We start from the raw sequence: 72,089 nt of genomic DNA, 5'->3' as shown, positions 1-72,089 counted from the left end.
ACCCAGAATTGGACCCACAACTATATGGTCAACTAATCTTCTACAAAGCAGGAAAGAATATCCTACAGAAAAAACAGATCTCTTCAACAAGTGGTATTGGGAAAACTGTACAGTGACATGCAAAAGAATGAAACTGGACCACTCTCTTAAACCCTACACAAAAACAAATTTAAAATGGATGAAAGACCTAAACAAGAGACAGGAAACAAGAAACCCTCAAAATATTAGAGGAGAACAAAGGCAATAACCTCTATGATCCACGTTAGCAACTTCTTACTAGATATGTCTCCTGAGGCAAGGGAAGCAAAAGTGAAAATAAGCTATTGGGATTTCCTGAAGATATAAAACTTCTTCACAACAAGGTAAATAGTCAACAAAACAAAAAGGCAACCTTTGGAAGGGGAGAAGATATTTGCAAATGACATATCTGTAAAGGGTTAGTATCCAAAATATCTAAAGAACTCATAAAACTCAATACCTCCAAATCAATAATCCAATTAAAAAATGAGCAGAAGATGTGAGTAGACATTTTTCCAAGGAAGACATCCAAATGGCAAACAGACACACGAAAAGATGCTCACCACCACTTATCATCAGGGAAACATAAATCAAAACTACAATTATATACCACCTCACCCCTATTCAGAATGGCTAAAATCAATAACACAGGTATTGGTGAAGAAATGGAGAAAGGGGAACCCTCTTACACTGTTGGTGGGCATGAAAACTGGTGCAACCACTCTGGAGAAGAGTATGGAGGTTCCTCAAGAAAGTAAAATACAAAATACAAAATACAAAAGTACTGATTTGAAGGGGTACGTGCACCCCAATGTTTATAGTAACGTTATCAACAATTGCCAAATTATGGAAAGAGCCCAAATGTCTATGGACTGACAAGTGGATAGAGAAAATATAGATATACAATATATAGATATACAATGGAATATTAGCCCTAAAAAAGAATGAGATTTCGCCATTTGCAATGATGTGGATGGAGCTAGAATATATTATGCTAAGTGAAATAAGTCAGTCACAGGAAGGCAAATACCATATGATTTCACTCATAAGTGGAATGTAAGAAACAAAACAGAAGAACACAGAGGGCGAACGACAGGTGAACCATAAAACAGATCTTAAATATGGAGAAAAATCAGGGTTGCTGGAGAGGAGGTGAGAATGGAATGGGTTAAACTGGTGATGGGTACTAAGGAAGACACTTGTTGTGTTGAGCAGTGGATGTTGTATGTAAGTGATGAACCATTAAATTCTACACCTGAAACTAAACAAAACTTGGAGAAAAAATAAAGCTACTATGTCAGAGGAGGCTCTTAAATACAGAGAACAAGCTGAGGGTTGCTGGAGGGGAGGTGGATGAGGGAAAGGGCTAACTGGATGAAGTGCATTAAGGAGGGCACTTGTTGGGATGAGCACTGGGTGTTATATGTAAGTGATGAATCACTAAATTCTACTCCTGGAACCAATACTACACTATATGCTAACTAACATGAATTTTTTTTTTAAAAGTAGCTGCAGGGACTGTACAGACAGCTTAACAGATATTGCTCTGGAATAGCCGCTGGCTACAGCAGACTAATTAGTGTGACTAATGGATTATGCCCTTTTATACAGTTTGTTTTGGATCCATCTTATGGATTTTGGAGTATTAAAAAATTTGAAATAAAATTTTTCTCAAAAAATATACTGCAATATTATGACAACAAAAATAAATACTTATTATTAATCAAATATTGCAGATTAAAATTACTTAAATAATTTAAGGGGTATACAGATATACTCATATTACTGTGAGAATTATTGGTAAGATGTTAGAAGTGAAAGCACTGTAATTCTACCCTTTTAGAAGACAATGATAGAGTAACATGATTTTCTGGAGATATTCCAAGTCACTTGGCAAGTACAACAGAGGTAGCCCAATGAAGAATGCCATTTCTTGAAGTTTATGTAGGATTTGGTAAAGTAAGGAAGATTGAATACTTGACCTAATATGCAATAAAATTATCTTATGTGATTTTATTGTTCCAGTCTATTCTATGATGAAGGCTATATATGTATTTTTCTATTTTTCAGTACTTTAGTTCATTTTGGAATTAGATTATATGTAGCATAATAAAAAATTATAAGTTCAATATAGTCCTTGGCTCAACTATAAGGTAAATATTATACTTTTACCAACTAAGAATGTTATAGAAGGAGTTGATATTCCTGGATATGACCATATAATTTCAAAGTCAAAACTAAAAGAAAAAAATCAAAACAAAACATTGGTCTTTAAGATGGTAAGTGAGATTTTCATCATTAAGGCTCTTGCCTCACTTCTGTACATACTCTCCAACAGCATTAACACATAAGATGTGGTTTATTGACTCCCTGTCCTTGATGATAGTGCTCCTTTCCCTAGAATGCTATCTTTCTTTTCATGTTCATACCTTAGGCAGCAAGTCCTTCCTTAAAATCCACCACTTTCTTACTTTGTTTTCTTAAAAAAATTTTAATGGTTATTTATTTTTGAGAGAGGGAGGGAGGGAGGAGGGAGAGAGAAAGAGAGAGAGAGAGAGAGAGGGAGACAGAGAGAGAGAAAGAGAGAAAGAGTATGGGCAGGGGGGAGGTGCAGAGGCAGAAAGGGAGACACAGAATCCAAAGCAGGCTCCAGGCTCTGAGCTGTCAGCACAGAGCCCGACACGGGGTTCGAACTCATGGATCACCAGAACATGACCTGAGCCAAAACCGGACACTTAACCAACTGAGCCACCCAGGCGCCCCCAAATCCACCACTTCCTAAGCATCATATTCAAACAGGGTCCATTTCATATGTACCATTAAATCAGATACCTATCTCTTACAATGATTTTGTCAGTCCTATATAATAATAATGGTTTTCTGTCATTTTTCCGTGCTAGAAGATGAGCTTTTCCAGGAGAGGACTATGTTTTATTCACCTTTATATCCCCCACGCCTTATACAATGTTAGGCTGAATCTTAAATTAGTGGCTGATTAAATGGAAACTTGAGAAGCATGTAGTTTTGAGATAAGTTGAGGTGAAAGAAGTTAGGAAAGTGGGATGGGAGGGACCATTGCAAGATGGGATTCTCTTAGGAAGGACAAAGTTTAAGAGTTCAGGGAGCATTTGAGAGTGGTTCAGTGCCCATGAGTAAGGAATCTTGAGAAAGGCAAGAGAATGGATATACATGTGGGATCAGAGAAATTTTGAGGAGGGTCATCTGACTTTGGAGGTCAAGAACATCTAGGAAAATAACGTATTTCTTTCTGGGCTAAATGCCAAGGAGAAAAAAGTGTTCAAAAATAGGCATAGCTACCTCCCTATTAGGAAACAAAACTTGCTGTCAGCGGCAGTTGGTCAGCAGCAGCACCGTGGATGTATTACCTGTAAAACAAGGAAATTATGATCAGAGAGAAAAAATAAATCCTGAGTCAGCCTTGCAAGTACTCAGAAGAAAGGACACACTGCCATTAGGCCACTCAGCACCCATTTGAGTCGAGATTCATTTCTTATATAAAATACACATTAGGATTAAAATAACAGAGGAAAGGAAACACTATGATGGGGATTCTTGGTTTTCAGGTGATTTAATCCAATACTAATCTCAGGCTACATTTATTCTAGATAAAATCTTCCAATTCTGGAAACTCCAGAGTATTCTTCTGAAAACATTTTTAAACATAATACCACAATTCAGATTGTTTTCCCTGATTTATTTACTTTATTTTATTTTATTTTATTTTATTTTATTATTTTATTTTATTTTTCAATATATAAAGTTTATTGTCAAATTGGTTTCCATACAACACCCAGTGCTCATCCCAACAGGTGCCCTCCTCAATACCCATCACCCACCCTCCCCTCCCTCCCACCCCCATCAACCCTCAGTTTATTCTCAGTTTTTAAGAGTCTCTTATACTTTGGCTCTCTTCCACTCTAACCTCTTTTTTTTTTCCTTCCCCTCCCCCATGGGTTTCTGTTGAGTTTCTCAGGATCCACATAAGAGAGAGACCATATAGTATCTGTCTTTCTCTGTATGGCTTATTTCACTTAACATCACACTCTCCAGTTCCATCCATGTTGCTACAAAGGGCCATATATCATTCTTTCTCATTGCCACGTAGTACTCCATTGTGTATATAAACCACAATTTTTTTTATCCATTCATCAGTTGATGGACATTTAGGCTCTTTCCATAATTTGGCTATTGTTGAGAGTGTTGCTATAAACATTGGGGTACAAGTGCCCCTATGCATCAGTATTCCTGTATCCCTTGGGTAAATTCCTAGCAGTGCTACTGCTGGGTCATAGGGTAGGTCTATTTTTAATTTTCTGAGGAACCTCCACACTGCTTTCCAGAGCGGCTGCACCAATTTGCATTCCCACCAACAGTGTGAGAGGGTACCCATTTCTCCACATCTTCTCCAGCATCTATAGTCTCCTGATTTGTTCATTTTGGCCACTCTGACTGGCATGAGGTGATATCTGAGTGTGGTTTTGATTTGTATTTCCCTGATGAGGAGCGACATTGAGCATCTTTTCATGTGCCTGTTGGCCATCCAGATGTCTTCTTTAGAGAAGTGTCTATTCATGTTTTCTGCCCATTTCTTTTTTTTTTTTAATTTTTTTTTAACATTTATTTATTTTTGAGACAGAGAGAGACAGAGCATGAACAGGGGAGGGGCAGAGAGAGAGGGAGACACAGAATCCGAAACAGGCTCCAGGCTCCGAGGTGTCAGCACAGAGCCCGACGCGGGGCTTGAACTCACGGACCGTGAGATCATGACCTGAGCCGAAGTCGGACGCTCAACCGACCAAGCCACCCAGGCGCCCCTCTGCCCATTTCTTCACTGGGTTATTTGTTTTTTGGGTGTGGAGTTTGGTGAGCTCTTTATAGATTTTGGATACTAGCCCTTTGTCCGATATGTCATTTGCAAATATCTTTTCCCATTCCGTTGGTTGCCTTTTAGTTTTGTTGATTGTTTCCTTTGCTGTGCAGAAGCTTTTTATCTTCATGAGGTCCCAGTAATTCATTTTTGCTTTTAATTCCCTTGCCTTTGGGGATGTGTCAAGTAAGAAATTGCTACAGCTGAGGTCAGAGAGGTCTTTTCCTGCTTTCTCCTCTAGGGTTTTGATGGTTTCCTGTCTCACATTCAGGTCCTTAATCCATTTTGAGTTTATTTTTGTGAATAGTGTGAGAAAGTGGTCTAGTTTCAATCTTCTGCATGTTGCTGTCCAGTTCTCCCAGCACCATTTGTTAAAGAGACTGTCTTTTTTCCATTGGATATTCTTTCCTGCTTTGTCAAAGATGAGTTGGCCATACGTTTGTGGGTCTAGTTCTGGGGTTTCTATTCTATTCCATTGGTCTATGTGTCTGTTTTTGTGCCAATACCATGCTGTCTTGATGATGACAGCTTTGTAGTAGAGGCTAAAGTCTGGGATTGTGATGCCTCCTGCTTTGGTCTTCTTCAAAATTACTTTGGCTATTCGGGGCCTTTTGTGGTTCCATATGAATTTTAGGATTGCTTGTTCTAGTTTCGAGAAGAATGCTGGTGCAATTTTGATTGGGATTGCATTGAATGTGTAGATAGCTTTGGGTAGTATTGACATTTTGACAATATTTATTCTTCCAATCCATGAGCATGGAATGTTTTTCCATTTCTTTATATCTTCTTCAATTTCCTTCATAAGCTTTCTATAGTTTTCAGCATACAGTTCTTTTACATCTTTGGTTAGGTTCATTGCTAGGTATTTTATGCTTCTTGGTGCAATTGTGAATGGGATCAGTTTCTTTATTTGTTTTTCTGTTGCTTCATTCTTAGTGTATAAGAAGGCAACTTATTTCTGTACATTGATTTTGTATCCTGCAACTTTGCCGAATTCATGTATCAGTTCTAGCAGACTTCTGGTGGAGTCTATCGGATTTTCCATGTATAATATCATGTCATCTGCAAAAAGTGAAAGCTTAACTTCATCTTTGCCAATTTTGATGCCTTTGATTTCCTTTTGTTGTCTGATTGCTGATGCTAGAACTTCCAACACTATGTTAAACAATAGCGGTGAGAGTGGACATCCCTGTCGTGTTCTTGATCTCAGGGAAAAAGCTCTCTGTTTTTCCCCGTTGAGGATGATGTTAGCTGTGGGCTTTTCATAAATGGCTTTTATGATCTTTAAGTATGTTCCTTCTGTCCCGACTTTCTCGAGGGTTTTTATTAAGAAAGTTTGCTGAATTTTGTCAAAGGCCTTTTCTGTATCGATTGGCAGGATCATATGGTTCTTCTCTTTTCTTTTATTAATGTGATGTATCACATTGATTGATTTGTGAATGTTGAACCAGCCCTGTATCCCAGGAATGAATCCCACTTGATCATGGTGAATAATAATTTTTATATGCTGTTGAATTCGATTTGCTAGTATCTTATTGAGAATTTTTGCATCCATATTCATCAGGGATATTGGCCTGTAGTTCTCTTTTTTTACTGGGTCTCTGTCTGGTTTAGGAATCAAAGTAATACTGGCTTCATAGAATGAGTCTGGAAGTTTTCTTTCCCTTTCTATTTTTTGGAATAGCTTGAGAAGGATAGGTGTTATCTCTGCTGTAAACGTCTGGTAGAACTCCCCTGGGAAGACATCTGGTCCTGGACTCTTATTTGTTGGGAGATTTTTGATGACTGATTCAATTTCTTCGCTGGTTATGGGTCTGTTCCAGCTTTCTATTTCCTCCTGATTGAGTTTTGGAGGCGTGTTCATGTTTAGGAATTTGTCCATTTCTTCCAGGTTGTCCAGTTTGTTGGCATATAATTTTTATAGTATTCCCTGATAATTGCTTGTATCTCTGAGGGATTGGTTGTAATAATTCCATTTTCATTCATGATTTTATCTATTTGGGTCACCTCCCTTTTCTTTTTGAGAAGCCTGGCTAGAGGTTTGTCAATTTTGTTTATTTTTTCAAAAAACCAACTCTTGGTTTCGTTGATCTGCTCTACAGTTTTTTTAGATTCTATATTGTTTATTTCTGCTCTTATCTTTATTATTTCTCTTCTTCTGCTGGATTTAGGCTGTCTTTGCTGTTCTGCTTCTATTTCCTTTAGGTGTGCTGTTAGATTTTGTATTTGGGATTTTTCTTGTTTCTTGAGATAGGCCTGGATTGCAATGTATTTTCCTCTCAGGACTGTCTTCTCTGCATCCCAAAGCATTTGGATTGTTGTATTTTCATTTTCATTTGTTTCCATACATTTTTTAATTTCTTCTCTAATTGCCTGGTTGACCCATTCATTCTTTAGTCTGGTGTTCTTTAACCTCCATGCTTTTGGAGGTTTTCCAGACTTTTTCTTGTGGTTGATTTCAAGCTTCATAGCATTGTGGTCAAGCATCTGTCAAGTCCATCTGATCCACTGTATCATTCAGGGCCCTTGTTTCTTTATTGATTCTGTCTAGATGATCTATCCATTTCTGTAAGTGGAGTGTTAAAGTCCCCTGCAATTACCACATTCTTATCAATAAGGTTGCTTACGTTTGTGAGTAATTGTTTTATATATTTGGGGGCTCCTGTATTCGGCACATAGATATTTATAATTGTTAGCTCTTCCTGATGGATAGACCCTGTAATTATTATATAATGCCCTTCTTCATCTCTTGTTACAGCCTTTAATTGAAAGTCTAGTTTGTCTGATATAAGTATGGCTACTCCAGCTTTCTTTTGACTTCCAGTGGCATGATAAATAGTTCTCCATCCCCTCACTCTCAATCTGAAGGTGTCCTCAGGTCTAAAACGAATCTCTTGTAGACAGCAAATAGATGGGTCTTGTTTTTGTATCCATTCTGATACCCTGTGTCTTTTGGTTGGTGCATTTAGTCCATTTACATTCAGTGTTATTATAGAGAGATATGGGTTTAGAGTCATTGTGATGTCCGTAGGTTTCATGCTTGTAGCAATGTCTCTGGTACTTTGTCTCACAGGATCCCCCTTAGGATCTCTTGTAGAGCTGGTTTAGTGGTGACAAATTCCTTCAGTTTTTGTTTGTTTGGGAAGACCTTTATCTCTCCTTCTATTCTGAATGACAGACTTGCTGGATAAAGGATTCTTGGCTGCATATTTTTTTCTGTTCATCACATTGAAGATCTTCCTTTCTGGCCTGCTACGTTTCAGTCAGAGATCAGTCACGAGTCTTATAGGTCTCCCTTTATATGTTAGAGCACGTTTATCCCTTGCTGCTTTCAGAATTTTCTCTTTATCCTTGTATTTTGCCAGTTTCACTATGATATGCCGTGCAGAAGATCGATTCAAGTTACGTCTAAAGGGAGTTCTCTGTGCCTCTTGTATTTCAATGCCTTTTTCCTTCCCCAGATCCGGGAAGTTCTCAGCTATTATTTCTTCAAGTACACCTTCAGCACCTTTCCCTCTCTCTTCCTCCTCTGGAATACCAATTATGTGTATATTATTTCTCTTTAGTGCATCACTTCTCTAATTTTCCCCTCATACTCCTGGATTTTTTTTATCTCTCTTTTTCTCAGCTTCTTGTTTCCATAATTTTATCTTCTAGCTCACCTATTCTCTCCTCTGCCTCTTCAATCCGAGCCATGGTTGTCTACATTTTATTTTGCAGTTCATTGATAGCATTTTTTAGCTCCTCCTGGCAGTTCCTTAGTCCCTTGATCTCTGTAGCAAGAGATTCTCTGCTGTCCTTTATACTGTTTTCAAGCCCAGCGATTAATTTTATGACTATTATTCTAAATTCACTTTCTGTTATATTGTTTAAATCATTTTTGATCAGTTCGTTAGCTGTTGTTATTTCCTGGACGTTTTTCTAAGGGGAATTCTTCCGTTTCGTCATTTTGGATAGTCCCTGGAGTGGTGCAGGACTGCGGGGCACTTCCCCTGTGCTGTCTTGAATAACTTGCTTTGGTGGGAGGGGGCCGCAGTCAGACCTGATGTCTGCCCCCAGCCCACTGCTGGGGCCACAGTCAGACTGGTGTGTGCCTTCTCTTGCTCTCTCTTAGGGGCGGGATTCACTGTGGGGTGGCGTGGCCAGTCTGGGCTACTTGCACACTGCCAGGCTTGTGGTGCTGGGGATCTGGCCTTATTAGCTGGGGTGGGTAGGCAAGGTGCACAGGGGCGGGAGGGGCAGGCTCAGAGCTCCCTTTTCCTTCAGATATCCGCTTCGGGAGGGGCCCTGTGGCACCGGGAGGGAGTCAGACCCGCCGCCTGAGGGATGGATCCGCAGAAACACAACGTTGGGTGTTTGCATTGGGTTTTGAGGGTGCAAGCAAGTTCCCTGGCAGGAACCGGTTCCCTTTGGGATTTTGGCTGGGGGATGGGGAAGGGAGATGGCGCTGGCGAGCGCCTTTGTTCCCCGCCAAACTGAGCTCTGTAGTCTTGGGGCTCAGCAACTCTCCCGTTGTCCTCCAGCCTTCTCGTTCTCTGAGCAGAGCTGTTAGCTTATAACCTTCCAGATGTCAAGTCCCGCTTGCTGTCGGAACACACTCCGTCGGGCCCCTCCACTTTTGCAAGCCAGACTCGGGGTTCTGCTTGGCCGGTGGACCGCCCCTCCGCCCCGGCTCCCTCCCAACAGTCCGTGGAGCACGCACCGCCTCTCCGCCCTTCCTACCCTCTCGTGGGCCTCTCGTCTGCGCTTGGCTCCAGAGACTCCGTTCTGCTAGTCTTCTGGTGGTTTTCTGGGTTATTTAGGCAGGTGTAGGTGGAATCTAAGTGATCAGCAGGACACGCGGTGAGCCCAGAGTCCTCCTTCGCCGCCATCTTCCCAGGATCTTCCCTGATTTATTAAAGTGGCAGGTATTTTCTGTTGCTTAGTTATACTGATACTTAAAATAATGATCTACTTCATTTTGGATGTTTTATAATAAAACATAAGGTCCTCTCCTGGAAAAGCTCATCTTCTAGCATGGAAAAATGACAGAAAACCATTATTATTATACAGGACTGACAAAATCATTGTGATAGGCATCCGATTTAATGGTACATATGAAATGGACCCTGTTTGAATATGATGCTTAGGAAGTGGAGGCTTTGGGGGCGCCTGGGTGGCTCAGTTGGTTAAGTGTCCGGCTTTGACTCAGGTCATGTTCTGGTGGTCCATGAGTTCGAACCCCGCATCGGGCTCTGTGCTGACAGCTCAGAACCTGGAGCCTGCTTTGGATTCTGTGTCTCCCTTTCTGTCTCTGCACCTCCCACCTCCCTTATACTCTCTCTTTCTCTTTCTCAAAAATAAATAACCATTAAAAAGATTAAAAGAACAAAGTAAGAAAGTGGTGGATTTTAAGGAAGGACTTGCTGCCTAAGGTATGAACATGAAAAGAAAGATAGCATTCTAGAGAAAGGAACACTATCATCAAGGACAGGGGATCAATAAACTGCATCTTATATGTTAATGCTGTTGGAGATATGTACAGAAGTGAGGTAAGAGCCTTGATGAAAATCTCATTTACCATCTTAAAGATCTTAGCCCCTTTCCCATAGGAAAAGGGAATATGTCAAAGAGCTTTTTTAATCTTGGGAATGATATCATCAGATTTATAATGTGTACAAAGTACTCTGATAGAAGTGTGGAAGGACAAATGAAGGTAGATAATATTACAATGGATGAAGTTGGACCCTTCCATTATGCCATATACCAAAAACAAAAGCAAACAAAAATACCTCAAAATGTCTTACAGATTTAAAGGTAGGAGCTAAATCTATCAAACTCTTAGAAGAAAGCATAGAGAGAAATCTTCATGGAATTGGATATGTCAACAGTTTCTTGAATGTGATATCAAAAATACCAACAGCAAAAGAAAATATAGATAAACTGGACTACATCAAAATTACACATTTTAGGACATCATAAGGTACTATCAACAAGGTAAAAAGACAATCCATGAAATGGGAGAAAATATTTGCAAAACATATATCCAGTAAAAGATTATTATCTAGAATATATAATGAACTTCCGCATTTCGAGAATTCTAAAAACCTAATTAAAAAAGGGTAAAGCACTTGAATTGACATTTCTGTACAGAAAATTTAAATACGACCGATAAACATGTGAAAATATGTTCAACATCAGTAACATTAGGGAAACACAAATCAAAACCACGATGATATACCACTTTTTACCCATTAACATGGTTACCATCCAAACAACAACAACAACAAAAAATAAAAATAAAAAATAACAAATGTTGGTGAGAATGCAGATAAATTGGAAGGTTTGTGCCCTCCTTGGTTGGGATGGAAATTGGTGTAGATGATACAGAAAACAGAACAGCATTTCCTCAAGAAATTAAAAATAGAACTAACATACGACTCACCAATTTTACTTCTGGGTATATGCCTAAAATAATTGAAAACAGGGACTCAAACATGTATTTGTGCATCTAAGTTCATACCAGCATTATTCAACATAGCCAAGATGTGGAAGCAAACCACATATCTACCAGATAGCCTTAAAAAGGAAGGAAATTCTGACACATGCTGTAGGATGGATAAACTAGGAATAGCTTAGTCTAAGTGATATAAACTAGTCACAAAAGGACATACACTACATAATTCTACTTATACAAAGTACCTGGAGTAGTCAAATTCATAAAGACAGAAAGTACAATGGTGGTTATAGGGGGCTAAGGGAAATAAGGAATTACAACATAGGGTTGCTGTATAATGGGTATAGAGTTTAAGTTTGGGAAGAAGAAAAATGTTTGGGAGATGCACAGTGGGATGGTTGTACAACAATGTGACCATACGTCATGCCAGTGAATTATGTGCTTAAAAATGGTTAAATGGTAAGTTTTACCTTAAAAATGGTTAAATTTACCTTAAAAATGGTTAAATGGTAAGTTTTAATACAATGTATTCCATAAATATGAACAATATTATAAAAGATAAAAGAGAGTGATTTGAGAAATATCCAAAAATTAAAATGGCAGCATATGAAGAAAGAAGGGTAAATGAAAATATCTAGTATGGGTTGATTCTACTTTATCTGCCTCCTTATACATTTTCAACAGTATGGGTTGATTCTGCTTTACTGGCCTCCTTGTACATCTTCAGCAGAGGTGGTCTACACATACCAGAGAAAGTACATGGGGTTCTCTCTCATGTGAAAAGAGCTGCCGACCTGATAAACCAAAGTGATGACCATGGAAAGGACGGCTCTCCAAAGCATCTTAGGTTTTAATTAACTCCATAAATGACTCAAAATATTTAGAGCCATAAAACTGGAGAGAAAAGAAGGATTAGAAGAACAAATTTAGACATCTGAAGCACACGAACATTAAGGGGAAGAAGGACAAGTGATACTCAATGTGGAGATAGAAAATGTGACCAAACAGATGCACGATGAATCATAAGAGGTAGCTGGCAATGCACCAGACATGTTCATGAAACACAGGAGCAATTAGCTGTGTCAAATGCAGCAGGGAATTTCACTAGGTAAAAACCAAGTATAGTCGGTTTTAAAGAAACAGCCTATTACTAGTGACATTAACAGGGGTATCATCAAAACAACTATAGAATCACAAATCCAATTGACCCAGGTTGTGGGAAAAAATCAAATCAGTTGACAAGAATTAAGAAGTAAAAGGCAGATCATGGTTTAAAAATAAGGTTTAATTAGGACAGAGAGAAGAGAGACAATAGCTAGAGGAATAAGTAAATAAAGCTTTTACAATTCGTATAAATAGGATGTGAGCATGTTTATGGACTGAAAGTAGAAATTCGGTAGAAAAAGTAAAAAGATACATAGAAGAGAAAAGAGAAGAGAGATGAAACATTAGTGTTACAACCAAGGAGCAAAGCACACTTGACCTTGAACTGCAAGTGTCTGTTACACAAATGTCTCTCTTAGATATTCAGATCCTGGACAGTGTATGCACCAAGTCACAAATTTCTTCAGGCAAAAATGAAAACATTTCAGCTCATTATCATTTTCTTTCCCAAGAGACTATGACAACAAGTACATTGTGCTTCAAATTTTAGGTAGATGTTCTGGAAATTCAGATTCTAAACATTTCTAATCATTCCAGAATTTGCTGCCCTTTCTGCCTCAGTTTGAGGCTCAAATACAAGCCTGGGAAAATTTATATTCCATTTTTAATTTTGCTTCCTCTCTCAGGATGAGTGCCTAGGGGCACATCTATACAGGCACTAAGAAAGGAAATGTTGCATATGTGGCTCTGCTCCAAGTGAAGAGTGAAAATGGGGCCAGCTAGCCTGAGCACGACTATTATATCCATATCTCCTACAAGAAACCATAAGGTCTTTGCAGGGATAGCTTCATTTCCAGGTGCTGAATCCTGGTTCGACTGTCATTTTGTTTGTAACACACAGGTTGCACAGAGATTGAGCAATGCTTTGGGGGTAACAGAAATCTGAATAAGCAAGCAGCCTGCAAAAGAGAACCTCACCTCTAGAGCTATGAACAAATTATGTCACCGTGTGTCCATCCTCTTCAGGAATGGGAGCAGCTGAAGTAAGGACCTAACCAACTCAGACTATCAAATACTAACTAGGAAATTAGTTTTTGGAAATTTGATATAGGAAGTCTTCTAATACTAGAAAAACATAGATTATGTTACATGAACTCTTCTGTGGAATTAAATCATTAAATCGGTTAAGTCCCAAAAGAACAGTGAAGGAATTGCACTAACCCAAGGGTGTATGTTAACATTTTGACAGCCTTAGAGAAATTTAGAAATAATGTCTCCCATAGGAAACATGGGAATCCTGCTCAGGGTAATACAACTGGAGGATTGGTAGATTCAAGTAATTAAGCTAATTACTGTGAGTAGGAAAATGAAATGTGCATTTTCTATAAGGACACACATACACACACACACCAAAGCGACAGTGTGGTTTATCAAAGTGGCCCCTATATTGAACATGTGTGGTGTATTTTCCACTCACTAGAAAATACCTATCTTTTAATCTGCTTTCTCCATTATAGGGAAAGTACATGCAAATTTCAAATGTGTGTCTTTACCAGCAGCTAAGACTACAAACATATCCGATGTGTATTTTACAATCTAGTATTCTGATCTGTAATTCACAGTAATGGAACTTCTCAGGTAATAGTTAACTATGTAAAAACTACGAAAATAACACATAAAATATTTACCATTCTTTGTTTCCTGTCTTTGGTAAAATCATACAAACCCATCAAAATACAGAGACAATTTGAAAAACTGATCAGCAAACAGGAGTTTTCAGAAGAACATTCCCAACATCAAAATTTGGGATCATAAAAATATATTTCTAAAACAACTCACCCCTTGTGTCAAAAGTGTCATCCACGTTCATTTATATTTTACTAGTCTCTCTCCTTCACCCACTACATCTATTAATTATAAAATATCTTCCTGATTACCTGGTCCTTTTTGCCAGATTCTTATCTGAGGGCTGGGGATATAGGAGAGACCAAGAATTGCTTTCTGTTCATAGAGTTTAAATACTGGTAAATGCTCTCTATTGCCCAAACCTTTCTATGTACTGTCTTTGTGAAATGCCTTCTCATTTACTTTTACTCTCTCTTACACACACACACACACACACACACACACACACACACATGCACGCAGACACACACACACACACAAACACATACACACATGGGTTACTGAAATATGTACCCAAGGAGTGTTCTTTTCTTCAGTGTTTCTCCTTTCTTAGCCAGTTTATCCTCTTCTACAAGACATATTTTTCTAAATGAAAAACCGAATTATGTCAAAACTCTGCTCAAAATCTTTTAATTGCTCCTCATTCTCTGGAAATTCCCCAACATTGCTTCTAGGCTCCTCATTTTTGAAAAATAATTTGATTTTCCAGGATGTTCTGCAGATCACACCCTTACACTAATAGTAACTAATACTAATAGTAATGTTGAGTAGCCTACTCTCACGTCTCCCCCCGGGGTTTATAGCTTCCATTCTATGGCTATTACTGCACATCAGAATTTCCCACTCTCTTTTGTCAAAATGGTGACCTATTTTTGAAGTATTTGAAAATATCACTAGCTCTATGATATTTTTGCCAACCCCCAATGTAGTGTATCTTCCCCATTTGTGTTCTCATAAATTCCTTTTCCACTTCTGTAAGGGATTTCACAGTTATCTTTTCCTATATGTACTTTTCTACATGTTTTTTTAGGTTTTAGCATTCATAGAATTAAAAAAGAAAAAGGGGCGCCTGGGTGGCTCAGTTGGTTGGGCGTCAGACTTCACCTCAGGTCATGATCTCGCGGCTTGTGAGTTGGAGCCCCATGTCGGGCTCTGTGCTGACAGCTCAGAGCCTGGAGCCTGCTTCGGATTCTGTTCTCCCTCTCTCTGACCCTTTGCCAGCTCACACTCTGTCTTTGTCTCTCTCCTCTCAAAAATAAATAAACATTAAAAAAATTAAAAAAAAAAAGAAAAAGAATTTGGAGGCAGAGATCACCTCTTAATCGTCACTTCATCACTTGCTGGGTGACCTTGAAAAATTTATCTTCTCTATCACTCATTTTACCACCACAAAGTAAGAATAGATTACTTATTAAATGAGAAGAGATCATGCATGTAGAAATCTATAAAGCTTTAGGGTCCACATGGAGAGCACACTTTGAGAAATAAGGGCTGAAACACTGGAGGAGAGACAACTCTATGACTTTTCATGGTTGTATTCACAGTGCCTGCTTCGTATTAGGAATGGAATACATCTTTATAAAATATGTTGATATATATCAAAGCTTATTTCCAACATATATCATGACTATTAAATGCTGGATATTAAAATAAAACCTGAATATTTCAAGCAAAAAACAAAACTGTATAAAATTTGGAATCTAGATGCTTGTAAACAGACTTTTGTTTTAATTATTTTTTTCTTCATTTCTTCCTCTGGTTTCCCCTTCCTAGGAAGGGAGGTATTATATGAATCCATAAAAAAAAAGTAAGATATATCATATTGCATTATATATTGACTAAACCTATACAGTATATTTTATTGCTGCTGTACTATAATCATTTTCCTTATTGCTGACTTTCTAAAAAATTAGTTGCAATGAAAGCTTTAAGGCTTTATTACTATAGGTAAATTTCCTATTAAAAGAATCTTATTTTTCAGGGACCAACAATCCTGCAATTTAGATGTGGAAATTAACTTTATGACACATTTTCTTTTATCTCATAAAAAGAAATTGTCCAAATCCAAGGGAAATAAGACTTTGAGTATAGATGAATGTTAATAAATATAAAAATGCAACTTACTGCGATACCACATTATGTTACTCTACTGATTTCCACTGCCAACAAGTGCATTAATGTGTAGTATTTTCAGGGGGAATTAAGAGAGTGAACCTTTTTTGGCAAAAGATAGTAAAGCATTCTAATTATATCCGCAAGAATATCATAGTCTGCATTTGTTATAAACATACACAACTTTGGATACAAACTATCAAAAAAATCATTTAGTATCATTCCTGGTAACTCATGATTCTTAATAAAAAGTGTTTATTTTAATTTAAGTATTTAGTCAAAATTGTAATAATGAATACTTTGTATATGAAGCTCATCTCTCTAGAATATCAAACACATATGAAGGAAAATTCTAAGATTCTGTTAAATGTTTGATATATTTTCAATTGTTCACCTTCTATTATTGAATAAAATTCTCATTATTATTTGATATTAACCATTATGAATTTTGATATAGATTCAGGCTGAGTCTGTATGAATTAACAGAACTGAAATTTGAATTTTTTCCCTCAGGTTTGGAGGAATTTAACAATTTCTTAATACCTTAATGTTCATTGAATTGAGTAGTATAATCAAATATATTTGACCACCCAAACACTTTCTGGAAAATTCATTAAAAAATAATACGTATCTGCTATACTCATGCAGCTCAAGGCAGAGACCTGAAATCACAAATGAAACATTCCAAAGAACCTAGACTATCTTCAGTCTGAATAGTTTAGCTGCAAAAAGCACCTAGTAAATCATCTTTATTAATCCTGATGCATCAATTAATGAGGTCTTATCTGGTTGTAAACTGTTCTTATAATTGGAATCAACTATTTGCAGTAACTCAGTAGAGGAAGGAGGAGAAGAAGGAGAAGGAGGAGGGGAAGAAAAAGAGAGAATAAACACTTTCACTTTTACCTCTGTCAGAAACTAATGTCTTTTGTCTAGATGATTATTTGCTTTCCAGATATTAATTACTTAGCGTGAGGTCCAGGCCACAATTTCTGTGATAATTTTCAAGTCTGGTAATCACTTTTGGTGTACCAAAAGTCACCACATTCCAAATAAGCTGAATTATTTATGGGTAAAAGAGAAAAAAATAAAATGTGCAAAAGAACTGTGTTATTTTTGAGAGGGAGGGAGGGAGAGAGAGAGAGAGAGCACGCAAAAGGATAAACAGGAGGAGGCACTGAGGAAGAAGAAAGAGAGAGAGAACCTCAAGCAGGTTCCATGCCCAGTGTGGAGCCCAACATGGGGTGTGATCTCAAAGCTGGGAGATCATTACCTCAGTTGAAATCAAGAATTAGAGGCTTAACTGACTGAGCCACTCAGGTACCCCAAGAACTGTGATTCTTAAGATAAATAATGGGTTCAAATAAACATATAAAAGTGGTTTTTCTATAAATTTAAGTAGAGAGGAATTTTTACTAAATTTTTGGCAAAGATGAATTCAAACAGAGCATGAGTAGAAAACTTAGAAATATACATAGTATGGTTCAGTGATATGTACTGATTAATTAAACCTTTAAAATAAAAATTATCCAAAATGATCAATATTTAAATCAATATTTGATTTCTATTTTAGATGTAAATCTTTTGGCTAGATTCCTAACTTAAAGTGATTATAAGAAATTATAAATTTATATCCTGGTATATTGAAATTATCTGTTTGATATGTTTCTCTGTCCAGTTAGATAATGTATCGAAAAAAATGATTAGTTCTATTCTATCAATATTTTAATTTGCGTGCCTGTAGAGTGTTTCCTTGATGCTCAATGAGTGAATGTCAATCTAGCAAGACAAGATCTATTCATTCATGTGCTTACTCAAAATAAAAGAAAACAAAATCTGGTCACTGTATTCAAAGGTCAAACAAAATTGGCCAATTTCTAAAAAGGACTGCTGTCCATTGTTGAGAAGTAAAAAATGCCATGTTACTTTACCCTACAGAGACCTCACTTCCCAACTGATATGAAGACCTGGATACTTTGAACAATAAGAGTAATGGGTAAATACTGAACGTACCATACCCTCTAGCTGCCTTATTTTTCTGCTTTTTCTGAAAGTGGCCAGAGTGATAGTCATTGGACTTGTCACATGACTATTTTATTGCCTTACATGGTTTGCTGTGGTGTGGTGGCTGTCTTCTCATTTTTAGAAGGCATGTCCCTATCTGCAATATCTTCCTCTTTGCCCTATGGTAGAGACCATAGTCTCTATAGTGACTTCTCACAAATACAAAGATTCTTTCTTGTCAGCAAAATCTGTCTGCTTCTGTCACTTCAAAGGCATATATTTTCTGCTTCAAACTAGGCTGAAAAACATTCATATACAATTTCTCTGCCTCACTCACATGATAGAAACAATATAATTTCATAGTATTATTAGGTAATTAGTTAGAAATGCATTCACAATCCATCTTGGTGAGTAAGGGGTTGACTTATTCATGACCTGACCAAGTCATTAGACAGTAAGGATGTTGGAATGAAATAAATGTTCCCTAACTAGAAATGTCCAAGGCCGTGATATTTTCTGAAGAACTAATGAAGTAGAGGCTTGTTTTAATGAATGCTTAATAATATATCCTTCATTTAAAAATCAAATCAATATTTTAAAAAGCCATTCTCAGAGATGCAATATTCTTTAGATTTGTATGTGTTAGTCTGGACAGAAAATAATCATGCAGATTGTTCTTAGTGGACTTTTAAAAAAGGTACCTATAGCAAGTGTCCAAATCACTCTATTGGAATCTATATATAGCTGCATAAAATGTTGCAGCCATATCTATTTGCAATGATAGTGTATCTTTAAGGTTGTGCATTCTTAAATTTACCATTGGCTTTATCTGGCCACCAATGATTACAAAAAAGTAAACGAAGAAAACACGCACAAAACCCCTCAGCATTTCAACACTAAATGAAAAGCATTAGCAATTTAAACTCTACATACATTTTTCTCATATATTTTTGTCACTCATATACTGGATTAAATACAAAGTTGTGAATTGATTAAGAAAAACATAAAAATGAAATTACAAATGGGGAGATTTGAAACACTATCACCCATAGTCTGTTTTTGAAGTTGGTACTTTTTCTGATATAAATCAAACTATAAAACATACTTGTATACTACTAACAAAGGTAATCTAATGTATAATATCCCTTAAGTATTTATTACACTAGGTGAATATTACAATGTGTAATATTACAATGTGTCTACGTGACAACGTTCAAAAACATTAAATGATTTAAGTTACCAGTCAGATCACGGTTGTTAAGTTCTGCCTTCTCCAAAGGTAAAGACATGAGGGGCTTCTCCAATTCTAACAAAGTAATTATACCTTTCAAGGCCTGCAGAAGGAATTCAAGGTAGATAGATTGTGTGAATTTGGCAGAGTGGAAATGAAAGTCTTGGAGATGAGTATTTAGCTCAATGATCAGCAGCTCCAGGAAGTAGAGAATAAAATGATACTCATAAAGCAACGCATCCTACCTAGGTCAACTAGCGTTTGTCTAATTTCTTTCCTTTTACTAATGCTTTCCCCAGCCACTATTCTATACTTCTCATCAGAGTTTCTTTCCTCCATTGATCCTGACTTACGATGGCTTGACTTACATTTTTTTGACTTTATATTCCTGCCAAAGAGATAACACATTCAGTAGAAACCATACTTGGAATTTTGAATTTTGCTTTTTTCCTGGGCTAACTCCATGCAGTGGATATTCTCTGGTCATGCTTAGAGCAGCAGCAGCCACGTGATTATGACGGTAAACAACCGATACACTGACAACCATTTCTGTGCCTTCATAGTCATTCTGTTTTTCACTGTCAATACTGTATTCAATATGTTACAATGAGATATTCAACACTTTATTATAATATAAGCTTTGTCTGAGATGATTTTGCCCAACTGTAGGCTAATGTAAGTGTTCTGAGCACATTTAAAATAGGCTAGGCTAAGCAATAATGATCACTAGGTTGGATGAACTAAATGCATTTTCACCTTATGATATTTTCAATTTATAATGAGCTTGTTGAGATATAACTCTATTGTAAGTCCAGGAAGATCTGTAATGGAAAACAGCTACAACTACACAGTATCTCACCTACCTCAACAAATCCACAGACTGTCTATCTGTCTACCTATCTATTGATCTTCTATCTATCTATTATCTATCTATCTATCATCATTGGTAGTGTTAGGGAAATAGAGTTAAATTTCACTTTTCTCCTTTAACCTTCCAGCCTCTTTTGGTATAGAAAGGGTAATAAAGTCAAACATATCCATTCACACACACAAAGTTCCTAATACATGAACTTAAAAAAAAAACAAAAACAAAAACAAAAAAGACCAAAAAAACAAAAAAATCTACATGTCAGAAGGAAATATTGAGAAAATATCACAGAAACTAGGCCCAGAGCTTTGCACTCACCACAATCAGGTACTTTGGCAATTGTAAATGGAGAAATGGAGCAAGCATCTGAAAGCAAGCATGTATAGTCCTCAGGGTGATGAAAAGAGTGGTAGAAAGAACTCCCTTTTCCAATTCCTTTCTTTCCCAGCCTCCCCTTCCCCCCGCCTCAGTTTCCTCTTAACTACATTTCACCACCAATGGCTCCACCTTGCCTCAGCCCAAGGAATCTGTGCATGTGCAGAAGGTAAAGGAAGAATCCTGGGCAGCATCCTTGATGATGGAGCAAGGGGAGCAGGCAATTTCAAGTGCAGCAGCAGAAAACGCTTGAGTCCAAAAGCATCTAACTGTGGTGATACTTCTTAGATGGCTATTCCAAAGTAAGATCTTTGAGTGACTCAGAAATTGAAATTGTCAGAGTATATAATCTTAGGTAGTTCTTTGTTTTGTGAATTTTTTAAATTTTTATTTATGCTTGAGAGAGAGAGAGAGAGTGAGCATGAGTGGGGGAGGGGAAGAGAGAGAGGAAGACATATATAATATAATATAATATAATATAATATAATATAATATAATAATACCAAGGCAGGATCCAGGCTCTGAGCTGTCAGCATAGGTGCCCCTGTTTAGCATAGTTTTAAAAATCAATAATCCAAATGAATAGTCATTGTAATCCAAATTTAACTAAATTTAGGAGGTTAGGGGAATAAAATAACAGAAAAGGACCTAGGGAAAAAATACACAAATGAATTATCCTTGCATAATATATAATGGAACTTTCACTTGTACATGAAACCTTTTATATTATTTCCCTATGTATTGTGTCAGGCTTCAAGAGTACTTGAAGCAATAAAATTAAATGAAGAATAAAATTTCCAAATTTTCAAAATTCTAGTTTTATACACACACACACACACACACACACGCAATCAGGGCACAAGTAAAACAGTAAAATCTTTTTTTAAAAATGCATGGTTCTGAAATATTATTTTTTACATTTTTTAACTTACTAAGGACTTTCAGATCATCATGTAAATCTTGTAATAAGAATGAACTCCACATAAGCAAAATATCAAGGAAAAGGAAAACTAAAATAGTACATAGCAAGTAGGGCACCAAAATGCAAAACAGGAAAAAAGAAGACACCAAAATGCAAAGCAGGAAAAAAGAAAGGAGACCTGTATTTTATACACTGAATCATTGTTCACAATAGCATAGTTTGTATAGAGTAAAACAAATAATGATAATGATCTGGAATTATATAATAAGGAATATTTTTAGACACCTGAGTAATTTAAACATTAGGGTTTTTTAGATAAGTAGAGGAGAAAATGTGAAATATGCAAATAAATGACTATTCAAAAAAGAATGTCAAAAATAATGCTGGGGTGACAATGCTAGAAATATATTGTATCAAACAAGGCAAGACTTGATACAGAAAGTCTTAGAAAGGGAGACTAATTCACAGTAAGAGCTCAATATTTCAATGGCTTTGCTCTTTTGTCTTATCTTGATTATATGACACTTAGTTTTACTTTACTTGTAAAAAAGCGTAAGAACGGAGAGATTAAAAAAGTCCTGTAAGGAAGATGTGGCTTTATTTACTCACTCAAAATCTTACTAAATTTTTTTCTGGTCCAAAACTATCATTTGAAACATTGGTCTATTTGACAATGAAAGTTGAAGATAAGTGGTTATTCCTAACAGCTTATTACCATCCCCTAAATCAGATAACAAACATATATGCAGTTAACAAGGCATAGCTGGCCACTGAACGTTTGCAAGCCCCACTCTGTTTTGAGGACTTGGCCAATGAAGTGTATAGCTCACAGGTCTTGGCATTATTTTCTGCTGGTGATTTGATGGGATAAAAGAATTGCTTAAAGATTATGGAATCTTCTTTCAAATCTTCACCATGCTCTTGTATGTGTAGCTTATAACGAAAACAATTACAATGGCTTAGAAAATATAAAAGAGAAACAAGCAAAAATTGATGAAACCAGCAAGCCTTCCTGTAAAACTTGCATAACGTGCACACACACACACACACACACATACACACACACATACACAAACACACACACACATCATAACCTAAAAAATGTCCTGAAAGGAAACATTACTTGCTTCTTTAGTTCTCTTATTTTTATATACAAAAAAGATAAGTTTAATGATCCAGTTCAAAATTGCTGACCATGCAAATTCTTCTTTAGCAGTTACCTATTGGAGTGTTTTAACATAGGTTAAAGATACTAAAGATCTTGAAATACTAAAATTATAAGGAGTACTTAATTATTTTATCCTACTTGATATATTATTTTATAGGAAAGACATCTAATGCCCTGAGTTTGAGTTTTTTTTTTTTTTCAAATATTTATTTTTGAGAGAGAGAGAGCGAGAGAGCACATGGGTGCACATGAGCAGGGGAGGGGCAGAGAGAGAGGGAGATGGAGAATCCCAAGCAGACTCCACTCTGTCAGCACAGAGCCAAAAGCAGGGCTCAAACTCATTAACCATGAGATATAACTGTGAGATAAGAACCTGAGTAGAAATCAAGAGTTGGACACTTAACCTCTTGAGCCACCTCAACACCCTTGAGTTTTCTTTTTAAAAATCCCAATTGGAAGACTAAAAGCACTTCTGTGATTAAGATCATACTTAGAAAAGATAAGCACAAAATCTGTTTTATTCAGGAAAGAATCACAGAATTATGTTACTATTGAGGAGTTCTGTTTTTACTGAAGAAGCTATTTAAATTAGAATTTAAAGGGAATGAGTACATGTGCATTTGAACATTTCTCTCATGAAATTGCATTATATGTGTGGAGAAAGAAATAATGTATTTCATTGTACCAGTAAATAAATAATAACTGAATAATATAATACCAAAATATATTTCAACTGTTTATAATTTATTCAGTAAATATACATAATTGTTATATTAGCCAATTAATTAAAAAACTATATTTTCTTTGACAATTTTTTAAAATGTTTATTTATTTTGAGAGAGAGAGAGAGAATCCAAAACAGGCTCAGTACTGTCAGCACAGAGCCTGATATGGGTCTCAATCCCACAAACAGTGAGATCATGACCTGAGTAAAAACCAAGAGCTGGGTGCTTAATTTACTGAGCCACCTAGGTGCCCAGATGTGACAAACAGAGTTTAAAACAAAAGTTTTTAAAAAGGTATTGACATATAATGGAATTAATTAGATTTGGCGATTAAAATGTCCTTGTCTTGGTACCCTCCCCAATTAAAAAAAATTTTTTTAATCTAAGATAGAAAATATAAACCACAAAGAGGCAGGTGAGTTATTCCCTTAAGTGGCTATATTTTCTATGTGATTGTCAGTCTTAGCTGAGTGGGCTAATCTGCATAGTATCTGTCTTTGGTGCTGAGCTTGGTTTCCTGTCCCACTAACCTCTATCATTGCTGTCAGGGAACCTGGGTTCTGTAGGTAGAGGTATGTATAACAGCCTTGAAAATCCTTTTGATCTCTGAGTTACCTTCATCATAATGTGACTCTCATGAGGCAAAATGTCAGGAACAAATTAACACTCCAGAAAAAATAAGTTGAAAGGAAAATGATTGTAACTTGCTTGGTGAACCACAGGTTAAAAGGCAAGCCAAAACAGAGAACAAAACTGAAAGAGAGATGTTATTTATCTACTTCATAGTTTTCTTAGCTTAAATCCAAGCAGTTTGAGCGGATTCTTAAAGTTATGAACAACTAGAACAATGTAAATTCAAAAATTTGTCAAAACTCATAGAGAGTGATCACAGTGTACAATGTTTTCACTGAATTGAATATTGTTAATAAGTTAAAAGATCAGTAATCACTTTAAAATATTTTTGACTTCCCTATGTAGAGAGATGCCATATCCTTATATTACTTGAATTGGCTAGTAACTCTATCTGGCTCATTGCATTACAAAAAAAAATTATCAGACAGAATGCATAAAAGGAATAGGGTAATCTTGATAAGAGGTAAATTGTTAAAAGATCCATGAATTACATTCAGTTAAAACAATATAAACCATAACAATGTATCATGAAATGTAGTCTAACAATAATGTACAAGCATGAATCTGGTTCATGTGAATAATTCATTATATAGAAACTTTTACACCAAAATTCTATACACATTGAGGAAATAAAAAATTAAAGGGAAAACTTTGACACCCCCCCGCCCCTGCAAAGCCCTAAGTCCTAGTTAATACAACGGAGTGATTCAAGTTGCAAAACATTGAAACTATCCAAATACAAAAAGATATATATTATATACATATGAATATACATATGAATATACCTACATATTGAGAGTTCATGACTGAATAAATATTTGGTTTAGACACTTTTATTGATTTTTTGGAGATTTTCTTCACAGTACCTGAAGACCCAGTGCCACACCAGTTCCAGATGATAAGACTTACATAGGGTTTCAATGATAGAATGTTTCTAAAGGGCAAAAACAGCAGCAGTAATAGCAACATGATTCCTTAGAAGAAAATGACATCAAATGGAATTTTGCCTAAGACTTCTAACATTTCAAATATGAATCTAATAGCAAAGTTGAAACAGCTATGATGTAGTGGGATTAAGAGTTACTTTAAAGTTATTTACTCAAAATTTGTATGTAATTACTGCATTTATATATTTAGTTCCTACCTGATTGATACTAAATTTGGAACTTCTTAAAACGAAATTAGGCTTAATTATTTTGAAAAATGTCTTAGTTTGATCATAACCACAGTATTACCTTCCTTTCTTTCATTGTGGCCCCATCCCATTGTTGCATGGGAAGTTTCCTGTTTTGTAGAAAGATTTTCAAATGAAGAGGATATCCATAGATCTATAGCAGTAAATATAATAAGTTGGAAACAAAACTAAACCAAACATTGCTCTTTCCATTGGAACATTTACAAATTTGTCATAGCTGTGGTACAGATTCCATATAAATAATGGCCTAATATCTTTTGTTGTTTGCTCATTTGAAATAGCATATTTAAAGGAATTATCTTTAGCATGTATATCGATATTGGCATTATTTGAAATAAATGAATAGATAGTATGTGAAAATACACACTACCAACTGAACCACCATGCAAACACCCAGAGATCAGATATAGGTTAAAATTTGCCACATACATTATTTTTTCTAATTATTGTTATTTTTAAAAAATTTTTTAAAGTTTATTTATTTTGAGAGAGACAGACAGCATGAGTGGGGGAGGTGCAGAGAGAGAGGGAGAGAGTGAATCCAAGCAGGCTCCAAGCTATTCCCACAGAGCCTGGTGCTGGGCTCAAACTCACGAACTGTGAGATCATGACCTGAACTGAGATCAAGAGTCAGACGCTTAACCAACTAAACCACCCAGGCACCCCTCTAATTATTTTTAAATAAAAATTACTTATTTTTTTAGACTGTTTCCTTTCTCTGGCACTGCAAGTAATGTCACCTTTAGTATTATTCGTAACACATATAATACACTAACTTTTAATGTAATTTTATTTAAAATATTTTTGCAAATAGAAATTTCACCATAAAATTGAGTAAAATATTTACACATTGTTTAACCTTAATACAAAAATTCAGTTTCTGTCAATACGTAGGTGGTGGTATTTTTCAAGTTACTCTATAAAAATATGCATAATATGAGATGATTTAATTTTTTACCAATGTGATGATCTTACATTTTGTCAGTTAGTTGTCTAGATGTTATATCATTTTTCCCAATTCAAAAACAAATATGTAATTTAAACTATTAAGGCAGTATTTAAATCATGCATATGAATACCCACATTCCCATTTTAAAAGACAAGTAAACAGAAATCTGCACATCAATATTGTCTAAAAAATCACAGTCCAAATATTTAAAAGAGATTCAAATTATTAAAAAATGATTGCTTTTTGCCTCTTTACAAGTATTTACTATGTTTAAGCATATGATAAAACAACTTTGATATATAACATATAAATAAGCTTTACATTTCTAATTTATGAAACTCATTTCAAAAATAAATGATCTTAATTTTAGTTATTTGAATACACAAATAGCTACATCAAACTTACTTATTTGAATAAGTCTACTTATTATTAAATACCACTACCTATTAAAAACAAATTGGGATTTTATTTTTACATAATAAATAGCAATTCAAGTGAAGCAATTTTTGATGAACATTAGTAACAGGAAAACTGATTTGGTATTATGAAATGAGAGAAAGTAATAGGAGGAGAAGAACTTTCCCAAATACAAAAACTTAACTTTCATTTTGATAATATTCAGTATTTTGAAAAGGTGCTTCTTTTATTTTTATTCCTCATTATTGCACGAGTCTGGTACTCTTAAAGTGAAATTCATTTTTCATATCTGTCATCAGATTTCTATTGAAATGTTTGAATACTGATGTATCTTCTAAGAAGGAGTAATTTACTGTAGTTGATGGTTATGAAAGTATATATTTTACAAACAAAAGCAAATACCAACACATATTAATGTTTTAGTATTATATATTTTTATATCTAATTGGTTCTTATTTGGAAAGAAAATTATAAGAATTTGTGAAAGAAAAAATTTAATAGCTAAGTATTTAAAATCCAAAAAGTTATGCAGTTGTGTTCTAGTAGTCTTTAATGGACAAAAACAGTGACCAAAAACAATTTTAAAACATGTGAATATTAAATATAATTTTGAAGAATTAAACCATGTGGCTGCAGAGTCAAACAATTTCACATTCTTAATGCGTAAATGCTCCAAGACACTCGAAGTAATCACAAGAAGTAAATAGTTCATCCTCCAAGTGCTCGTCACAGTTAAAATGAAGTAAGTTTGAATGTTGAGAAAGAGTTTACGTATTGGCATCAAAACAGCTTAAAGACTTCTAAAATTGTGCTGTTTGGAGTTGGTTAGTGAAATTCTAAAGCCACTTCATTTAAGCCCCTTGTTCTCTGTCTCTAAATTTAACAAAATATGTAAAGTACATATAAATAATTATCGTATCTCAAATATGAAGACAGCTAAAATTTTAACAATAAATAAAATTTCCTAAATTATAATTATATATCTAAAAGCTCAGAAAAATATGTCAATATATATTCAAAAAATACTGTGTCCTACCGTCACGATGCCTTATGACTAAATGCAGTGATATTTTAAAATATTAAAACTTTCTAACTAAAATATACACGCAGTCAGCCCCAGAGAAAAATGTGTCCCTGTGCAGGCAACTGCTGGAAGGAAAGTATTATTCCTTCTGGATTGCATTTTCCCTGGAGGTAACATTCTCATTAAAAGGATGAACTGATTTTCTCACACCCAGGGGAAAACACATAGTGCCCAGAAAAGCTTTCTAAATAGATAAATACCTCACCAGCTTAAAACACCAAAATCCCTGCAAATTTTACCAGTACCTCTATTAAGGCACGCTCTGAACAGTAATATAAGTGCAGTACAGCAATCATTTCTTTTCTTAATTATTGAAACACGTAGCCAATGATTCCAAAAAAACCCAAAATTAATAATTGCAATTTAAAATTGGGTTAAGTTTTATGTCTGAGTGCTCAAGATTTATTTCCATTTCTCCTTAACTATCAGATCTTTACCAGAGAAGGGGACTAAAAGTGAAGCCATCTGGAAAATATTTACAGTGCTTATTATTGTAAATATATTTAAAATTCACTAGCATTCCCCAACGGTTTTCTAATATAAATTTGCATGCCAAGGTACTAAAGAGTCACTTAATGTTCTTATTGATGTTTTAGTCACCTGTGAAGTTTATGCCAAGGTAAATGGTGTTCTGATAAACAATTTAGGAAGTTTATAGTGTTCATTGAATTCACATTAGTTTGTAGACATCTGTAAATACCTATTTGTTAACTCAATAAGGGAGTGCCTAATAAGTGTAACCTTTAGTTCTATGGCCTCGTGATAGATACAGTTATTATGACAAGTATCCATTTTTCTAGATGAATTTTGCAAGCAAATAACAGACAGAAATTGTGATCAAAATAACTCTGGACTAATCCTCTGTTACACTGAATAGAAACATAGTATTTGTATAAAACAATATAAATGTTCTACAATGATATTAATAAGATTTTTTATTAGGTATAAATGTCAGCTTGCTACATTTCCAATATCTTTCGAGACATTATTTTAATGTACTTGAGCTTCTGTTCTCTTCTTAATGGAGAAAGTAATGATTTAATTATTATGTTTATAGTAGATTTGTCATTACTACCATTTTAAATTCTAAACATTAGAGCTCTCTGTTTATAATATTCTATAAAGACTCTTTGAGCATTTCAGGAAGAATTCAGATTGTCAGTGAGACTAGTAAATAGCAGTTGTAATAGTACTTTAAAATATTGAGAATGGAAACAATTTCATTATTGGATTAACAGCCAAATTCATACCACAGTAGATAAAATAAACTTAGTACTATCTATATTATTAATCATTATGTAGAAGAGCCGTAACTTTAGAATATTAAAATGATGAATGCTATGTCACAATTTATTCCATCTTTTGTAATTAACGCTACAAAAATATAAGTCAAAGATCATTAAATATTATACATGGTACGTATTATTGGTGCATCTTTCTATATTTATTATGGAATATTATCTAACAAAAAATAAGTATGCCCAAGATTGTTTGAATTAAAACCAAAATAATGGAAATTACCTCATACATAATTTCAAAACGTTTTAGTTAAATGCAAACAATATAAGCCAATGTAAGAAAAATTGCCACCCAATTTAGAAACAGAACTCCATTTTTTTGAGAAATGAGTATTAATCATATATTTTTGAAATACACCGAAAACTCAGTGTTACTATTTCAAAGAGTAAGAATATGTCATGAAGTCAATAAAATTATACCAAGTTCTTTCCTTTTCAAAGAAGTTGTACCTTTAAATGTACTGTAAAATATCTACCAATGATGACTTAATATTATAAAAAGAATCCCACAGTTAATGGAGAAATGAAAAAATACATTTCAAACTAATATAATATTAGAAAGAGAAGAAAGGATGTTTTTATCTGAAAGATATATCTTTCATAGATACAGTATAAATAGCAATGATAATTAGTATGTTAGTTTTAGAAAGAATCACAGTTGACATACACCCAGTAGAGACAACAGAAAGCTAATTTTTTAAGGTGTTCACAAATCACACACATTGTATTAATTTTTACAAATTGTAAATAAGGCTGAGATACAAAGAAAGTTGCCAAAGGACAAACCATCTGTAATGGAAAAAGGAACATATTTCAGAATTTTAGAATCATCTTTCTGCCTTGTTGCCATTGGCTACCATTTGTGGTATAACATAATGAATAACGTGAAACTATTATTTTGTTATTTCAGGCACAGCTTATTAAATTTTCTACAAAGAAAAAAATTAAGATTACATGATTGTCAAACCAAATCAAGAGTAAAAATAAAAGTCCAACTGACAGTATATTAATATATCAAAGCTAATTCACATTGTGTTAGAAAATTAACAGAGAAGATGAAATTCAAAATTTCTTTACAAAGTATGTCAGTGTTTAGTCTTAAAAAAATCTTAAAAGAGAAACACATTTAGAAAGTTTGGGAATCTCATTATGTTATCTTTTACTTCCTCTAAATATACATCAACTTGCTTCCTCTAGATATACATCCAATTACAAACAAGTTATCATTGGCACAGTTAGCAATACTAAAGAATATCTGTCCTCATTATTTTCTTCTAACATAGCGAAAAAAAAATAGTCTTGGCAATTCTGTCTCCCTCTTTTAAAAATTTTTGCTCCTAAATCTATTGGATCAGCTTTTCCAAGTTATATCTTCCATCCTTGAAATGATTCTCATAATATTTGATGTTTGACATATTTTCATTGAATTGACCTTTTGCACTGTTTTCAAGCACATCAGCAGTTAGACATTTGGGGGAAAGCTTCTGTTGTGAGCTGTGATTATAATTTTCCCTCTGTAATAACACACTCTTAAGTTACTATTGCAGCTCCCCTTAGGATGTCCAGGGTCCTTCAGAGTCAGGGCCGTTTGCAAAGTTGGCTCTGGAGACTCCAAGTGGCTGTAAATCTTGTATTTACATTTTTAATAGAACATTCATATGTAGTAAACTGGTTTCCTCTGGTTGTAAAACTATTCACTGTTTTTTTTCCTACACTTAATTTTAATTTCTTTATAGCATCAACCTACATAGAATTTGCAACTTCATATATATAAAGCATTGATAAACTCTTGAGCTCCTAGAGAACACTGCCTGAAAATCCATGATTGTGATACATAAATTATAATACTGCAGGAGCAAATTTTATTTAAACATTCTTAAAAGCTAAAATGCCCTCATGGTCCAGCAGATCTATTATATGAAGCTGCTACGTTAAGACAATATGAAGAGTGCTTATCTAGCCTAACGGCATTAGAATTCAAATTTATTTTTTATCTTATTATAAGATATCTTATTATATGTTATCTTTTATAGAAGACAGATTTTTCAGAATCTAGACTGTGCCTTACCACTTGGCAAGCATTGCTTTAGTATTTACAAGCACACAACAGTGGCATTTGTAAACTATACGTGCTACCCAGTTAATCAGTGTGTGTAATTTTAAGTACATTAGCATTCCAAGAAACACTTCACCTCATCTTTACATGTTTTGTATTAAAGATGGTTATTAATGAGTGACGAGTCCACAGTAACAATTTAATATCCACATCCTCACACTCCCACATTAAGTCATGCTTACATAGTGCTTGGATTGTTACACCAGGAAAAAAATCTGAGTAATCATGTCTTTAATGTTTTGAGGGGATGTCATTAATCTGAGGATACCTTTAAACTTCATGAAAGCAAACTGAAGAAATATATCAAGTTTTTCTTTTCAAAAATTGTGGGAGATAAATGGTTTGAGTTGCAAGAATTAAACATAATAATACAGACCATTTTCAATGTGGTTAAAATTGAGCTTTTAAAGGAAAGAGTAGATCAAAGCTATAATGTGACAACAAGCATATTCAAGTGCATCCTCTGTGAAAGATATCTTCCCTCAGACGAAAATTCTTAAATGAAGACAGTTCATTGTTAGCTTAAAGTCGAAAGATCATGTAAACCATATGGAATTAGCAATTTCAAAATTGCATAAATTTATGCATAAAATGCATAATTCTATACAAAGACCCTTCCTAAATGGTTTTCTGTATATACAATTTTGTTAGTTTTGAAGAAGATATTTTAGGATTAGAATCCAAATACTCAGCATTTATCTTTTACTTTTTTTTTCTTAATTACCAAGGAGATCCTTAATTTTCATCTAAGACTTGGGGGTCTTTAATCCTAACAGGGTAACAAAAATATCACTGCACTGATTGAATGAATTAAGATGACAATAAGGTGAATGATATTGAATATATTTTGACATATATGAGCAGTTTCTGGATCTGAAAGTTCACTTTTGTAAGTACCTATGTAAATATACTATTCACTAGCTTTAAAAGTTTGAAGATAATTGTAAAATTGAAAGGTACTATTTAAGTGAAATGAAACTTAACAGTGTTAGCTCATAACTTTATTTTAATATGTGCTACCTAAATATGAAACAAGAAAAACACTATGGCTATTTGTATACTTTAGGGGTACTTTATCAGGAGCAGAGTTCAGTAATATAGAGAAAAACATGTACAGTGAACTTTATAATTAGGACTGGAGATTTAAAGTTCATATTAAAACTCGGGGTTTAAATAAATTTGAAATATAAGTGTTCCCCATTATTACTAGTATTTTCAGAAGTGAAACACCCTTTTGACTTTGGACATAAACATAGTAAAAATATTCTATTGTTGTAATGATAAAAAGCAGGATTTTTATACAGGTGATTTAAATAGATATATCATCACAAATAAAATATTTTGTTGATCAAATAATCATTTTTACATATTATTATATTTAATATTTAAATGTATAGTCTACATGAGCCTGGTGAATCTCTCATGGATAAAACATGTTGGTCAAAAATTTTATTATAGTACCTGACAAAACAATTTGCTAATCAGTTAACATAAGTTTATGGCTACCCTTCATGTTTTATTTAAATAGATACATATCTAATTATAAATTGAAAAAATATAGCAAATTTGGTTTCAATATCCAATATTAAGTGTTATTTTTAAGGAAGCATAAAATAAAATTCTTAAAAAATATTTTAGTTGGAACCACTGGAAATTATTATTGGTGGTGGAAGTAAATTTGTAAGAAAATCTACAGTGCATATTCCAGAACACTGAAAAGTCACCGAATTTTCCTACTTGTCTTTATATGATTCAATATTGATCACAAATTCGAATTCAATTTATATCATGATATTTTGAAAATGATCTCTAAATAAGTTTGTCTAAAATAAGTAGACCAAGAAATTAATGAGCCTTTAATAAAGTCGCAGTTCCATTTCTGCATAGGTTAAATTTTTAAAAGAAAACAATTTATCCTTCATAACACTGTTTTATAATTTCCACTTTTAGAAACACATGTAATTTTTAAACATGTATATGTTTATTTTGTATTATAAATATACAATATTCCTTCATGTTCTGATAAAGACCTAATTAAGAAGAAAACTCTGGAAGACTTCCATTCAACATATCACTATGAACATTACTCTTCTTTTATAAAATGAATTTCCTAATGTGTAATAAAAATGTATCTGATATAGTTAGCATTATGCAATATATCATTACATTTTAATTTTGACAGTAAATAGAAAATGAGAAAGTAAAATGATTTCATACTTGCATTACATCAATTCTTTATGAAATATTTCTGTTTTGATCTTCAGAAATTTTTTAAGAAGTAATCTAAGTCACTCTTTAACTGAATCAAGGTTAAATGTCATTTTTTTAAAAAAAATGAGTATAAAATTATTCATTTTATAATATTGGTACAATTGCCATGAGAAATATTTGACCTGTGTCTTGTAAGCCAAATAGTCTGCTGTAAACAGAGTAAGAAAAGGGTATTATACTATAGTCACACTGAAACATTACAGTGCATAAAATCATTTTCTTTCCCCCAGTCTAACATGCCTAAAGCATAGACCATAAAAGTAGAATTTGAAATAATGTAAAAATTTGAAATATAAAGAACTCCAGATGAAAATTAAGTATGCAGTGCTCTCTTTGATAATATGTATTTTTGTATACCATATACATGCTACATAAACTGATGGAACTATCAATGGATAATTATAGAAAAGCACTAAATTAAATTAAAATAAAATTAATGATAAAATGCACAGTTGTCAAATGCAATACTCAATGACATAAGATTCCTTTGGATATAGATGTTAGATAATTCTTTGATGGACTAATGTCCACCCACCTTCTTTAATTTTGTATTTACAAAAATACATATATTTGTATTTACAAGAAAGCAGAGAACTTTGAGGGGTCTGAAGAACTTTATCCATAAGTGAAATAGTTAATTTGATAACAGTTTAATTACCTTTTAACAACTTTTTATTCCCTTTGAAAATCAATTAATTAAATGCCCCCTTCTAACATTTAAATCAGTTCTTTTGTTATTTTTAGTTCTTCTTTCTGTTTAAATTTTAGTCTTAAAATTAGTTATACTAAATATTTTGCCACCTCTTGCAAATATCTTAATTTGGAGCCACCTGAAAAGTGCTACAAGAGCATATTCCCAAATGAATTGGAAGCATATTTGTGGTTTGTTTTATTTTCATTAATTTGGAGTTGTGTGACTCTGGGAACAATCCATTGAGCTCTTGAAATTAAGTAGCTAGTTTTTGGCATTTCAAACAAGGACTGAACTATTCTCGCTCTCCCCCTTGCCCTACTGAAAAATAATCAAGAGAAAGGATAAGACAAGAGAAGGAGGGAGGAAGGAGGGAGATGTAAGCAAAAAGGACAAGAGTCTGGAAAAATAAAACAGGGAAAGAAACTATACATACTTAATTTGAATAATTTGCTAACAACATAATAATAAGAATAGAATTAATGATATAGGGCAAGCAACTGGTATCTTCAATTCTCTTCTTAAGTTCTAACCTTTTCCACATTATGTGTGGATGTTTTCATTGCACATAGTTTGATTTTCTTACTGAGGCTGAGGGAACGGTGGTGAAGGACAGACCCAGATACATAGGACATTTACCCAAATTTCACACTTCACATGTGTAAAGGTGATAATCTCGCCTAAACAAAAGATGTGTTCCAAGTATATTTATGCTAACGTTGATTAAACACATAACTTCAACCAACAGTTTAGCTGTAAATAATTTTGAATGCGAGCATACCAATTATCACATTTACATAGAATATATTTACTTTCTCTGAGATAATTTAAGTATTTACACTATATTCATATATAGATAAAAATAAGATTTTGCAATGTCTATTTGGAAATATATTTGTATGAGATTATGCAACATATCAAATGGAAAAGCACAAAGAGTAAGCTTAGTTTGCATCCAAATTTTAATTGATGCCTGGAACATTACATATTGTTCACCAAAATGCTACGGAGAGAATTTGCAGAGTTCCTTAATCCAATCATATACCGCTGATATACCCAATTTAATTATTTACTCAGTGAACAACCTGAAACACCAAAAATCAAATACTCAAAACCACACAACTCGTGTTCTATTGTATATGTTAACGTATTGGCTGGACACAATGAATAAGGAGAAAGAATTCAGTTTTTTAATTCTACACAGTTTCATAACTCTACATGTTAAAAATTTTCAAGTTTATTAGAGCAGGAGTGAATTTACTCTTATCCCCTTCGTACAATTGGAAAAAAGATAATTTAAAAATTAGAAGTAACCTCTTTTCATAAATCATATGATTGTTATTTTTGAAATTAAAAAAAAAAAAGGCTGGACACCTTAGGAAGAGTAGAAGTACAAATGAGCTACCTAAAGAAGTATTTGTGACAAGATTATGGACGATGGCGCTGGTTTGAATTAATAACATTATTTTGTGAATCTTTGAAAAATGCATCAACAAACTTTCTTTGGAAGCTACTTACATCATTCAGAACTACATCTTGAATTTCATGTAATTCTTATCTCTCACTTTTTATGCATCAATTAAGAAATAAAACTTACAGTGAAGATTCCACTTTGTATTAATAGTCTATAATTTATACAATACTGTCATATCTACATATAATAATATTGAGGAAGTGATTTGGACATTGAAAAAATAAGTCCCACTGTGAAGAAAAATTAAGAACAACCCCAATTGTGAAGTCAAATGCTATAATTTATTTTTCTTTTCTAGTCCTGGATTAAATATGGAGGAGGTAGATGAAGAGTAAGGTACTGGTTTTTTTTGTTTTTTTTTTTTGTTTTGTTTTTTTTCATGATAATATCATGGCATTATTAAGCTTGTTACTTTCCCCTTTGAAAAAAATTTGGGAAAGGGAAGATGTTACACAGAATGGGGATAGTTTACTTCACTTGACCGATGTAGCATTACTAATTTTTTTTTTTTAATTCCTCAGGGAAATTGTTACCACCTGTTCAATCTGAATTCAAGCAGTTACTGTCAATTTACTCATGGGTGAATGCTGCCTCTTTGTGGCAGAATGCCATGGAAAGTGTTCCTTAAACAGAAAGTTCATGAACAGCCCTTGATATTTTACACATTTCAGGTGAGATTCTGGGAAGATCCACTAATAGCGATGAAGCACATGGCTCTTTAAGTTTCAGATTCACTCAAACATTTCCTACTCTTAAATACTAATCTAAATTCATTGGCAAACCTTCCTCAGAGGTGAACAGCTTACACCCACCAACACTTCAAACATTTAGGATATATAGATCAACTTGAGATAAAGTATCCATCATAATCATTGAAGGTAGTTTTACACAAGTTAAAATTAGGAAAACTATGGGAATACGGGGAAATTAGGAAACTATGAGCATTGTAGACTGAATAAATAATACTGACATAACAAAATATATATCATTGGGAGAAAAATGAATAGGCAATATATTACTTACCACGGTCCATGTATTAGAAGAATACTTCAGTAAGGAAAGAAAGTATACAATTGAAGTTTCATTAATAAAGACATTAATGCCACCTTTAGGAAAACATAATTCCCTGAATTTGCAAAGGAGAATTTTACATATATACATATATTCAAATTTGATAATTGGGGAAATTTTTTCATATTAGGAATAAAAGTTAGCTACTATGTCCTAATTGTTAATAATGGAGATTCAGTCAATCACACGTAACTACGTCTTTTGCACCTCAAGTAATCATTACTTCAGTCCCTCATATTTGACATAGTTATCAAGTGTTTATTCAGAAACTATTTAAAAAATTACATGTGCTGGGATACATATGAGACTGTAACAACAGTAGCCCCATCTTACAGAGATCCTGTTTGTGGTCATCATCATTGCTTGCTGCCCAGAGGGATAAAGACATCGTATAGAGATTTGTACAGTCCATCATTTGGTCTTCTGAGGTGCCAGTACATGTGGATCTGTACAAATGCAACTGGGTTTGGTTAAACAATCAAAAATCGGCTACAATAGTAGTCAAATCAATACATCATTTTGGTTGACTAATAAAAATACTTTTAAATCTTCTCTAATAAAACCAGAAACTTGCACACGATTCTTACTCAAATGGCCCAATTAATTGCCCTAATTTTTTTCCTTTACACATTGGGATACAATCCGTTATTATTTTTTTCTTTTTTTAAATGACAGATCCAATCGGGTGGGTTGCATTGGCTTTACGATTTTCCCATTAAGTTCTCCACATTTTTAGTGACTTAAAATGCCTTCCTGATATCACTCCTGTTTTGGAAATGCAGGTCCTAATATAGTGCGACACCTCTGTGAAAATCATAGGCTAAATAGTGAAGGAAAGAGAAATGCTAAATGTGTATATAAAAATAGGTGCTACAATAAAATATTTGTATATTTCATCAATAAGTTATTTTGACTAATCAATTATGGATCATATAGCTCTGTAATTTTAATGATTTGTCCACATCTATGGTGATCATTTTCCAGATCACAATACTTTTGTTTTTTAATTCAAATGTCCAGAATGCATACAAACACATCCTTTAAAAAGAAAGGAAAAGTAATGAGATAGGAGGGAGGAAGGCAGGGAGGCAGAGAAAGAGAGAGGAGGGGGAGGGGGAAGGACAGAGAGAGAACAAACTTTCTACTAAAGTTGGGGTGTGCTAATCTCTCCACAAAAGCCATTTAGACCCACCCATGGCTTAAAGGGGCGCGGGGAAGAAGAGGAGGGAAAGGGAACAAAAGAGGAAGAGTAGAATCTCTGCGCTGCCATCTTCCACCGTTCTTAATGGCACTTCCAAACACCACAAGAACAACTGCGACCGTTAGCAAGTCACTTGCGCAGCAAACGGCCCTCCGTAAACCCTTCTGCTCCCCTCCCCCACAAGAAGAGAAGAGAAGAGAAATCGATGTGCCCAGTTTACACAAATGTTTCCCCCACGTGTAAAAATTAAAAGGAAAGTGCACACCCTTTCAGTATCTTCCGCCCAAGCTGAGAATCTCGTGCCAAGGCACTTCACCCTAAACGTTGAAACAACACAATTAATCAAATGCGTTCACCGCGTGTGTCGGCTTGCTTGTTTGTTTTAAATGCAAAAGCTCCCAGGGAGTTTCTCTGCTTTTAGAACTGGCTAAATGTGGTCTGTTTTTCCAGCACTTCGAGGTAGTCCGGCTCAACGTTTAGTTTTGCTTTTAACTCCAGATACTCGTTCCGGTTGGGTTCTACAAAGACAGCACTGGGAGGGCTGTAGAGCACCGGTTCCCGCAGCCTGCTGTCCCCTGCCCCCGGGTGCAAATACTGATGGGGGCGTCTCAGGTCATAGTTTGGGGAGAAAGTGTAAGCAGCGGGGCTGCACGGGAATTTGGGATATTCCGGGAGGCTGTTGCCGGCGGGGGTGGTGGAGCAGTGTTTGTCTGGTTCTAAAATGCCCCTGTAAAAGCGGTCGGCGTCCTGCACCGGCGACAGTAGGTCCTCCCGGGGCTCGATGGTGCTGACGCTATAGGCGGGACTCCGCAAGTGGTGGCTTTCCCGCCTCTCCTCCTCCCCCGGCTGAAGCTGCAGAGGCGGCGGGGGCTGCTGCTGCGGCTGCGGCGGCGGCGGCGGCGGCGGCGGCTGCTGCTGCAGGTGGTGGTTGCTGCTGTAGGTGACCTTGAGCTCGTGCAGGTCTTTGTAATCCTCCACGGAGTTGCCCTCTCGGGAGCGGTAGATGGGGTTTTTGCACATGTGGCCCAGTGGATGGGGGATGTACTCGTACACGTGGCCCGCGGGCGTCTTCACCTTGGGCAGCGCGGGCCCGCGGTGGTGCACGTGCGCGTGCGGGTGGCCTCCCGCGCCGCCGCCGCCGCCGTATACGCTGTACTGCATGTTGAAGGAGCTCACGTCGGAGTTGTTGGTGCTGGTGTGGTCGCTCTGGTTCTTCTTCCTGCGCTTCATAACCAGCACGAAGAGCCCGGCGGCCACGAAGACGGACATGATAAAAACCAGCAGCAGGCTGAGAATCAACACCGACAGGGGCACCGACGACGCACCTCCCCCCGCGCCCAAGCCCGCGGGGGCCCCGGTGCTGTTCGACCGGACCGCGGGGGTCACCGCGCTGGTCCTCGCCGGGACCTGGATGGAAGAGGGCGTGGGCGTGGAAACCACCACGTCAGAGTAGTCTGGACACAGCAGCTCCGACTTAATGGAGCGCATATCGGTCTCCGCAAACTTCTTGGGCGCCTTGCAGATGACCTCATCCACCAAGACACCCACTTTGAGCTGTTCGACCCACAGCTTCATGCCCACCACGTCGCAGGTACAATCCCAAGGGTTGTCATGCAGGTCGATTTGGATGAGTGACTTGAGCTGGTCCAGAACTCCACTCACGGGCAAGGAGGTGAAATGGTTACTCCTTAGGTTCAGCCTGAGAAGGGTCAGGCCTGAGAAGACGCCTGAGGGCATGGCCTGCAGGAGGTTGTTATTCAGAAATAGCAGCTGGAGGTTTGGGACCGGGTCGAAAGTCCCAGACTGAATCTCACGTATGAGATTGTACTGGAGGAAGAGATACTGCAGGCTTTGCAGGCCATAGAACAACTCCGGGCTCAGCCTCTCAATCCTGTTGCCATTTAGGTAGAGGCGCCTCAGGTTGGTGAGATCGCCGAAAGCGCGGTCCTGGATCATGGAGATTCGGTTGTTGCCCAGGTGTAGGAGGTCCAGCCCCGTAGCCTCCAGGAAGTCGCTCCTGCGCACAACCGCAATGTAGTTCTCCGTCAGATACATCTTCTTGGGGTTGTAGGGCTTGGGCTGCAGCTCCGCGATGCTCTCGATTTTGCGCTCCTGGCAGTTGACGTTGAGGCCCAGATCGGAGATTTGTAGGTTGCAAGTGCACGCGGTGGGACACTCCAAAGGCACCGGAGATTTGGTCTGGTAGGCGATGCTGGGGCCATAGTTGCTGTAGCCCAAGTCCTTGGAGGGCTGCCGAGAGGTGGGGCGCACTCTGGGCTTGTTGGGTTGGCGAGTCCCCTTAGGGGGCTTTAAGGGGGGTTTGTAAACAGCAGAGGAAGAAGTGGCCACGGAATTCACCGAGGCTGGGGTAGTGTGTAGATACCCCGTGGTGCTCAAAGGCGTCTGTGGCCTCATCTCATAATCTGAAATAAGTTTCCTTGGGCAAAGTTCCTGCTTGGACACCTCGTCCAAATCCCGGCCGTGTAAGCGGAAGGGGGTCTCACAAACCACATCCCCCACCAGGGCTGAGTAGGAGATACTGTCCAACCAATCCTTGAGAGAGATCAGCTCGCAGGAGCAATTCCAGGGGTTTTCTTCCAGCTGTAACTCCACAACTTTATCCATGTGCTGCAACAGCCCCACATAGGGCAGAAGTTTCAGCCGGTTCCCCCGCAGGTCCAAGTGCGTTAAGGGCACAAAACGGAAGAGGTTGTTGGGTAAACTGGACAAGAGATTGTCATTGAGGATAAGCACCTGCAATAAATGCAGTTTCCCAAAAGCATTGGGTTCAATGACACTGATGTAATTGTAATCGACCTGTAGGTACTCCAGGCTCTCCAGGCCGAGGAAGGTATCATCTCGCAGAAGTTCCAGTTTATTATTGTTCAGATGCAATCTCCTTAAACCCCGCAGCCCGTGGAAAGCCCCAGTCTCAATGTCCTGGATAACGTTGCTACCCAGATGCAAAATTGAAGCCCCGGTGTAATTGACAAACTCATTGGGATAGAGACGGTTCAAAAGGTTTCCAGACAACAGGAGGTGGTAGACTGGGAAACGGGGAGGGCTAATTTCAGAGAGGCTGATGATCCCCCGGTTTTCACAGCTCACAGTTAAAATGCCGTCCTTTTCCTCACAAGGACATGCATTGTCACAGATTTCCCCATAATAATCGATGGTTTCTGCACACGAAAGGACGAGAGATGTTAGAGCAAACGCTAGACTCTGCAGCATCCAGCTATGCATTTTTCTGTGAAGGTCCTGTTCCAAAGTTATTGGGGGGCAGCAAGTGTGCATTTTACCTCCTGCAAGGGAGAGAGGAGAAAAGGAAACAACATAATATGACAAAAATCTAAGGGATTGGGAAGAAAGTCTCTCTCTTCCCTACTACTATTTCTCTGAAATCCAGAAGGAGGGGATATGAATGACCCCCCCCCCAGTGGAACACGACATTCTCCAGACTTTATTATTATCTGATACTCATTTTGATTTAAAGGTTGATTTCATTTCCTAATGAGTACAACAGAAATATGCTGCCCTTTACAAGAGAAGGGCAGGTTAGATAAAGTCCCATTTTAGTGTTTTCCCTGCTCCCCCCTCTTTTCAAAACCAATCCATAAATATACATAAAATGGCTGTCAGTTCAGTTTCATGGTTCTAATTTAAGAGAAAAGAAACACCATTTTACAAGGTTCCCCACCTCACCTATAGCAAACCCGTCTGCCTTTCTTTCAGAACCTCCTCAGTTAACAGTTCACCGTGAAGGTCTCCCATTTTCACAGAAAAGCAAGGAGTCACAATACTTGGGCTATTTTAAACCGTCGCTGGAAATGCCAGGGTGGGAACCTAAAGAACACTTTTCAGAGGCAAAAAAGAGATGTAAGATAATGCATCAAAAGGACCCAGAAGAAGCTCTTAAATCACCAATTGTCTTCAGGAGCTTTGAGTGTGGAGAAAAAGGAGAGCGCGTTCCTTTGATGGTGGACTTCACTACCACGCTTTTAAGCACATCAGCGTCCTAATTGCATGCACGGTGCCACTTAGCAGCGCTTCTCTGAGAGCGCCCTGCGTCCACTTCTCCTCATTGATCATGTCAGCGACGCTACCAAACCGCATCTCTAAGCCACAGAAATAGTTCTGCACGAAGGATTACAAAGAACTCAGCGAAGGCATCCGCAATCCCGGAACACCTCCCGATACCCGGAGTTTAAAGAGGACGTTCCTGCCGCTTACCGGGAATCAGCTAAAAGTAAACCGAGGATCATCCTTACCTCCCTTACCTCCCGCTCCGCGTCGATTTGCCACGGAATGTAACACTAACGCTCCTGGATGAGCAGGATTTGGACTCAACTAAGTACCTCGCCGGCATCGCCAGCATCTTGGGAGTTGTTTCTTACATTTAAGTGTCAGTATTTTACTCCCCTTCCTTTTTTTACTTTCTTTGTTTTTCCTTTTTCTTTTCTTCTCCCCCCCCCCCCGCCCCCCAAGAGAAAAAGGCACTCGGGCTGATTAAAGGCGAAATAGAAAGGGAGGGAGAACAGCAAGTAACATAGGTCTGTGCTTTAATATCCGAATTTCATCTCCTCAAGGAATCGATCTGACCCCCTCCCCCTTTTATTTCTGGATTTCTTTTTGTCCTCTGAAAGGCTTCCTTGGACTTGCTACTTCGGGTCGACAGCGGTACTCAGAAGGGAAAGGACACAAATGGTCAGAGTGTGTGAGTGCGTGTTGTGTTGGCTGCGGCGGGGGGGGGGGGGGGGGGGGGGGGGGGGGGGGGGGGGGGGAGGCGGGAATTGGGTAAAAATGCTGGGCTCTGGGAACCCATGCCTCTTCTCCAGTCAACCTGGCCTTTGCCTCATCAGCACCGAAGTCTGATGTCGAATCACAACCAAAACTAAAGCCAAGACGTTTCTGAGTCACGGGTTCAAGCCTCGCTCCCCTGGCCGACTCCAACCCGCGTTATTAAGAGCCCCTGCATTCGCACGCTCATGTGCAAGTGTGCCTGAGAATCATTCACGTGTGGCCAACCCAGAGGTGTCGAGACGAATCGGAATCACAGTGTATAAGCCTCACAAGTATCTCCAACCTCCCAACGCAACCGCAAACGCCTCCTAGCTTAAAAGCGGAAAAAACACCCCCTATGGAAAGCAAAACGTTTACCTTGAAAATTCAGTTCTCCACAGGATGAAATCTGCACATCCATTCAGCGGGGGTTGGGTCCCCTCCCCCTCCTTCCCTCGACTTCCCCGCCCCCATTCACCTCCCTCCCTTTCAGACAGCCCATCGCAAATTGTGACCAGCCGGTATTAAACTCGAGCGTTTACAACTTTAATTCAGTTCTGGGTAGCCGGGGTCGAAGAGCTTCCTCTCACCCCACTCTCTTTCCCCTCCCCCTTGCCATCAAAGGAACCCGAAAATTTGAGAAAATAAAGTTGAATGAGCCGAGGAAGGCTGACATTCTGACTGGGAAACGCACCTCCGATGTAAATTCGCGGGTACGTTGCACATTCTCAGATTATCTGATTTTTTTTTTTTTTTTTGGGAGGACGGGGGCGGAGGAACTGTATTTGCCCCCAAAGAATTTAGACCCTAGACCATCGCCCTGCACATCCCTGCATTACACAGAGTGGGGCTGCGTGGGCTGGAGCCCAGCACCCAGGCCCGACCCGTGGCTCTGGGCACAGCTGCTCCCACAGCGGCCCAGGCAGAAGCACCCGGAGTTCCAGGACGCGAGGCTCCCTTCCCCCACTCCGCCCCAAAGCGAAGGAAGGGAAAGGGAAGGAAGGAGGGGAGGGAGGAGAGGGAATGCTAGCCATCCCGCTGCCACACGAACACACACACACACACACACACACACACACGAGCCTCTTTTGCAAAGTAAACGGTCGACTTACCCCGTTTCACATCTCCAGGGCCCACTCATCATAGCCGCCCCTATAAAAATACCTCTTTGGGGTGTGCATTGGGTTTCAGGAGCCCAGGCAGGGCAAGAAGGCGGCGAGCTGTGCGGTCCGAGCGGCGGGAGGAAAGAAGCGCCCGGACGCCGCCAGCCCGGGGCCGCCGCCGCGGTGGCGACCGCGGGTTCCGGGGCTCCCCAAACGGCTCTCCCCGGCAATCTCCGCGGTAGTCGAAGCGGGCAGCGGGGTGGGGGGGGGGGGGGAGAAGGGGGCGATCGCGAGCGGCCGATAGGGAAGGGAGGAGGAGGGGGCGGCGGAGGACCGGCTGTAGAGGCGCCTGGCGGTAGGGGCCGGGAGCAGGAGCCGGGCGGGGCGGGGAGGGAGCTGTTGGAGGGGGGGAGGCGCGGAACCCGAGGAGGGGACGTGAAGGCTGCCAGGCACCGCCGGCCCCTCCAACGTGACGGTCAGCCCCGCCGAGCGATCGCTCCCGTTCACACTCACGCTCACTCGCACACTCGTTCCCACCCGCTCCACCGGGCGATCGCAGGGTCCCGGGCACCCAACGCGGCACTCCCCAGGCGGGTACTTACAGTTGCCATCTGCATAAGGGGCAACTTTGTCCAAGCCAGCAGCAGCCGCCGCCCCCTCCAGCCTCCGGCTCCACGAACCCTCGGGCCTGGGTTCGCGCTGGCCGCCCCTCCCCTCCCCCCTCAGCTCTCCTCCTCGCCGTCTTCACCACATTCCCCCCTGGTCAGTGGCGCACGCCTGGGGACTAGCCAGAGGGAGCGGGGCGCGGGGGTGTGCATGCATCGCCCGCCTTCTTCTTGCAGCGCACACTGTACATGGTAGTGAGGGGGCGAGCAAAGGTGGCATCGGCCCCTTGGCTACTCCTGGGGTGGCTACGGCTCCTGCGCCGTCCTCCACCCCCCGCGTAGTGGCGACCACCGCGCCGGGATCCCGCCGCCGCTGTCCCCTCTCTCTGTCCACCGCCGCGGCGGCCCCTAATTAGTATTTGTACGGTTCCCGCATCCTCTTGGCAGTTTCATCGCTCCTGGTGTTTGCAGAGGTTTTTCTCATCCTTTCCCCAGATGCGGCGCACGATCGTCATTATTTGGAACTCTCTATCTCCGACATCCTTTAGGGGGCCTGGGGGGGGGGGGACAGGAGCAGCGTTGTTTTACGCCTGTGGCGTGTCCCGGCAGCCTGGCGGCTCTAAAATACTCAGAGAAAATCGCTTCTTCCCTCCCGGGCGCTGAAGATGTGGCAACACGGTAAGCATCACCGGGGTCTCTGAGACATCTGCTCCAGCGCGGGCGCAGGGCCCCGTCCAATGCACTTGTTTATTGTCGCGCCGCTGGTGCGAGCCAAGCTGCAGCAGACATGATGGGCCCGGGGCGAAGCGGGCGCTCGGTGGCCGATAGATGGCAGCCGAGGGCGAAGGCGTCCCTGGATTCGGGCGGCGCAATCGGAGCCCCCTTGGATGTCACATTCGTGGGAGACGAAGAGTCTTGGAACCTGTGCGTAACTCGAGCGTGGGACTGTGCAATCCTTGGATTGAAAAAGGGAGGAGTGGAAATAACCCCGACAGTGCCAGGCTTGTTGGTGGTCAGGGACAGATGATTCCAGCCCTGTGCTGATCGCCTGCCTTCCTCCCACCATTTAGAATGATACTGCCCCTGCCTCTGTCTCTGTACTTAACTCTAAAGGACCCTGGAAGAGGGAGTGGTTCATCCTAGCTGCAAACAAGGGCGCTAATGTTTTTTTTTTTTTTTCTTTAAGAATTACGTTTTATAGGTATGTCTGGGCGATGCAAGGGAATGTTAACGACTTTCAGAAAGAATGTTTGTGAATACATTTGGTGTGTACTAAAAAGCTGGAGACCCCTAAATAAATGCAGTATCGATAGAAAGCGAGTTTCTTGAAGAGTCACCTGCTAAACTCCACTAGCATCATCTCTACAGTAAGTATTCCTGGCTCTTGCCTATGAAACCAGACACCTCCACCCCAGAGGGGGGGTCTTTACATTCATAAGGCGTATTTCCAGTGTTTGTAATACTTAGACCTGCAGTCCTTCCCAGGTATAAAAAAAAAGTTGATCATAATACGTGGCCCAATGGAGGCTGAGTGAACATGTGCCTGTTCCTATGATAACCGGGAAGTTTTACCATTTAAATATATTTCATCTATTTTATTTTGGGATTAATTACGAATTAATGTTCTTTTGGGATCATCTTAAACATAATTGATATTGTCTCCTTCTTGGTAACGTTTGGGATGCTATTGTGGTTATAATATCTTGGTTAAAGATAGGATTATAGAGATTCTGATATATATATATATGTATATGTATATACACACACACACACACACACACACACACAAACATCTTTTCACATCCTCTCTCTGTGTTGAATTAGAAGGAGTTTTCTAGAGGTGGTGAATATTGCAGCCTCCTGAGGTTTTGCAGCATTTCTTGAAATTTCCTCTCAATCTGTTTTGCAAATATTTTTGTTAATCCATACATACTTTGTTTAAATTCAAAGCATATACAAGAGAGGGAGAAACAAAGTAATCTGTAACATCATTGAATAACACAATAAAATCTTATAACAGAACTTCCTGTAAATTTAGAAACATTTGGCTGGGGAATGAGAGCCATTTGCCACAGGTGCTTTATATAAACAGAGAACTTAAACTTCATCCACTAAAGTCTGGTTACCGTATATTTTATGTAGTCATCATCTTCTAACATTATATATTTTAGAAAATTTATTTTTAAAGTATGAAATTGCTTTTATATTTTTAAATGAATGTGTTAAATTGTCATGTTTTAAAAATTACATATTACTTAAACTTGGAAACTTTTGGCATATCAATATTAAGTTCTATCACAGACATAATTTTTGATGTAGACAAACTCCATAGAAATTCTGGGTATAACATGGTTTAATCAATTATTGGAATTTTCAAAATAGCTGTAGTATAGTTTTAGTTCATTATTTTATTGCTTTCATAAGTCTTCAAAATTGTATTTAATATCACAATTCAGTTTAATTTTTGATTTTGAATTAAAGGATTTATTTCCTAATTAAAAATAAATTTGTTGAGCTAAAAAGTTTTAAACATGGTAGCAATTAATCTAGGTTATAGTTTTGTTAGAAACAATATTCCAGTTTATTTCTTGTGGTTCAAATAAATAAGTGATGACAACTTTCTACCATTTACTCAATATTAAGGATAGCCTGAGAAGCCATCATGATGGTTTACCACTAGGTGTCTCTATAAACTGCTATGCAGGAAAGTGAATTTGGAGAAAATACAGTGACATGCAGAGACCAAACAGAATTCCGGAGGAAAAACATCACAGAAATAAGGAAAATCCTCGTTTGCTAGTCTTTGAACTCTTACTTTCTTTGAATATTGACTATGGCCAGAAAAGAAATAAATTAATCATGTAACAGTGATCAAATTTAAGCCAAGACTTTCACCTACACGAGCAAACATATCCATGTTTCAGTCCATACTAAACAATATAGTCAGATGAGATGTATGCTTGGTTTCACATAATACTCCAAAGAATGCACAGGATTTCATAAACACTTTGGGGAACTAGAAAAATGAAATGATTGATCAAATAGATCCCTCCTGAATTAAGGGCATGATACTAAATTAAACATTATTTGATTGAGTAGGTTGGATGTGAAAAGTTGAGAATCTGTGTCTAAATATTTGTGAACATACATGTGCATATTATAGTTATTAATGATCTAGTATAATCATAAATACGTTTCATATATGGTAATACATTTGGCAATAATTAGTGTGAATTATGGACATAATCTGATACCTCCCTAATAAAATTTAAATTCAAACCATAACTAGCATACTTATCACTTGAAATTGGCCATATATCTTGGTGGATATGAATTCACCAATGAATTCATATTCATTATTACCTGGAATTATCATTTTAGTGTTTTATCAACTCTTTGGATGAATTCTTATATTAAATAATTTCTTAAGATATCTCATCATATTATGTTTGTGTATTGTTGTGTGGTTTCTTTAGAATATTAAAATGCTAAGTCAAGAATTATGGTCTCTCATGAAATAACCTAAAAGACATTATAAACAAGGAAATTCTTTCGTGATAGTGATGAGATCTTGTAAATACTAACCAACGTTATTGAAAGCTAAAGCAAGTAGAACTTGCATTTCTTCTTGTTAGCCTAACTGGTAAGTTAAGATTATAAAATCCAATGCTAGGTTCCAGACTCCTCCAAAATCAGCTCTAATAAGAGTACTTTTGTGACAGTGTAGCTAAAGATCTATACAGCCTTATTTGGTAAACAACACGTTTTTCAGATATATATCTTTTTAATGTCTTTGAAATTAAATTATATATATCACATATTCCTAAAAGCAGAAAAGTTTCTCCTCGAAGGGAAAACATGAGTCATCTCTTATGATTGTTTCTCTGTGTAATTGATAAGCTAAATAACTGTAGTATAGCATATTTTTTATCAGTTTGGTACATTTGGATTTACAACAATTGAAATTATCATGCAGTGATATTTATCAAATTCAAATGACTAGTTAAGGTGATTAATTTCAGCAAGATTATTTATTCACTTTTAGATTTAATTTGTTTTTTATAGTCTTAGATATTTTCCCTCAGAGGCATAAAAGAAAGATGTACATAAAATAGACAATTTTCTTCCTTGCTTCATACACTTACTTATAAATATACTCTGATAATCTTTTGATAGATTAGGTGTTAAAACCCTGTCTTTGGAGGACAAGTTGGAAATATCTTCCAGAATTTAAAATGCATTTATATTTTCAACAATGATATTTTCAAAAAGTAGGCTACAGGTGTACCAAAATAAAAAGTACGTGTACAGTATAATGTACCTGTAATGTACATGTACACGTAATATACAATGTAATATGTAAGAATAGTCACATTTGTAAGTGACTGAGTCTAAGTGAAAAGTGGTACATGTTTATCTATACCTTGGAATGCTCTTCTGCCTTTCATAACAGTGTATGTAAGTATATGTTCCTGTCATTGTTAATAGCGTCCATAGCATCCATCCGTGTACACTGCTGGGGAGGAGGAGAGAATCTTTCTGGAAGGATACACAAATTCAGTAACGGAGTTTGCCCTTTGGGGGAAGACTAGGGAGTGTTTAGTAGGATGAAGGTTTTTCACTTTACATTCTATTTTTTATTTTTTCAAAATTTCAATTTACATGCACATTTCCAATAAAAATTTTCAAAATACATGTACTTGAAAAATAAGGATATTACAGAAGATCCCTGACTTAAATGGTTCGACTTAGGAGTTTTCAACTATATGCTGGTTTGAGAACAATACACATTTAGTGGGAGCTACTTGGAATTTTGAGTTGTATCCTTTCCTGGGCCAGGGATATGTGGTACGATCCTCTTTTGTGATGCTGGGCTGTGGAGTAGCAAGCCTCAGTTCCCACTCAGCCAAGCGATCACAACCTAACAGCCCATAAAGTTAACAACCATTCTGTACCCATGCAGCACCAGTTTTCACTTTCAGTACAGTATTCGATAAATTACATGTGATATTCGGCCTATTTTTATAAAATAGGCATTGTGTTAGATGATTTTGCCCACTATAGGCTACATAAGTGTTCTGAGCACATTTAAGGTAGGCTAGGCTAAGCTGTGAAGTTTGGTGGGCTAGACATATTAAATGCATTTTCAACTTACAATGGGTTTATCGGGACATAACCTTGTTGTAAGTCAAGGGAAATCTGTATTTGGAACAATGATATGGGAGGTGGTAGAGAGTTGAAGATGACGTTACCAAGTTAATCTCTGTCCCGCACTTCTCAAAACTATTTTTTCTATGACACATTGCTGTCAGTGAAGACACCAAATATCTTTCTAAATATGTGACTATAAATTAATTAGTTAAAATGTTTTTTCTTCATAGCTGTAACATGTGACATTGAATTCTAGCTGCTAGTCCTAACTATTAGAATAATAATTAATAGAAGCTGGCTTCCCTTTCCTTCTTCCCTGTGTAGAACCATGCTGGGTACTGGTGACGTTACCTTTATTTGATACTGTGGTGGGTGAAGGAAAGATCAAAATCGTTCTCTAAAGAAGATAAGTGTTTATGCTCAAAATTGTCAGCAGCAGATCTTTACTGCTATCGGCAGAAAGATGAGTGAGTGTGTAATTGTGACATGTTTTAAGTATACAAACTATCATCAGGCCCTGTTAGAACAAAGGCTGCTGCCATTCTGCTTATACTCGCATTGAGATATGCATAGTCCACTGGAAAAGAAACAGTTTTATTATATAGCTAGAATAGCTTTTCTATGTATCTTTCTATTAGAGATAGGATTTGTCTCTTAAGGTTTATCAGTTCTTGGGTCTCACATATCTCTAGTCGTTCTTAGGAAACAAATCCAAACAGGCATTATGTATATCTGTATTTCCTGTATCCTTTTCAGGTTTTCAAAGAAAAACAATGAGCCATCCTAAAACACAGTTTCATTACAAAATTTTCAGAAGGACTGTTGTTTATAGGAGAATGTCTAAATTGACGATACTTTATTCAACTTTTATCAACTAGGATCTTTCATTCAAGGGGAGACTCCCATAATCTCTCTATCCCCTCAAAACAAGTCAGCTTTCCCAACTCCAAAGGTTTTGTTGTACTGCTCATTCATCTAACTGGCTCTTCCCTTTTCTTTCAGCTATTGTTCTAGAGAATTTACTGTAAATCCTTTCTTCACCAAAAAATTCCTTTCTGTCCACTCTAACCAACACCGAAGACTTCCTTACCTGAACATTTTCTTCCATTGTCTAGCACTTGCCTAGCACGATGTTCTGTTTCCTGATTAAGGTTGCCATTTTCTTCTGGACTAGATTATCATTTCTTATTGAGCAAAGAATTTGAGTTTCTTACCCCTCAAACAGTGGAAAACTGAGCTTCAAAAGACTCTTTGTATACCCAATAAATGCATGTCCAATTTTGAATTTTTTCATTCAACAAATATTTATTTGCTAAATATATTATCCTAAACCGTATTATGTTTGATATAAAATAATTGACTCATATCAGGGTAGTTGAAGGATTTCAGGGTCATTTTTACTTTTTGACAAGTCACCTGCATTCTCCAGTCAAAATAAGTGGAATATAATATATAACAATACTAATGCATAGGGGCACCTGGGTGGCTCAATCAGTTAAGCGTCTGACTTTGGCTACGGTCATGATCTCATGGCTCGTGAGTTCGAGCCCCATATCAGGCTTTGTGCTGATAGCTTGGACCCTGGAGCCTGCTTCGGATTCTGTGTCTCCCTCTTCCTCTGCCTCTCCCCACCTCACACTCTGTCTCTCTCTCACTCTCAAAAATAAATAAACATTAAAATAATTTAAAAAATACTATTGCATAAGTTGAATACTTGAATACTATTTTTTGTAACATATATTTGCCAAGCCTCTATAAAAATGTTCTCCAACAGAACGTTCTGTGATGATGGAACTAACCCCTATTTGCAGTGTCCAATATGATGGTCATTAGCCACAGGTGACTGTTGAGCAACCGAAATGTGGTCGGTCTGACACAGCAAATACAATTTTAATTCTTAAAATTTTAGCTTATTTATATATAAGTAACCACATGTGCCTTGTGGCTACCATATTGGACAGTACAGATCTAGAGGATAAATCCCTAGAAGGCTGCAGCTGTGTTTCTCACACAATTTCTGGGATACCTTGAAAGTCAATCAGTATGAACAGCTGTACTCATGAGTAATGATGGTGATTATGACACTCTCAATAAATAAGGACAATTATGATTCACATTTGGCAAGGGGCCTGATTTGCATTCTGTTGAGGGTCTGTATTCAATTCATTTAAATTGCATTCAGTTGAAGACTCCTGCCATTCTTTTAAAGATTTCAAGGCATTTTACAGGCATTTCAAAATTCCTTATTACATCCTTATTACACCACTATAAAGAAGGCAAGGTAGATTATTTTATATCAATAGAATTTTATTAGAAGATAAGTGCCTTTTTATGTATGATGGAGTACTCTCTAAGGTGCTTTTCTTCAGATCACACAGTGGGATGTTAGTGGAACTGGAGAAGAAAGTCCTAAGAGGGTATTTTGCTTCAAGGAACTATCCTGGAATAGGCTTTTTGTACAGAGAAGTCTGTCAGTCAGTAACAAAACAGCACTTGAACTCTTACATTCCACCATTTGAATACAACAGCTCTATTTTGAAGTTCAATGCTGTCTTGTACAAGTAGAGTGGGCAGAGTTTGGACAAGAAATTATAATTAATGAATTTATAGAATGCAAATATGTCCTCTATTTTCCATGAAGATCTGAATAAATCTCAGTTTAAATAAATTCATATTTATATATTTGAAACAGAGATGTAATAGCTTGGTAACCAGTCCTCATTACAAATTATTATAATATTTGAGATTAATTTTTATTTGTTTTCGATCAGCTTATCTAAAATATTAATAATAAAATTGACCTATATTTCCATTATTGTATTTCTTCTTTGGGCAAAGTCAATATAGCTTCAAAAGAAGCATGAATTGCTTGAGAGCTTAAGTCCAAAATTGAGAGGAAGCCATCTGCTCCATAGCAGTACAGTGGCGCTCAGAGACTTCAACGCCATTCTTGATTCTGGCTTGGCAACAACTATACACTTGCATTTCTGCAGAAACCACTCTGGGTAGATCACATATTTTATATGTAAAAAAGTTACTGTGCTTCTCTTCAATGGACCTTAAAAAAAACCACGCTGGTTAATCAGATGATAAGTGTTAAAATGTCCCTGGAAGAAACGTAGTATTATTACCCAAAATGTAGACTTTAAATGATTCACTTTATCCTAAAATGTAAAGTTATTTTCATTTAAATAAATATTAATAATAGAATGATAATGAGAACGGTGTACATTTTGTGATAAATGGATCTAAGGCAGCTAATTTTTATTTAATATTACATGATGCATTTTTATCCTGTGATCAAAAGCATTCTGTCAATCTAATGATGCTTCTCTAGTGAAACTAGATTCACAGTTATTGTCATGTGACCTATTATAATGTATGCTGCAATTTTAATTGATTGTTACGTATCCCAATGAACAAATAACCAATTTGGATTTGAATCACTAGTATAAGAGGCATGCTTCGTTGTACAATCAACTGTGTCCTTAACTGCAATATTATATGGATAGTGACTGCTATGAAGACAGACTTTGATCAATGACTATACTGCAACTTGATTGAATGTAAATACTAAAATTTGTTTGTAGGTATTTTTATATTAAAAAGTTTTCATTATAGTATTGATACAATAGCATTTAGAAGTCATCTGTTATAGAGAGAAAGAGAGGCTTAAATTGATTTGTCCCAAAGAATAGGAATCTATTTGACGAAGTTTTTCAATTTGTAATTATATTTACCAGCCACAGTTAACACAAGCATCAACAAGCGATTCTAACATCATTTATAATTCAAAATCAATCAACTAAAATGTATGCATGCCTACAACATACATTCATTTGCTGTTTGCCTGCTATTTTGTGAGATGGTCATATTCTTTCATGTAATTATTAAAACGACTTCATGTTGCCTCAAGGTAGTTGGTGATATTCAATGTTTCATACAGACAGTATAGAGCAGAACCATACCATGATATGAATTACAGGGACTTTTGGTATCTTTTTTCTTTTTCTTTTTTAAAAATTTGCTAATTTAGATGCACACTTTTGGACTTTTACTTCAGTTTAAAGGAAAAGTGAAAATAATGTCTAGCAATACTTAGTAATGAGCTTTAATAAACATACCTTCTAAGTGATTAATCATTTCTATAATGTTGAATGTTTTCTGAGAAAGTCAGCAGTAAGAATACCTTTCACATTATTAATACATAGTGTTACGCTTACAAATAAAATATATCTTAAACTGATCATTAAATATATTTACAAATATATTGTTCTACCTTAAGAATAAAAAAACATTATTAGCTACCAGGAGTTATTGTCACAGCAACTAGAATACATAAGGTTCATAAAACAATATTTTTGAATACATATAGTATACTTTTCTAATGTAAAAAATGTCCATAATAGAAGGTTTTTCTATTTTTGAGCTTTTGACTAATTATTATTTTATATTTAGTAAACCAGTAGTCAAAGCAAGCATTCTATACCTGCTAAAAAAAATCAATAATACAATACTAAAATGGCTCCTTTGAAGAGCACTCATACCAACCCTTTCATGCATAAGTTTAAGGATACAACCCATAGCCCTTTGGCATATGAATTTGTTCTAGAAATCATATAAAATTGAAAATGGCATAACACATATTTTCTAAGTTTTCCAAAGAGTACATAAATGAGATAATCTCATTGCCAAATGAAATTTCTTTATAATTGATAAACCACTTAGGTTCATGAAAATATTAATCACAAATGACTAAAACCCACTATAAATAACTATACTTTATTGACCCTTAATATTTTGATCATCCATGTCCAATAGCCCAGTTTTGTTATGAATGTCACACAGGTGTCTCCATAAAACTCAAAGAAAATATTTGAGTTTTGGCTTATGTTAGTACTTCCTCAATGTAAGTAAAGTTGAACATGGAATGATTTGACGTTAAGTATGATACGTCTTCAAATATTGAAAATTTATAAATATTAGATTCATCATTGACTATTACTGCATCTACTTTTAGCTATACTGAAATAAATATATGTAGAAAAAATACAGGTTTCTGTCCATGCTAGCAGTTCATGACGTTTCTGACCACCTTCTCCTAACATGCACGCGGGGAGTCTGCAGCAGCCCTTGAGAATGCATCTTGGAGTTCTTCCAGAAACTCTGAGTCAAAGAGCAATGTCTGCATTCACAAAGAAGCATTCACAGCTGTCAGAAGTTAAATGTCCATGAGACTCATAGTACAGCTGCAGTCCTTCCAATACACTGACAATGCCTGTGGAAACTAGAATTTGATAACTAGTTCTTCCATGGGAAAAATATCACAGAAGAATGATTAATTTTTGCCCAACTGATAATGAATAATTATGCATTCACAGTACATGAAGCATCATTATCCTACATTACTTAGCCTGCAGTGCTTTTGCCACTGTTTTTCACTACCAGGGAAGGTACGCTGGTTGCAATAAACTGTCAATGAACGTCTTGTAGGCAAACACCTGCAGACACCTGCTAGCAGCGGGTGCCTCAGATCCGGGACCATAGAAATTGCAGCATAAACCAAAGTCTGCAAGGCAGTACTGGTTCTGAGTGAGTGTGTGAGAGCGTATAACTGAAGAAATGCATGCATGAACAAGTATATTGTCTTTCCATCTATGCTTAATAAAATGAATAAGCTGAATTGTATCCCCCCAGAAATGTGTAATACAGTTGAGCAGAATAATAGAAAAGCAAGCTACATCTGCAAATAAGGTTTTCAATTTGGGATGATTTATCCTGATTTATGATCAGATGATTCAGGACAAATGGTTACTATGCTGAAAATGTTGAGCATATACTCTCTATGCCCATATGGTGATAACAAGTCATTCAGATTTTGAGTTACTTAAAAAAATTAATATAATACATTTTGAACATATGTGAAAAATTCTGAGAAAGGTTACAAAACCTTTTCTGGAATGGTTTAGGTGAGGCCCAAATGGAGGTAAGGGGATTAGCTCATCTTTGGTAACTATTCAACTTTATGATTGAATGGAGAAACCCATTTGAAAGTTTATCAGTTTTTAATTACTGAGTCACTTAGAAGGCCAATAGTCTTCAAATATAAAGATCTGGTTCCTAAAATCTAGTGAATTATTGAAGATTTACTTCAAAGAACTTTTTAAAATTACATCTAAAAGCAAAAACAATTAGCTTTTTTTAAATGTTAGTTTTTAAGTATGTTTTCAGAGTTGTGGAATGAGAAATAATGAAGAAAAATAGAAAGCTAATCACATTAAATTTTAAAAGGAAAACGTGGGGTACTATCTCCTTATTTAAAGGACCCAGACAGTGTAAATATTTGAACCAAAGTGCACCTCTGGTTATTGGAGAATTAGATTCCCAATTTTCTGACTCCTTAGTGTACACCAGAAGGAACAGAAGTGGAGTTAACTTGATAATTAACGTATTCTGAAAAGTACAAAATAAAAATAAGACACTAACAACCTCAGGTTCCATGTTGCTTTGGCAGCATTTCATGTCATTTGCATAAGGCTTTCATCTACTGAATGGATTATCATGAAAAAAAAAAAAAGCTTGAAAAACTTCATTATATAATGAGAGCAATAGGTAAGCTATGAAACTGTATTCTTACCATGTGTGTTCACTGACAGAAAAAAAAAATGAAGCCAAAAGATTGATTAACTTTATGGGGAAAACTAAAGTGATGACAGTGCCCTAAAAGTCTGGCTACATGCATATGAATTTATGCATGTTGGAGCATGCTCAGGGTACCCTTATTCCTATCAGAGACCTTGTATCTGTACATTTCTGATGTCACTAATGTACTATCAGGGCATCATAGTTTGGAGGTTTTTGTGAATTTGATAACATTTTGACAGAAGATATAATTAAAATGTGGAATATTTTCCCCAATGTCATTCAGATAGGTACTTTAAATGAGGAAACTGAACAAAAATCTGAAGTGTATAGAGGTTTCTTTTATTCCTTTCAAATCATTGTTTAGGAGACAAACAGGTTTAATGTGTTTAGAATATATATTCATCTACTGTTTTAGAACACAGAGGTATGGGTCCTTTTTGATCGCATTGATAGTTTTCACCGTGTGAGGGACTTTTTCAAAGATAGTGAGTGCAGTGATTAAAAACAGAGGTTTGGGTAAATCAGTTCCATTTTTACCTTTTAATGACTGCTTAAAATATTGTGAATTTATTTACATCAGGTAATTACTTTCATTTGTCATGAGGATTCAACGAGTTAATTCATACAAAATGTTTAGCATACTTCTTTGCACATTGTGAGCACTGAATAAGTGTTAGGTGTTGTTTCATGTTACATTATTAGTTATTAAAAGCACCAACATGCTTTGAGTCTACTCTCTAAATCAAAGAGTGGGAGAAGCCTACATGGGATTGCAGGAAAGTTTTTTTTCCCAGAATAGATGTTCAAGACAAGTTGCATTCATTATCAGCTGATCCTGATTAGTTATGGATTTATAGCACCAAGAGTCTGCCATAGATTAAGTGGTTGCTGGCTTGCAGATTTCACTAGCTCTTTTTGGCTACCGGAATAAGAAAATGGGAATGCTTGCCAGACAGCACTTCCTAGTGATGAATTTTAGAAAACTCATGCATGTACATTGTTCCAAAAGACCTGGAGGACAAAATAGAGGAGAAACTATGTTTTTTTTTTGTTTTTTTTTGTTTTTTTTTTTTTTGTATCCTGACTTTAGAGCATAAGTAACGAAAAACTCTAGTAAATTGTAAGGAAAATTAAGTCAGGTTTGAATATGAAACATATTTACTACACTAAAGAAATTATAAAGCAATTTTTATAACTGTCTCCATGAAGAATATATAATTTGGATTTATTTAAAATAAGTTTGTAGCACTACAGTCAACAGCTACATATGAAAGTGAAAGTTGCTTTTTTTTTTTTTTTTTGAAAGTTGCTTTTGTAGAAAAATACAGGACTGTCAATTTAAGTTACTACGAATATAAACTCTAGTGTAAATTAGTTTATCATACATATAGAACATTATATATGCATACCATTAATTCATATTAGTGCTCTGCTGTATCATCTATTAATTTTTGTCAGTATCTATGTAAATATATATCAGGAATGTTATTGTTTAATTGCTAATTTAAATATATACATCTATATATACATACACATACTTTTGGCTTGTATATTTTGAATGATTTCTGTCATCCCTGAATTTATATTTTAGCACACAACCTTATTAACTTTGAATTCTGTTATTCAATATTTTGGGGGTTTTTTGTAACTGCCCGCCTCTATTAAAGAACTTTTGTTAAGGTGCAATTCTGAAATCCATGAGTATGATCTTGAAAGTCACATACAAGAAAATAACTTGTTTCTTCTTGAAGAAAATATTTTCACCATGGGTATTGTGTTTGATTCTACAAAGGTTGATTTTGGTGCATTTCACTTACAGATATTATTTTTGATATGATAGCAAGCCGTATAATAACTGCTCTCATAGCTGTGGAGATGCATAGCTTAGGTTACACACACACACACACACACACACACACACACACACAGGCACACACACTAGCAGACAGTGAATGAAAATGATAAATGTATATACTATATATGGTGCGTTCAATTTTCAAATATCAGAGCATAATAAAATGCACTCACCTTGAATGTCATCCTGAAAACAGTAAATTTTAAAAAGTTGCTGCCAATTTTAACAGGCACTTGCCATAAATATGCAAATATACTCTTCATGTGTTCACAAGAATTGGTAATTTTCTCCATGGTAGGTAGTAACTTTATTATGCTAATATTTATATCTCCCAGTAGTTAGGCTACTTTTTGACTTTCACATTAAGATTGTGATTTGCTTGCTACATCTGCCTATCATTTCAAATAATGATTATTATATGAATATATCCAAATGTCAGTTAATAGGTACTTTTTGCTGGGAGAAAATCCGATGACTCAAGATTTTACTGAGTGTTGGGAATTTAGATGTTTATAAATATTATGTTGCTCTATTTATGTAAACCAATGTCATATGTTAGGGAAGTTTTCAGAAGGGATGTTTAGACACAGTCCCTATGCCTGTTTTATCTATCTGTTGCTATTTTCTAAAACCTGAGTGGAAGGATTTGTGTGTTTGTTTTTATTTTGTTGTTTATAATTCTATTCCCTACACCCCCAGCCATATTCTCGCAGAATGCAGAATACCCAGGGCTCAGAGCTTGAGCACACGTGAGAGGAGCCTGGGGTCACAGTAGATGTAACTTCTGGGACCCAAGGACCCCTTTAATCGTGCAAGGGTCTTGGGCCAGAAGAAACCCCTTGGAAATATATAGCTATGTAAATCCTGGTTGGTTGACGAGGCAGGTCGAAGCTGACCACTGAAGCCGTTCTGTGCTAGCTTGAAAGACTGCAGAATCCTTCAGGCAGCTATTAGAACAGTTATTTCTAGAAGTCCTTTCTTGTCTGCGAAGGTGATTCTAAAGTGCTCTGTTCTCTGAAGTTCCTGAATTTGCAGTGTGTAGTGTTAGGAGAGTCTGATGAATGATCTCACAAAATAAAACACTCTGAAATGGATTTGGGTTTGTTTGTTTGTTTTGTTTTGTTTTAAAACTCTTCTGAATGTGAGATACAAAATGAGAGCTGCGTGTCTGCCAACAGGTATAGACTTTATGAAGAAATTTGCACTTTAAGGGGAAGCATAACCAGTAGGTGGATATATTATTATTTTAAAACTATCTACTGCACTCATATTAGTAAAAGATAATGAAATTTAAGAGCGAAATGATTATTAAAAAGAGTACATTTGGGTAAATTCACTAGTCAAATTATATAAATGCTCAAAAATTAGTTGAAATAAAGATGATAAATATTTAATCTTTCTAACCTGATATTCCTAAAGAGCTGGATGCAAACTGCCTAACTTAGAATGGGACATGTGTGGAGATTTTACTTTTTGCATCATCTGATTTTAATATGACACTCTTGGGACGTCTGCGTGGCTCAGTCAGTTAAGCGTCTAGCTTCGGCTCAGGTCATGATCTCACAGTTTGTGGGTTTGAGCCCTGTGTCGGTCTCTGTGCTGACAGTCCAGAACCTGGAGCCTGCTTCGGATTCTGTGTCTCCCTCTCTCTGCCCCTCCCCTGCTCACATTCTGTCTCTCTCTGTCTCTCAAAAATAAATAAATGTTAAAGAAAATAACTATGAAACTCAGGCTTATCTTCAACCCCCCACAGTTCACCCATCATCTGACCTCATTTCTTATATTTGCTTTTCAACATAAATTATACAGGAACTTCTCTTAGCATGCAATGACACATGTAGATCCCCACCCTCCAAATATAGGTACTTCATTATTACATGCATAATTATTTCATTTCCTCAATATAAATCTTAAGTGATCAGGGTCCTTCCTTCCCTTCCAAGATATGTGTTATGCTAATAATATAAGCAGGTTTTATTTATAGTTGTTCATGAGAATAATGTCAAAGCTACACAATCAACGATCCATGTGCTATTTTTTGTATTGTGTCTTATTCCCTTCCTATTTTGTAATTAAGTGCAATTGTGAAAGCTTTATTTTTTAAATGTTTATTTTTGAGACAGAGAGCGTGTGCGGGAGAGGAGCAGAGAGAGAGGGGGACAGAGGATTCGAAGCGGGCTCTGCTCTGACAGTAGCAAGCCTAGTAGAGAGCCTGATGTGGGTCTCGAACTTGAGCACGAGACCATGACCTGAGCCCAAGTCAGAGGTCCAACTGACTGAGCCACCCAGGTGCCTCCAAATTGTGAAAGTTTTAAATTTAATATCTTGCATTTAATACTACTTTTTTCTGAGTCAGATATCTTTTGATATCTATCTTCCATATTAAGGGATTTGATTAGATGTATACTATTAATATGTGTTTATGAGTTTTATTTGTGTGTGCTTATATTTTCAAATACTAATTTTCTAGTATACTTAAGTATTTAACTATCATTTACTAATCCCTTAACATGTGTAAGGTTCTTTGTCAATTTTCTAAACAAATAGCATCAAGAAGTATAAGATCTCACATTTACGGAATTCACAGTTTACTGGAGATAACATACAAAAAAAGAAATATTAAAATGTAGTAAACTGTGTACTTTTAGTAAACAAATATAATTAACTCTTAGTTAACTTAATTGTGAGTTAACAGCAAATGTTCATTAGACTTCTAATCATTAAAAAGTATTCTAGTAATTTATTTAAAAAATTTTTTTAACGTTTATTTATTTTTGAGAGAGACAGAGTGCGAGCAGGAGAGAGGCAGAGAGAGGGGAAGACACAGAATCTGAAGCAGGCTCCAGGCTCTGAGCTGTCAACACAGAGCCTGATACGGGGCTTGAACTCACAAACTGTGAGATCATGACCTGAGCCGAGGTTGGACACAACCAACTGAGCCACCCAGGCACCCCAAAAGTCTTCTAGTAATTTATGAACAAATGGAAGAACCAGAATACTCTTTATTCTGCTTTATTCTGCTATAAATTTAGTGTAGAATAAATTCTGGGGTTGGGTATTTTAGGAAAGAAGAGTTCTAGCTTTTGACAGGTTTAGAACCATCTAGGATTTGATGCATAATCACTATTCTAGAAGGGACAGAGTTTTCACTTGCATTTTAAATTAATTTGTGATTTATTTTGCACATTCAATTTGTGATTTATAGTTTGTTGAGGGTACACCAAATTCTTCTCTGTAAGTAATTTAAGGTGAACATCATACCCAAGTGTTAGAAGCTATTTGTGCATGGTAGCTGAAAAGTAAGTCAGTGCAAATACGAAGGAATGAAATATATCTAGTATGAAATTCATAGAAATTCATAGTGAGACAACAGATACCTCATCTCTCTCGTCCTCAGTGTCTCCTGTCTCTGTCTCCCTCTCCCTCCCACACTTTCCCTCTCCATCTCCGTCTCCATCATCTCTCTCTATGTGTATTTCACCAAATCTAAGGGGAATTGATGTTGACTCTTGCTTGATCTTAGCAGAAGACATCAATGGAAGTTTTTACACAACTTTCTAATAGTCATCTGACTGATAGTGATTATAAGACATTATTGACTGCAAAATGAGCCCTCATTTCCATGATGTAAAAATGTGAAAAAAATATATCTTAGAATTGATAAAAATTATAACTAAGTTGACTCTAGGCTAGGAATTAATACTCAGGCTCTACAGGAAGGCTCTTATGTTTTTCACAGGCTTTCTGCTTTGTCTGTACTTTCTCGCTACATCTTGATCTAGCTATTCTTCTGTTCAATGTCCTTCAAAACTTAAAAGGATCAACTCCCTTGGAGAGTCTTTCTCTGAGTATCCCACAGAATTCCTGTCTGCCTTTCCTTTGCTTTTGAGAAACTGTGCATACTTTTGTGATTGTACTTACCACACCAGGACATGATGACTGGTTTGTCTTAGGGACTTATTCTAACCTAAATTATTTGAGCTTTAAAATGCAATAAAAATTGTGTCTCTACCATCAAGTATCATATGTCAGCAGCTTATAATAAAGGATCAGTAAATATTACCTGGATAAAAATTCAATAAATAAGGGAAATCTATGAATGTTAAATATTTTTATCAATATATCATAAAAAAGAAAAATGGAGAGTCAGGGAGGTTGAATGACTTGTTCAATAATGGTCAGGCTTCAAACCCACCTCTTCCATATTCTAGCCCAAAAGCTCTCTCCATTGTTCAAACCTAATATTGTGCCACCTCTTTTTTAATTACACGACATCAAGTGAGCACACACCAATTATTGGCTTAGGAACAAACATGGTGGAGAAGAAGCCATATTTTTTTTAAAAAATTTTTTAACATTTATTTATTTTTGAGACAGAGAGAGACAGAGCATGAACGGGGGAGGGTCAGAGAGAGAGAGGGAGACACAGAATCTGAAACAGGCTCCAGGTTCTGAGCTGTCAGCACAGAGCCCGATGCAGGGCTTGAACTCACGAACTGCGAGATCATGACCTGAGCTGAAGTTGGACGCTTAACTGACTGAGCCACCCAGGCGCCCCGAGAAGAAGCCATATTGAGAATTAATGTTTTGGCAAATTAGGTCGTGCATAAATGTTGGACAATTATGTCCAAATAGCCATGGCAGTGAACCTGGATATTGTACAAACAATCTTAAATGGATAGATCTTTAGAAGTTATTCTTAGTGGATTCCATCATGTAAGGCTTATTTTAGAATAAATTTTGGGCCTAAAAATCATATTGGAATATATCAACACAAGATTTGGAACTTCATTTAAATAATAAACAATAATTTTATATACAATTCCAAATGTTTGATATTAACCTATTTTCCATAATTTAACTGAGGCCTAATGTAATATTTCCTTCAACTAAATAACTGTGTAAAATTGCACAAGTTTATAAGCATCTGTCTTCCCAATTTCTCTCTGTTTTAAGTCTTAGCTTATACGTATGTCAATAATATAAACATTTTTATGATTAATATTGTATTTGTTAGCAAACAGTAATATCTCTGATAATTCCTGATATTTTCAACTACATAAAAGCACATATATATTACTAGACAAAAAGTGAATAATTTTGCTTTCATGATAAGTTTCATATAAATTATAAACATGTTCCTTCATAATTATTCCTTAAGACATGCAGGTACAGTCTATGGAATCGTTGTGAAATCATCAGCCTGGTTTATCTTTTAGGAATTAATAAATGTGTGCCCATAATACATTTTCCAACATGAATGACATTGTCTTATCATTAAAAGCAACAATATTAATATAAAATTATAGAATGACATGGCGAAATGTCTAAAAATATAGATTGATTAGAATTTATATTTTGGAGGTTTTGTAGCTAATGTATAATTTTAAAAATTGAGTAAAAAACTTTTCTCCAAAATTTGGAAGGATATTATTGCCACAAAGGAAAATGTGTAATCACCAGAAGAGATAATTGGTATTGACAGCATATCTTTCTTTATGAATGTTATATGTTGACTTGCAGTTTTAAAAATTTGTTATATCTGAGAAATCGTATCAAGATATATGCAGGGATACCCGGGTGGCTCAGTTGGTTAAATGTCTATCTCTTGGTTTCCACTCAGGTCATGATCTCACAGTTCATGGGTTCAAGCCCTGCGCTGGGCTCTGTGCTGGCAGTTTGGAGCCTACTTGGGATTCTCTCCTTCTCTCCTCTCTCTGTCCCTACACTGCTTGCACTCTCTCTCTCTCTTTCTCTCTCAAAAATAAACTTTAAAAAAATATAACATAAATAAAGCTGTCAATAAGTTAAATTAGAAAAAATTTCAGTGAACTTTTTTACAAAAGTGAAGCTTTAATATTATTTGTAAGTAGAAAGATTTTACCTTCCCTTGAGAAATATCTCTGGAAACTATACCATAATTTAAGTACTAAAAATGAAACCCCTGTCTGCATTTCTGTACTGGCAAATATGTAGACCTCTAGGGATCCATTGAATGAGTATGAGAGAAAGAATGTAGCCTTTCTTGTTTGCGTTAAGGTCAAGTCTGTGTTTATCTTGAGGTGGTGGTGGTAAAGATTCTCTGGTTGTATCTTAAAGGCAGTAAGGATTCCTTGGCCTTTTCAGAGGAAGTGCAAATTGAGATAAACAGGTTAATAATGAGAAAAATAAACAAGATATGTAAAAAGTCCTGTTCAATCTGGGGTCAATGAAATCTGAAGCACTACTTACATAAATGCTGTATTTGTGCCAAAAGACCTTGCTTTTAAGCTTTTGGTTTAGCATAGATAAATCAGATTCATCACTTATTAAACTAGATTGAAATTATCTTTAAGGTAACAATCCCATATACAGTCTTTATCAACAATGTTTACTTTTATTTTTAAAGTTTATTTATTTTGAGAGAGAGAGCATGTGCAAGCATGCATGGTGGTGGGCGAGGGGCAGAAAGAGAGGAAGAGAGAATCCCAAGCAGGCTCCACCTGTCAGTGCAGAGTGACAGCTCAGAGCCCTATGCAGGGCTCAATTCCATAAACACAAACCTTGAGATTGTGACCTGAACTTAAATCAAGAGTCCGAAGCTCAACAGACTGAGATACCCAGTTGCCCCAACAATATTTACTTTTAATAATGTAGTACATTTTAACATTATTAAAAATTTGAATGTATATCTGTAGCCCATGGTCTTTCATAATTCTCATAACTTTTATAATAAATTTTTCCTGTATACCCCTGCCCATTCAATTCCCAGATTTATATTGTGGTTAATATCACACAACATTTTGTTTTAGCCACAATATTTCAGAGTGCACCTCTAAGACATTCATTTTTTTAAGTATAACAATAAAATCATTTCACGCTTTAAAATTAACCATAATTCCTTAATGCTCTCAAGTAACCAATCAATTTTCCTTGATTTTTCACAAATTTTATTGTTTTTCAAATTAAGATCCAAATAATATTCATATATAACAATTTGTTAATATACTTAAAATTTTTTAAATGTTTATTTATGTTTGAGAGAGAGACAGAGTGTGAACAGGGGAGGGGCAGAGAGAGGGAGACACAGAATCTGAAGCAGGCTCCAGTCTCTGAGCACAGGACGTGGGGCTCAAACTTACTGGTTCATGACCTGAGCTGAAGTCAGACACTTCACCGACTGAGCCATGCAGTGCTCCAGTTAATATGGTTTTAAGCCTCTTTTAATTTTATGTTCCTATTACAGCATGTTCATGCTTGCTGCCTTCTTCCCTCCCCCAATCTTTCTCTCTCTTTTCTTCTCTCTCTCTCTCTCTCTCCCTCTTGGTTTTATTCTGGCAAAATATCTGATGAAGAATTTGGATCATTCTCCTAATCTGGATTGTACAGATTGCCTTCTGTAGTGTCATTTAAAATGCTCCCTGTTTCCTTGTATTTTTTGTTAGAACAGTAGCTACATTGAGAGGCTAATATGGATATTTTGAAAACTCACCGAAACAATGAAAAAAGCAAGGAAAAATTGGACTGTAGATTTAAATATTTTTCAGATGTATAGTTTAATCAACATATTTTGTAGATAATGATACTGAGATCCAAAGATATGTTAAAACTCATAAAGCTTGTAGATGGCATAGTTTCTATTAGAATCCAGATGTCCTGATAAGAGAGAACAGAAATTGAAATTTCAGAACACCTAATAAAAAGCAATAGGATATATTAGCAATCAAGTAGCAGTTTGAGTCAGGAGATTTTTGTCTTCCTTACTATATACTAACTCTGTAAAATTAGGCAAGTTGTTGATTTCCTGGACCCACAGCAGATATCAGAATAGTTATTACTTTTTTTTCACAGAAAAAGCACAGAGATACAAATATTTAGCCAAATAATATTTAATCGGGTGAATTCATCTGGACTTAGAGGGAATTTAACCCCTGTAATTCAGAGATGTGGCTTTGGGAATATCCACACTAGCAGAAGCCATTGGACCTCTTACAGTGTGTTCTCCAGTGGGTTTTCCTTAGAGGCCAGAAAGACAAGCATTTTGAGGTATTTGTTTGTTTTTTTTAATGTTTATTTATGTTTGAGATGGGGGGTGAGGAGGGGCAGAGAAAGGGAGACACAGAATCTGAAGCAGTCTCAGAGATGTCAGCTCGGAGCCCAACACTGGGTTTGAACTCACCAACCTTGAAATCCTGACCTGAGCCAAAGTGGGACACTTAGCCGGCTGAGCCACTAATCCAGGCGCACCAGGATTGTGCGGTTTCGACGGCTGAGCCACTAATCCAGGCGCACCAGGATTGTGCGGTTTCGACGGTTTCGACGTGTGCTCTAGGGAAAGCTGCTAGCTATAGTTCCAGGCACAGGTTTTGTTTCTGTCATTCTGCCCCTCTTAAATGTGTTTATAACAGGTAATCACTTGTGCTAAATATTATGTCATCTCATGGTTAAAAACTGTCACTTAAGGCTGATGGAATTTCTCCTTTTAGATTTCCTACTGAAGGGATGAACTTTCTTAGCTGGATAACCATTTAGAAAGTCGGCTATCCTCAACATCCCCATTGTATGAAACTGCCCCGTGGAATTCGTTTTTCTCCTTTATCAAGGAGGCAGGTGTGCAAACTGCAAACGCCCCGTGGCCTCTGGTTGTTACACCTCTGCTGTCTCACCAGGTGAAGACTCTGTGCCAATGTTACTGAAGACAAAATAAAAAGAAAAAAATCAAGGGCCATTGCTGTAAAGGTGAACAGCAGAATTTGAAGGGTCAAAAAGTCCATGCCTCCAGATATTTTCCCCCACATCCTGGATTCAAACCAAAAATTTCAGTAATTTATTTTAAGGTGTTGCTTCAAAAAAAAAAACAAACCCTGTTAAATTATAAATATTCACTTAAAGCTCCTTGTAATTGCTTATATCACAATAATATTATAGGAAATTTCAGATTGATAAGATGTTATATATTTGCTCTCTGGGGACCCATAAAGTTAAAAAAATAAGAAGACTGGAAAATGAGAATCTTACAACCTGGGTTCTCCCTGTTCACATGAGAGATGTTCAGGTAATTTGATGGCACAGGGTATGTGTATAACGTGGATTAGACAGAGTTGTCAAATGGCTGGCAAAAGTTTATAAAGACAAAGTAAACAGGTAATTTTCATCATATTTGCTTACTTTATATTAACATTTTTATCTAAATCCAGGTTTTACCTTTCTAGGATCCCTTTAGTTAATCAGAGCTGACTTCATTGACAGCTTGCTCTGGTTAATTACTGAAGTGTTTTAACTGAATGCCCCAAGGTATCGATGTACTCAACCACCACTGCAAGGCTCAGAACATGAGAAATCTTGGAAGAAAGCTGGAGACAGTTTATCAATATCTGAGGTATTTAGTATTTAAAAAACTACACAGTCTATAGATACATGGGTAATGATACTACAGTGTTTAAAAAGTATGGTTTAACTGAAGATTTCTTAAAAAAAACGAAAATCATTCTCCTGCTAATACTCAGGTTGTGTACTCTGAACAACTATTAGCATATGCCTTTTGTAAGATAAGCATATGCCTTTTATTGTATTTCATACAACAATTCTTAGGATTTTCATATAATACATAATATTTTATTTTTAACAGTTACTGGAACACTTAATTGGGAAAACATGTTTTTTCAGAGTATATAAGATACATCCTTGGTCTGGGCTTCAGGATGTATCAACTTGTAGTTTCAACCACCTGTGATCTGTGTGGCTCTGGGAAGATACCTGGATCACTCAGAGTTTTTTATCCCCTATGTGAGAGATCAGTTTGCTCCCCTGCTTGTCTGTCCAGGTTCATCTCTACGTTTGCCAAACCTGCCATCTGCCAAACTCGAGGCCAGGGTACCCTGGTCCCATAGCATGGCTTGCATTGTCTCATCTGGAAATGGTCTCTCTTGCTTTTAGGTCTTTACACCTGCTAATTAAACCATATAATTTAATACTTAAATATAACATTTTAATAAATATGATGTTCTATAACTCTTTGTAGTTATATATAATCATATATAATATATTCTATGTTGACACATGTATTATACATAAAATATATACATGCATGTTGTTATTAGGGTATACATATATATATATCTCCTAATTCTTTAGAAGGCATGAAATGGAAATCAATTTACAGTTTATGCAAGTGCATTACAGTATTTTGCAGATCTTTTATGTAATATTTTGTGGAAGGATTGGAATTGACAGCAACCATAAAGAAAATAAATCTCCATATAATAGGCATTCACAATATTTAACTACTGAATCCAAGATTTTGAAAAAAATGCATTGTCCTTTCTTAACTTGATTCTTTCTCTACTCACCTTCCACTGCAGAGACAGAGTCTGAAAGGCAATTAATTTGCTACTTTTGCATTTTACAATATAATCTTCATTGAATAAGTGAAAAAAGCTACCCAGTTTTATTTTTTTCAATTTTTAATGTTTATTTTCTTTTTTTATTTTTATTTTTTAATATGAAATTTATTGTCAGATTTATTTCTATACAACACCCAGTGCTCATCCGAATAGGTGCCCTCCTCAATACCCATCACCCACCCCCCATCAACCCTCAGTTTATTCTCAGTTTTTAAGAGTCTCTTATGGTTTGGCTCCCTCCCTCTCTAACCTTTTTTTTTTTCCTTCCCCTCCCCCATGGTCTTCTGTTAAGTTTCTCAGGATCCACATAAGAGTGAAAACATATGGTATCTGTCTTTCTCTGTATGACTTATTTCACTTAGCATAACACTCTCCAGTTCCATCCACGTTGCTACAAAAGGCCATATTTCATTCTTTCTCATTGCCATGAATGCTACCCAGTTTTAAACTGACAGAAGAAGGATTCAGGATGTCATTTTATTCAGGCAAAGTAAATGTGCATTAATAATAATAATTCTAGGATTTATATTTTATTTATCAATGTATCAATATATCAATATCATATTTTTCTAATTATGATATGAAAATGTATTTCATGATTTTAGTTTATGTTTAGTTTTATAAAATAGTTACAAATATTTGAAACAATTGCTGGAATAGCAATGATAGAGAAATCCATGGTTGCATGTTTTATTTATCAATATATTTAAAATAGATACAGTGTTTTAACATCTCTATATTTGCACTGAACAAAAATTAAATTATACTGAAACGAGGTCATTATTACTATTTATACTGAATAATGTAAATATATACTTTCATCTAACATCCTAGTCTATGCCGATATGTCAGCATTGTAGGGCAAGCCAGCAGGCTTTGAGGAAGTGTGCCATTTTCTTTTTTATTTAAGTGTCTACAAGACATAGAATAATGTGTGCTTCAATTAAAAGGCTTATTTGATCATTGTCTGCATTTCAGTTCCATGCTTAACTTAAATTCACATGTCATGAAAATCACGTAACGAAGGACATATGGAGTGTGCTATGCTTCCTTCCTTCAAAAATTTTTCATACATTCCCTTAACTGTTCTGTCTATGACTGTTTTTTCTTTTTCTAAGAGTCTACATTTATTGCATTCTTCCTAAACTTTCATGTATATGGATGTATTACATGTGGGTTTAAAAAAACAAATTTCTCCGTGGAACTCCATACTTATGAGAACATTTCTGGGTTATACATTATGACAGTTTCACACAGATCTCTGTCTTCCTTCTTTCTTCCATTATGCTTGTCTCCCTCTATGTCCTTACTAATGAAAATGCCTCTTTCTTCTTTTAGGCAGCTATACTTTTTCCTTGCCCTTGATTTATCACAACTACCTGCTCAAAAACCTTCCCCAGACTCCATTCATCTCTTCATTTGGATCTTACTATGCACCTGAAAAAATGTGACACACACAATGTGAAGAAAGCCTTTAAAACTTGGGAAGGTAAAATCTGATTTTAATACTCATGATCTCTTTGAACCTTAAACTGTTACCTTTAGTGTGTAAACACATTTTTCCTTATCTATAGAACGGATTTAGAACTCATGAGAATTAAATTAATGAATGTATTTAAAACACCTGCCATAGTATTGGTACATTTATTTAGTAAGTGATGGTTTTCTCTAATATTAAAAAAATCAATCTATTTTCTCCACTTATCATCATGATCTACAATTATTCATTCATTAACCTCCATAACTTCCAGACATCAAAGTGGATACTACAGTTAGAATGCAAAGCATATTCTAACATCCTTGACCTTGAGGACTTGTATTTTACTACATAATCTTGTCTAAAACCTGAAATTGGATTTCTGTCTGTTCTCCTTCACTGCAGCTATTCTCAAAAGTCATCAAGATATCTCATTTATTCAACATATTTAGTAATATCTGTTGAACATAGGCATGGTGAGTGCCCTCACCATTTTCTTGACTTTGCAGCATTTTACGTTGATCTGTATTTCCCCATTTTGAAACTGTGTTCTTGGGAGCTTATGGTATTTTATGCCAAAATTCTCTTCTTCATGCTTCTCTGACAGGTTTTTATGCTTTGCCTTGTTGTACTTTATTCCTTGTATCATCTGCATTTCTATTTCTGTGCCCTGAATTCAGTTCATACATTTAACCCTTTTGTTAATTGCTTAAGTCTCCTCTAATTTCTCACTGAGCTTCAGTCCTGCATTTCTAGCTGCCTGCTGGATATTTCTTTTTTTTTAAGTTTGTTTATTTATTTTGAGAGAGAGAGAGAGAGAGAGCGAGCACGAGTTGGGGAGAGGCAGAAGGAGAAAGAGATAGAGAGAAAGAGAGAATCTTAAGCAGTTTCCAAGTTCAGCACAGAGCCCTGTGTGGGGCTCGATCTCAGGAACCATGAGATCATGACCTGAGCTGAAACCAAGAGTTGAATGCCTAACCGACTGAGTCACTCCTGGATATTTCTATATCTCATTATATCAAAATTTGCATATCTTTAAGAGAGTTCCACATTTCCCTTGATATAAAGTCCTTGCTATTATGATTGTCCTATTATTATTAGCACTAATCTCAGATATTCAGCCTCAGGCCCTGTCTGTGATGCTCCAGAATTTACGTATATGAGGGCATTACAGGGAGTGGCTTGATGACATCAGAGGAAAAAAGGAGCATAGGTAGATTTTTTCTTAGCTTTCCAAAGCAACTATTTTATATGTTATTATTAAAAATATGAAAGTTATGGGGTGACTGGGTGACTCAGTCATTTGAACATCCGACTTCAGCTCAGGTCATGATCTCACGGTTTGTGAGTTTGAGTCCCACATTGGGCTCACTGCTGTCAGCTGGGAGCCTTCTTTGGATCCTCTGTCTCCGTCTCTCTCTGTGCTTTCCCCACTCACCCTTTCTCTTTCTAAAATAAATAAACATTAAAAAAAATAAAAGTTAATACAAATTTAACCAGCTTTTTTCTTTCATATTTTATATAAAACTGAAAATATCAATTAATGTTATATTATCATTAATTATCATTAAGTACATATTAACATCAGTACTTCAGATGACTTGGGAAAGTTGATGGATATTATAAGGAGCTGAAGCCTCCTGCTGTCCCTCACCTTAACACACCCCAGAGCACCATCATGGAGACGTGACTTTTCTTTATACTTCTGTTTTCAATTGTTCACAAACCTCACTCAATTTATTTTACACAATGCTTCAGATATGTCCCTTCCTTTCTATTACCACTGCCGCAAACCTGCCTCAAGGGTCCCATGACCTTTCATCCAGAGAATTACAGTAAACTATTATCTGATTTATTTGCCTTCAAACTTTTCTCAATGTATCCCATATATTACTTTCAGGTGAATTGTCTCAAAGCAGGATTTTGATCATGTGACTTTTGCGATCAAACACCCACCTATGTCTAGTAAGACCAATGGATAAATTCCAAGTATTTTTGAAATTGGGAACCCTATATCATCTGGCACTAATATCTGTCATTACTTTCAACTACTCATATATATGAACCCATCAAACTAGTGTACGGAACACTGTAAATGCATTTTTCACCTTCCTGCTTTCTTACTTCTGCCCATAAATATTTGTCCCTCTTTGTC

General features: G+C 36.5%; 1 protein-coding gene across 2 annotated transcripts; it reads right to left on the bottom strand.

Annotated features, from left to right (window-relative positions):
* Positions 1–37,712: 37,712 nt before the first annotated feature.
* Positions 37,713–43,958, bottom strand: SLITRK5 (SLIT and NTRK like family member 5). Of its 2 annotated transcripts, none has more exons than XM_042957950.1 (2): positions 43,829–43,958; positions 37,713–41,239 (listed from the first exon to the last, which is right to left on the bottom strand). In XM_042957950.1, the coding sequence occupies exon 2, from the start codon at positions 41,229–41,231 to the stop codon at positions 38,355–38,357; it is 2,877 nt and encodes a 958-aa protein (XP_042813884.1). In that variant the 5' UTR covers positions 41,232–41,239; positions 43,829–43,958; the 3' UTR covers positions 37,713–38,354. The 2 variants fall into 2 exon arrangements, with proteins under 2 accessions (XP_042813884.1, XP_042813889.1); XM_042957955.1 differs by lacking the exon at positions 43,829–43,958 and adding an exon at positions 41,640–41,693.
* Positions 43,959–72,089: the final 28,131 nt, after the last annotated feature.

The sequence above is a fragment of the Panthera tigris genome, chromosome A1, assembly GCF_018350195.1.
Source record: "Panthera tigris isolate Pti1 chromosome A1, P.tigris_Pti1_mat1.1, whole genome shotgun sequence".
NCBI classification, from domain to species: domain Eukaryota; kingdom Metazoa; phylum Chordata; class Mammalia; order Carnivora; family Felidae; genus Panthera; species Panthera tigris.
The sequence above is the reverse complement of the archived record's forward strand: the minus strand, read 5'-3'. Positions and strand labels throughout refer to the sequence as shown.

What these genes read in the sequence shown, in the direction of transcription:
- SLITRK5 (XM_042957950.1), bottom strand. Translation starts at nt 41,231, where the DNA reads ATGCACACTTGCTGCCCCCCAATAACTTTGGAACAGGACCTTCACAGA.